Genomic DNA, 72,089 nt, shown 5'->3' on the forward strand with positions numbered 1-72,089 from the left:
TCCTCTGTAGGGATGCAGCAGATCACTTTAGAGGCTTGGGTAGAGAGAGATGAGAAAAGATCACATTCAGAGCTCAGATACTGTAACCTCAACCAACATATAATTGGCTGATCAAGTGAAATGTGATCTAATCAAGTATCAAATTGCACTAATATTTTCGTCTGGAACTACTAAATAATCCAAACCTAAGAACAGCATGAACTAATGGGAGGTAATCGTACCAGGATCAACCCTTAACATATGACCATCATAACAAAAAATCAATCTTCATCGCCACTGGGTCTTGCTGATGTGATTTTTTTTTTAAACACTTTTCATTACCTCTTAATTCTACAGTTTCCATACCAAACCACTGAGCAACCTTAATACTACTGGGAGGAGGTGGACAATGTCTGGGTTAGACTTTAGCTTTTGGATGTTAGATACATTGTCAGGTGCAACCAAGCACAAGACTCAGAAGAATTGTACTGAGGTGTAGAGTGTTACAGAGTCCCTGAAAGCAAGCTCAACAACCCTATTCTAGTAGGTGAGGTTAACTCTGCTTTTCAGCTTCTGTGAACAGCATGATCTAGTAGGAGTGATGTGCGAAACTTTGCTGCTAGTATTCTGTGCAAGTTTTTAAAAAAACTGAAAATCAACTTTAAAGTGCAACTGTATCAGCTTTTATGTTCCTGATCTTAACATAGAGGCCTGGCTTAAGCAGTAGTAGCATTTACAGTGCCATTCGTTGTGCAGTCTGTATATACTTTTCACAGTAGGAGTGTACTTCCCCATTTTCTTGATCATGTGCAGGAGAGACAGCTCAGCCCTTTCTCTTGGGCTTTTATCTGTAATTGCTTATTTTGGCTTTCATAGGTTATTATGCCATTCAGTCCCTCCCTAACATAACAGTAATAAGAGTAATGCGAGGCACTTCTCTCGCTGGTTGGTATCAGCCAGTGGCTCAGTGGGTACCATTCTCGTCTCTGAGTCAGAAGGTTGTGGGTTCAAGTTTCACTCCAGAGACTTGAGCACAAAATCTAAGCTGACACTCCAGCGCAATACTGAGGGAGTGCTGCACTGTTGGAGGTTCTGTCTTTCAGATGAGACTGCCCTCTCAGGTGGATTTAGAAGATCAGGAGAGTTCTCTCCAGTGTTCTGGCCAATATTTATCCCTTAATCAACACCTAAAACCAAATTATGAGGTCATTATCACATTGCTGTTTTTGGGACCTTGCTGTGCACAAATTGGCTGCTGTGTTTCCTACATTACAACAGTGACTACACTTCAAATGTACTTCATTGGCTGTAAAGTGCTTTGGGACGTCCTGAGGTCATAAAAGGCGCTATAGAAATGCAAGTCTTTCTTTCTTTCCTGGCCAAGTAACTATATCTGTAGCCAGTCCCTGTTAGTCCTTGATGGTTTCCCCTTTATTCACACCCACTCAGAACTTGCCTTCCTTACCGTTTCATACATTATACATAACTGCCATATCCGTATCTGACAATTAAATAATCCTACACATTGAGGGCAACCAGTTTAGAATGTCATGTGAGCCTAGGATTTAAGTTGTTGGATGCTGGTTGTTGGATGCTGGTTGTTGCTCAACAATTTTTTTCCCTCTTTGATATTAAGGAGAAACACTGGTTTTTCTCCTGCTAAAAGACTTCGGCCTAGAAATTCGGTATGGCCCCGCCAGGTCTTTTGCGCCCGAAATTTAGCGCTCGCCAGGATTCCCGTAGCGCCCGCCTAAAATTCAGTTGCGACGGGCCAAGACGGCGGCGGGCGCTATTGCAGGGTTTGGCCGCCTCGCTAGGGGCGTTAAATGTCACTTTCAGGCGTTCAGCTCCCGCTGCGGCACCCGATGCGGTGCGGCAGGCTGGGGTACTGCAGGCCTCCTCCTTCTCTTAAGGAGGAGCTGCCTGCAGCCGTCAGATCACCGGTGGATTCCCCCGGCAAATGAGCCCGGCACCACGGAGAAGTGCCGGGCTCGCGGGACACAGACATCAGTGCCGCGGGGGGGTGGTGCAGGAGTCCGGGGAGGGAGGTGCGGGCAGGCGGCCGCCGGGAAAGCGGCCAGCCGCCGCTCCACCTTTATGCGCCGGCCTTTCGGAGCTGCAAGACCCCGTTTCACAAACGCTGTTTGCGGCTGCCACGGGCGAGGCGGCCGCAACTGAATTTGGCCATTGGGCCGGAATAGCATTGCAACCGGGGCGCTGCGCACACCGATGACGTCATCAGTGCCGGCGCAGCGCTACCGGCTAACGCCGATGTTAGGGTCCATCTGAATTTCGGGCGGTAAAAAACTTTAGGCGCAAACCACTTTATAGCCAATAAGTGGGCGCAAACGCAACTGAATTTCTAGGCCTTCAAATCTTAGAATAAATTTGGTGAACGAATACATATTTAAGACACCAGAATGTCTGCATGCATTGTCTCCAGCACTGTATGAAATTTTGGAAGCAGGAGATGACTCGGATATCAGCAAATCTTTCTCAGAAAAATCTGAACTGATTATCAATGACATTCCCGCAAAGGAGATTAAACAGAAGGAGAACAAAGTAATTACTTTTATAGCTAAAGCTGACAAAAACTGAATGGAAAAACGTTTCTCAAATCCTGCTGCAATGTTTATTGGGTGAGAACTCTCATCGCCGCATTCATCACAGGTGTTGATTAATAGTTTGGAGCCTCTCAGTCTGTTGTACCTCACTCTGATTTGTGAAAGAACCCAGAAAACCTGATTCTAATCAGAAAATAATCTGGCAATTCCCCTTGATGCTGGATTATTGTCCCGAGCAGGAAATACCAAGAAAACAGCAAAGTACAGGAGGGGACAGGTTACATTACAGTGATGAATTTTGAGCCATTGTAAATTATGATTTCTTGTGTCCCCATGGCCATGTGTGCATTTTCCTTTCTCCTCTCGCAGTAGTGCTTCAGAATCATTTCTGTAAGGAAACAAGTCTGAATTTCAAATCCTTGCAGCTCTCCTGCCCTCGAGTGCATCCCAACAGATGCCGCAGTCTATGACTACACTGTTATGAATCCTACACTGATCACATTCAGTCTGGATCATCGTGATCCAAATCAGATTTGATCACGAGTGAAAATAGGGTCACTGACTTACCAGCCACCTGTAGTAATGGGCTATCATGCTATGCCTTGATTAGAGAATTGAGTCCCGAGTGATCACTGGCACAGTCAAAGCAAAACCCTTTCTTATGCTGCTACAGTATTTCCCACTGGTTAAGGATTTACATCTAATTCACATGAACCATTGCTCTCCACATGACTTGTTCCAGTCTTAGCTTAGACTAAACATTCACAAATCCGGACAATACTTATTGCCTTTGTGTACCAATAGTAACATTAACAAAAAGCAACCAAAGACAGCCATGAATTATGGTCGCAGGGAAATTTCCCCAAACTCCTGTGCACTAAGTATTTGGTAGTGTCCGAAGGTTTTACTTCTCTGTGTGAAGATCCTACTGAAAGGAGATCACCTGCAAAAATAACAATACATACAGCAGGGAACAGTATAGTCTGCGTACATACTGCGATGACCTCTGATTTTAGTTCTAGGTTGCAACTTTTGCCAATTACAAATCCAGGAACCACCAGGGCGAAGAGCGAAGGCTAATTCCTTATGGATATCAAGCCCATGATTTCCCTTCTGTCCAAAAATACCTTTTAAATAGATCACTTTACTTGGGAACATTACAAGGACAAAGTTCAATTCTAGGGCACTGCAGCCCAAAATTAACCCTCACCAGATGTGGCACTGACCATGTTTTTAAAGCAATATTTGTACCAATATTAACCACAGTGTTGGCTGGAGATCAAGGCTTGATGCAGATTGTACAATTAACATAGTTTCAGGCAAACCCAATGTTTTTATAGGGCAGAAAATAAATGATGCTTAGTAGCCTTTAACAATCTGAAGGGGCTCGAGTAACATCACAAACCTTTAGAATATCTGACACCACACGTATTTGCTAATATTTTTCATGTAAATCTGTACCCATTCTTATTTTTCAACTCTATTGCTGTATAATGGAAGTGATATTCATAGTCTAGTTCACACTGAGTGTCTTTCCCCCCCCACCAAGTATAATAATTTCAATGAGCACAATACACCAAGAAACATAGAGTATAATTAACTGACAATTGCAGCTGCCTATCGAATATCTTGCACATCTTCTGAGAAATCTTACCCCTGCATTCTGTGATACTTTTAGTTCATAACAATAAAGATTGAAAAAATATAGCAACTGTTGCAACTAATAACCAATGACTGATGATTATAATGTAGGACTGAATGGGCAACTCCCACACCCCCACCTCTAGAATAGGGAACATCAACCTGCCTGAAGAACATGCTTTATTTACCTCTCTGTCCTGTCAAAAACTCACTTGTACAATATAACCACATTCCATCTGTCAATCCCTTTGGTCCATCTTGAGGTTACCTTCATTGTTCAACTCTTATTTAAATTCAAAATTGAGTTTGGTAGATTTATTTTTTAAAAATCCACCAGTACAAACTGGCCAACAAACAATGCGAGAACATGGATTTTGCTCATCATAATTATGGTCTCATTCTGGATTCCTATTGATTCCTGCAATTTAATCTGTGCAATGTAAATCTGATTACATTTAAAATAGGAATATGATGATTATTCATAGAAATTGATAATCATTAGTAAATGTCCTACAGCCCTGAATAGCAAAAATACTCTTAGTGAAATTGCCTTCTACCCCTGCAGTATTTTTGCAGAGCTAGAATCAGTCTGGGTCTCCGCAAACCAAATGAAAGCCAGGTGAATCTTACATGGACTTTTATAGATGGCAATGGTCTTGGTGAGGACACAATGCAATGACAATTCTCCAATGAGATCAAGTGATTTCTGGGATAATTGATGCCTCACTAGCAAATTCATACACAGATTGTCCATCAGTTACAAGTTCATAGCTATGCATTCGGGATACATTGGGCACTCCAATTTCAGTCTTCGAAATTATGATTTATAATCTTCAGGGTTTATCATTTTTGCACATTTGGATGATCGACATAAAATCTTTTCAGACATGAAGCTTTTTCCTTAAGAGCTTTACTTTTGGAGACTTTTGAGGATTTTGCCAACATTCTGAGAAAGTACAGCAATGAAAACATGGTCATCAGCAGCCGATCCAGGTCAGAACAAGATTACAGATAATGAAGTTATTTTTTCAGGTGATATAAATATTAACAGAACACAACAACACCTTACACGCAATGAAGAATGTGTCAGATCGGATTTCAATCACCAAAGAAGTTCAGTAGCATCGATGATGTAATAACATTCAAATGAAATGCAGTCAATGTTGATTGGATTTTGTTTTAAAAGAATAATTTTAAGTAAGTCACAGTGGGGGGGGAAAAAAAGTGAAATCTGAAATTGGACAGCCTTCTATATCAGCTTTTGCAGTTTGACTACTTCACTCATCAGACTTTCGGGAATTTCATTATTTCAGTCAGAATGGCCCAGGTGGTTTTTGGCATGACTCATATAGAAAGCGGATAGCTCTGGAACCAAATCAATATCTGGCCAGAGAAGTTATAAAAAAAAAAGCACAAGGCATTAAAGCATAAAAAAAATGATCAGTCACCATGAAATGCTGCATCAAATATGAACACTTTCAAATAAAACAAGTTACTTCATTATGAAATAAAATCTTCTGATTCCAGATAGTCTGTTGACAGTAATATTTTTATTCACATATATACCTACCTGAGCATGATACAAGAAATAAATGTGGGCACTGCAGATCTGAAAAGTTTATTAGGTCATGGTGGTGGTAGGTATGCATGAAATATCGAACAGTAATACATTCATATGCTCTTAAGAGAATCACCTCACTATGTTTCAGTTTTCTCCTGCATACACTGTGCATTGACACTGCAGCAGACATCTGCTAAAACCCACTTTCGTCCACAGTGCTAACGGAATAAACTATGCGCTGCTCAATTGAAAGGCCACCAGCTGAGGGCCAGGTTTCATTTAATTAATTCAGACACAACACGATCCAATGAAGTGTGGATTCCCCTCCTGTTAGCCTTAGTGCTAGAGTAATGTTGGAATGTCCACACACAACAAAATGGCACAGATTAATGGTTTGGGCCAAATGGCAATCGGCATACCCCTGCAGAGATCTGGCACTGTGGGTGGCATATAAACTATGTAGATTCTATTGATAAATAGCTCTTTGCTGTTTAAAACTGCAGAACGGTTAGAACAAAAGGGCAGAGGAATAACAGGAACTAAACGTGTCCATTTGGTCCATCTCGCATCTAGAATTATGTTTGGATAAACAATGTCATATCAAACTAACCCAGCACCAGACATGTATCCTCCCACTGCATCCCCGATGAGGAACGTATCCATTTCCTAATTATACCATATTGAGGGACCATGTTGACAACTGTCCTGAATTTTCCAGGATCTCCCAAATTGATCTGTATCCCAAACCACTCCAATCTTGTCTCAGATCAAAGGCAAATATACATTTAAAAGACACAAAAACAAATGCTATCCTGGCTCAGGTAATTTCAACCAATGTCCTGCACTTAACAAGGGATACAGAGCACACTTCAAATTGAAGGTAGCTCACATATGTTGTGTGTATCGCTCAATAAATCATTTTCCTGAGCCAGGTGCTGCCAGTTGCTACACCCTCTGAAAATGCTACTTATGTCAATCACTTAGTCGAAACAAAAACCTAGGAATGGATATATACAATATGCTCTGGAGATCTGATCTGGAAAATGTCCTGCAACAATCTCTCTTCCAGCTTGGAAAACAAATGCTCTGGTTTCTTATTGCAAAATGCCACAAAGCACAGAGGTGCAGGTCTTCCATATCCCAGTGACTGACCACTCATTCCAACCAAATGTATCTTCTGTTGCATCATACAATGCATCCTGTCTGCTAAATATTTAAGTTTTACAGTGGGATTCATCTTGGATGACTGTATCAAAGAGCTGGCACAGACATGATGGCCCAAATGGCCTCCCTTCTGTACCGTAAACCTCTATGGTTCTATAGATCTTGGCCAGTTGGGCCAAAGATGAGATGGGTGAGGAAATAGTACTCCTTAAACTGAATGCAACAGAAATATTTTCTTGCCATGCTTCGAGTATGCTATACTGAGTCCCATTTACTTTGCGGCAATGTTAAGCAACGTGTTCCTGTAATAAGGACTTGGAAAGACTGCTGAGTACTGGACTGAATGCTGCTGAAGTTACTTGTAATCCTCTGGTTAAGCATTAGATTGGCTTTAGGTTTAATGGAGGGTGGGGTGGAGCAAGGCTGGAAATGAAATAGGTCTTAGGAAACAGCCATGATCTTATTGAATGGCGGAGCAGGCTCGAGGGGCCTTATGGCCTACTCCTGCTCCTAATTCTTAAGTTCTTAAATACAGCAAAGACAACAAACACTTTCCGTCCATCTTGCAAAAGCTGCCATCTGATTGCTAATGTTCTATTTGGAACCTCACCAAACCCCAATATCTGTGGTCAATTTGATGATTATTTCATGCTCGCTGCAATTAAATCACGCCCACTGCTAATCTGTACCGGTCCTTCAGGTGTCTCGGTGAAGATCAAAAGACCTACATTCTTGCTCTCTGTGAATTGTTGGGATGTATGCCAATATCTCCCAGATTATGCAAATTATGTTAGAAGGGAAAACATAAAGCTCTTCGCCAACGTCCAAATCAGAATGACCCAAACAAAACGCCTTCAGTTGCTTGCTCTGTGTCACGTGTAATTTAGAGCATTTCCGCAAATGGAATATAGTGACTGTACAGTCCTGCTGTCAAATACCATTCATAACTGTGGCAGAATTATGCTCTGACCCATTTCTTCCAGTTCTCCCTCCATCTCCTCAACCAGCAGCAACAATCACTTCTTTTCTGCACTGTGTGTTTGCTTTGAACAGTTAAAAAAATTTTTAGAGCAAACTCAAAGCTAATTCCAATATTTCTCACAACAGTGTAACAACATAAGAAAAATCAAAGACAATAAAAGGGAGTCAGTCCATTCCTCCAGGACCCCAGTTCTCCTGTTATTACATCCAACTGCATTTTAATGACCTTCATGTTTTTGTCTCTGCTATCCTGCCTGGCTGATTACTCTAAAACATTCATCACTCTTAATTACAAAGTTCTTCCTAAAATCAGTTTCAAATTATTTACATTTCACTAATTTAAATGTACAGCCATTTTCCTGGATTATTTTGAAGTCATATTCTTGTTTTACCATATCTATACCATTTAATATTTATGAAACCTTAATGAGAACTGTCTTCTTTCTAATCTACAAAGCTTGAGCTTCTCTCATCTTTCCTCATTGCTTTTAAGTTGGGGTCACTCTTGCTGCTTCTCCCTGCACGCACTCTAATGTATTTGTGTATGTTTTTGTGGCATCCAGATCAGAATTGAACAGATGATATACCAAGTGTGGGCTGAAGAGTACATAGTGTAGCCTTGGAATAACCTCCGCCTATTTGTACACTGCGATCCTGGGTCTATATCAGAACATTCCATTAAATTCATTTTGTTTTCATTGTTTTGCCACAATATTTAGACACTGAAAAAATTAACATTTGGACTCTTAGGTCTCTATTTCTCTCATGATAATTCAGTTCCATTTATTGTCTACTTACGATGCTTTTTTTGACCAATACATAATGGTCCGTATTTTTCGATGCCTATGGGTGTGTATGGGCTGCGTACACACCTGGAGGGACCTCGTAAGTGCCGGTTTCAGGCATGCAAAGCGCATGCGCTGAAAACTGGCATTTCCGATCTGTCAAGAATCCTGCCCTAGAGAAGGGCCTCTGTGGGGGGAGAGTTCCACTTTCTGCAGAACCTCCGCCCACTGAAAATCCTTAGAAATCAATTATTTTTTTCAAAAAATTACATTTTTGTTTAAAATATTAAATTTACTGTAATTTTAACTCATTTTAAAAACGTGATTTAAAAAAACAAATTATTTAATGTTTTAGTGTGTTTTTGGGGTGATCTCCATTCATATATTTGAAGGGTCTAGCTGTCAAAAGTGTGAAGGGAGATTCCCTTCTCCTATTGGCTGGCCTGGCCCATGTGATCCCAGGGAAGCTTGCGAACTGCCTGTGCCCCTGGGATACCTGGGCCTCTGCAGATTTCGACTTTGGAGAGGCCCAGGAGCGGAAGTGTCTGAACTTCGGGAGCCCTCAGGTAAGTTTGTAGAATTTTTTCCAACAGGAGGCACCCGCACGCAGGAAGCCTCCTGTCGGAATTTACGGGTCAATACTTTATTTGATGTTTTCCTGCTCAAATAGAAACATAGAAACACAGAAGATAGGAGCAGGAGTAGGCCATTCGGCTCCTCGAGCCTGCTCCGCCATTCAATGAGATCATGGCTGATCATCCAAACTCAGTACCCTGTCCCTGCCTTCTCCCCATATCCCTTGATCCCTTTAGCCTTAAGAAATATACCTAACTCCTTCTTGAATATATTTAATGAATTGGCCTCAACTACCTTCTGTGGTAGAGAATTCCACAGGTTCACCACTCTCTGGGTAAAGAAATTCCTCCTCATCTCTGTCCTAAATGGCTTACCCCTTATCTTTAGACTGTGACCCCTGGTTCTGGACTCCCCGGCCATCGGGAACATCCTTCCTGTATCTAGTCTGTCTAGTCCTGTTAGAATTTTATAAGTTTCAATGAGATCCCCTCTCATTCTTCGAAACTCCATCGAGTATAAGCCCAATCGACCCAATCTCTCCTCATACGTCATTCCTGCCATCCCAGGTATCAGTCTGGTGAATCTTCGCTGCACTCCCTCCATGCATAACCAATCTAAATCCTTCTGCAATTCTTTTTCTGTCTCTGCTACTCGCCCTATTTTAATGCGCCAACCAATTTGACAAGCTTCCATTTGGTTTTGATATCCAGATCATTAATGTAAATTAGAAACTACAGGAATCCATTCAAATTCTCCTCCCCAAGCTGACCTTTACCCCCTCAAGTGCTCATTTCCTATTTTCTCGAAACAATTTTTTTTATTCAGTTCCTGATTCTATCCTGGATTCATCTTGCTTTTAATTTAATTAAAAGTCTTTCATGTAAAAGGAAGAAAGAAGGATCACCTACTATCTTCACAACTAGATATTACAAATCAGACAGATGTACCAAGACACATATCTTCCTCAACCCAGAAAAACCCCTCCAAAAACTAGGAATAGAAAAGGCATACATTACAGGACTTCAATGCATACTTAAGGTTTTTTTTCAATTTTAGTAATTTTCTCCAGGAATTATTTTTAAATTTAGAATAACTTGTAAATCACTAATCCTAGAATTTTGTAATTTTTACAAATCTTGCAAGACTTAGTTCTGTACATATTTCAGCGATATGGAGATAGCATCCAATAAGTTCTGTGGGATTTTTTTTATCATCTTTTCTTCAGTATACCATCAAAAGGTAAGATTCTATGTTAATTGTTATTTTCGCAAGAAGGAAATCAGGAAAAGGTATTTTTAAAGCAACAAACATTAAATATCTAAGTTTAGTTTTGTTTGAGTGGCTGACCTTTTAATTCTAATTACAATGCAATTTGCGCGTCAGTCAAAAACTTTATTCAGACTAACTTGCTATATAAAGTAAAAGTAAAAGGCTTGAGAGAAGAGCCAATCCACATAATTCAAATAGAAACAGTGCTGTATAATTGGTTCAGTAATGTGTAAGACTGGTTGTTCCTTTTTGAGTTTGGTTGTCTTATTTAAATCCAAGGAACTGCAGCAACTGTAGCGAGGTATTGAAGTATGTTGAATTGTTAAACTGCTTGAACGGTATTTGAGTAAAGCAAATTGTTCAATCAGGGAGAATTGGTTTGGACCTATCAACAGTTAGGTCAGGCCAGTGTAGATCCCACATACATACATACAAACAAACAAAGGAATACAAAATGGATTCCTTACTGAAGGATAAGATTCTGGACAAGCTTTATCCTAAAGATTGATCTGGAAGACATACTCTTATATACATCATTTAAAAATAAAGACAGTCACTGTGAAGTGGCTGACATTTACATCATACTGAAAACAATTTGTAGTGAGGGGTGCTGGGAGCTCAGGCTTAATAAAGAACCACCATGTTTCTGCATTTGTGCCTCATAAGCGTGCCAAAAGAGACTAAGCAATGCATGTTCAGACTGTTCACATTTAACCAGGTATTTCATTATTTTACTGTCCTTACACTTTCTTATTCTAGACTATTGCTTTAAGCAGCAATTCTTTTAGAAGGGCTGGATTGCACAATTTTTGTATTAATATTCCATAGAACAGTAAATTCATAGATAAGGAGCATACCATTAAAATACCAGGCTGGACAGTTGTCTTTTTAATGCAGATTTTGCCATTTAATGTGACAGATAGGGTTGTTTTATGTTTGGCTTAATATCTCTACAAACACGCAAAGTTCAGAGTTTCGGAATTCCAACCACAGGCAATGTGCAATAAATACCACATTAGTCACAACGAATTCTGCAGCACTATTTCAATAAAACGATTTATTAGCATCACTGGAAAGCATGGCTTAAAAGATTAGAAAGAGTTGCCTTGATGTGTTGCATTTCTGACATTATTTCTGCAAAGATGTTTTGACTCATTTCATTCTAAAAAGAAAAGAAAATTGCTATGCTCGAGTCACTATGATAATCTCTATTCATTAACAAAGCACTTTGGCGGCACATTATAGATTTGAGAGGTTTTTGTCAAGATAAGATTTTTAAAAAGGCCATTTAAAGGGCTGGTGTGGGGAAAGGTGGGGCAGAACTGAAATGGTTCTTTCATGCAATAAAAAAAATGAACATCAATTATTTGTGTGTGCTTTGTGGTGTGCAGTAAGGTGAAGGATGATAATGCTGCCTGCATTGCAGAACATTATTTTTACTCATTGTCTGACAGTGCTTGTCACTGTTAGATAAGGAATGGTCCAGTTCCACAATGCAGATCGTTTTATCTCTGAACACTTCAGGACTCCAGCCTTTAACATAAACATTCCTCACCTAAACAAAGAAATAATACAATCAAAATTAGATTTGTTAATAAATTTGATGAATCCAGTCTATAAATTCTTGATCTCTGACAGAATTGGGGAGGGGAAAATTGTTTCAAGTGGGCACATTTGCTTTCGCGGCAACTTTAGTGATATTCCTTTTTCTATCACCTATTCTGTCATCCTCGGTCAGCCGTGGCTCAGTGGGCAGCACTCTCGCCTCTGAGTCAGAAGGTTGTGGGTTCAAGTCCCACTCCAGGGACTTGAGCACATAAAGATAGGCTGACGCTCCAGTGCAGTGCTGAGGGAATGCTGCACTGTCGGAGGTGCCGTCTTTCAGATGAGACGTTAAACCGAGGCCCTGTCTACTCTCAGGTGGTCGTAAAAGATCCCATGGCACTATTTTGAAGAAGAGCAGGGGAGTTATTCCCTGGTGTCCTGGACAATATTTATCCCTCAACCCAACATAACAAAAACAGATTATCTGGTCATTATCACATTGCTGTTTGTGGGAGCTTGCTGTGTGCAAATTGGCTGCCGCATTTCCCACATTACAACAGTGACTCCACTTCAAAAAGGACTTCATTGACTGTAAAGCGCTTTGAGACATCCGGTGGTGCGATATAAATGCAAGTATTTCTTTCTCTTCCTTATATTAAAGGTTGCTCCCATACTTTTTGCTCCCGTTCTTCATTATTATTTATTTTTACTCCATTTTGTGCACTCCTCTTGTGAAGGTGCTGAATCCTGCTGGGGCACAGTTCCACAGCTATCAACTACCCTCTGGTGTCTCATCCAAGTGCCATTTTTCAGGTGAGTGCAGATGGTGAACGTTGGCAGAGTATTCAACCATCAGGACAGCATCACAGTCGAGGCCAATCCTGTTTTCACCTAACAAGCAATTTCTAGTAAGAATTGTTGGATAGTGATCAGGAGCAAGAACCCCAGCCGATTCTTCCTCTTCCCTAGCCTTGGTATCACGGGGCCGATTTTCACACTCTCATCTTCACCTCAGCTGACAATGGATTGAACCTGTATAGTTCAGTTTTGTCAATCCATTCTTGCATTATTCATGTTCTCTTGTCCTTGTTTCTTGGTTTTGCATTGTATCAAGTTATTGGTCTTAACTGCATTCTTTTCCTTCACTTTGAACAACAATTTCTCATTAATGTAGTGTTCCTTATGTGCAGGAAGATGTCTCAGAGCACTTTACAATGAAGAGGACTGGGGTACAATGTAACAGAGCATGGGGAAAGGGAATGGGGAAAGGAAAGGCTTGGATGGGGATCTGAAGGCATGGTCAAAGAGGGGTTATGAGGAGGTTTTTAAAATCAAGGCGCGATGGCAAGGCAAATGGCACTGTGTAAACAATTTCAGAAACATAGTGGCTGATTGAGGGCCTGATGGTGGAGTAGAGAGAGCAAGGGGTGAGGAGAAGTCCACTGAGAAGTGGAGAGTGAGTGTGGTAATGTTTGCCAAGAGGAGATCATTAATGTAGGCCATAGATAGATGTGGAAACAACCAGAATGTTGAAATCAATGCATTGGGGCCTGGGGAACCATCAAGCTTGGCAAGAATGGGGATGATGGGACATAGTGGGGGTGAGTTTCTTTTGAAAACCAGAAAGTCAAGGACCAACTTGCACAATGCAAAACATTCACAATATCTATGGAGTTGCATTTGTGTTTTTAAAAGCCTTTGAATAAAAACTAATTGATAATATGTTGCTGGACACTTCATCATATTGTGCACTTCCTTATTGAATGCATGATCATAAGAACTTCACAAACTGTGAATGCAACTTAAATAAAATTCATCAAGCTCGTAAAACCACTGGAAATATTGATGACCACCCTCACATAGAGTGTACTCTGTTCAACAGACTTGCTACCTAATGCTGTCAACTTGTCAGTTATCCAAGGAGTTTAGCCCTAGATTAATCTCACCAATTTATATCAGTCTTAGACACCGATTCCAACCATATTTTGATAATCAGCGATCCAGTAATGCTGAAGTGCCTTTCAGGTACACTACTGAATCACCTTCACAACTGCTATTATTCATTTTGTTAAATTGCTAGGTAACCCTATCTAAAACTATTTACATCTATTAATTGTTTGCATACTCAATGTTTAAATTTAAGTAGTGATACTTGTGGTTTGGAGTCAATAATAGTTGTTAGTGCATGACTTCTTGTCTGACTTCTTTTTTGATGGTTTGGCAAGAAAGGGATAATCCATTCATGCAATAGCTGGTGGTTGTCCTAATTGATCATTGATGAAGTAATCTAACACTGTTCAGTGAACCAAATCTAGGCATCATTCACTCCTAGACCTAAACTGGGCAGTGAACGACAGATGGTTCCTTATTGAGGAGTTACGGTGAAGGTGATTAAAGATTCATCTTTTACGTACATTTATCAGGATAACTAAACCCAGTGTTCTTACAATATGAAGGCTTCTACATGCTAAAATGTGATTCCTGAAACCCAGCTTCTCTTTTGTTCAGAGGTTAGCAATACCAATATTTCCATTAATCATTGGCAGCAATAGGCAGATAAATACAAGATAGAGCCAATGGTGTTGGGTGCCTGAATTGATCACTTAAAAAAAACAGATCTCCTGTGGCACTGCTCATGGTGAGTGAGATACTAAACTATGACAGGAAGTACGTGTGACACTTAAAGGAAGTACATGCTATATGCAAGAATATTATTATAGATGTAAATAATTAGACTTCAGTTTTTTAAAACAAATAATGTATTCTACTCTATGGGATTTATTTTTATAACTGATGGATTTATACAGATGTAAACAGGTTTCAAACAGCCTTTCATATTGGGAAAGTGCAATTTATAATAAGCTTTTTTCTCCTGTAAAGAGCTAATGCTATAGAAACTGTAATGAAGAGGCACTTGTGAACATTAATTAAAATGTTTTCAGTTACACTAATGTCAATCTTGAAAAATTAATGAATGCAGATTACCTGCAGAAATTTCAACAGACTAAGGAGCACAGCACAACTTCATTGCTCACTGCATCCCAGATAAGGAAGAGGGGTCATCCACGGTGAAGCAGTTGGGTTAAGAATTTAATTGATCTCTGCGCATTACACACCATCAGTTATTATGCCATTAATCATAACGCTCCCAGCACTGCTCATTTGACTTGCAAAGGAAGAGAGAAGTGTCAGCACAAGCTTGGAGAGTAACTTCACCTCTGAACAGAAGCATAGCTGGACTTGAGGGATCATATTTTAGCGCCCTATAGTCAATTCATCAAATGACATTACTCAGCCCCTGCAAGCCTGAATCAAGGAAATAATAGCTGGCTTTGAAATTAACAACGTTAAACTCCTTTTCTTTATTCATGTAATGTGCCCTGGCATCACTGTTTTTGCATAATGAGGGAGAAAGAAGTGGCCAGGTGTCACCATGCATTTCATAGATATAGACTGCCACTATTTTCAAGATATTTGGAAGTGTGAATGGGTGTTTTGGCTCTTCATCCTCATGAGGATTGTGTTTCTTTTTGTTCATTATCCAACCCTAATTCAAGACATCCTGTACCAACTGTTGCATTTATTTAATGCAGCGGTTAGCTCAGTCGTTAATGATCTGTAACAAGAAGATATATCAGAGATCTGACATTATGAATTTTCTGTAATTTAGTAGATAAAAAAGGCTAATGGCAGCTTTCATTAACTGTGACAATTAGTACAGGGCATTAGACATTAGGAAGAGTCAGTTTATCCAACTGCATCAAAAGACTGAGTCCTCCATGTTCATTTTAACCCTACCCTGCCCAAATCTTTACACAAGTTAGGTTTCAGCCATCAAGACGATGGCCTAGAAATTCGTCTCGGGTGGTAACGCATCAGCCGCCCATTAAACGCAGCGCCTGATATTCAGTTCCACTGCAGTCAATGGAACTGCGTATAGTGGGCGGACAATCTGCTACCACCTGCTTTGCGACACCGCCCGAGACAAATTTCTCACCCTATGGGCTGGATTTTCTCAGCCCCGAGGAGGCAGGCATGGAGGCGGGACTGCCGGTAAAGTAGCAGAAAGTGGGGGCGGGTGGCAAAACTGCCCCCATCCCGCCTCCGTGTCCTTATTCCAGGAGGCGGGAAAATGTGTTGCTTCGGGTCCCGTCTCCTGGAGGAGGGAAAAGGGATTAAATCGTTTTAACTGCCTGTTAACAGGGAGCTAACGAGCAGAAAAAAGGATTAGTGCCATTTTACCTCCTCAGGTGAAGGCTTCCCGACCTCGGAGAATCCCGCCGGGTTGGGGGAGACGTGAAGGAGGTCTGCGGGGGTCGGAGGCACCTGAAAGTAAGATGTAGAGGTGAGTGATGGGTGCAAGTGTGGAGTGGTAAATATGGAAGGTGAGTGCTAAGCATTAAAAAATGTTCACTTACCTTGTTTTCTGCCTACAGCCTTCATCCACTCTGGATCGGGAGACCCGACATCTTCCTTGTCGATTTCACAGACTGGCTGTTGGATCCTCCGAACCAACAGACTGGCTGTTGGATCCTCCGAACCAACAGACTGGCTGTTGGATCCTCCGAACCAACAGACTGGCTGTTGGATCCTCCGAACCAACAGACTGGCTGTTGGATCCTCCGAACCAACAGACTGGCTGTTGGATCCTCCGAACCAACAGACTGGCTGTTGGATCCTCCGAACCAACAGACTGGCTGTTGGATCCTCCGAACCAACAGACTGGCTGTTGGATCCTCCGAACCAACAGACTGGCTGTTGGATCCTCCGAACCAACAGACTGGCTGTTGGATCCTCCGAACCAACAGACTGGCTGTTGGATCCTCCGAACCAACAGACTGGCTGTTGGATCCTCCGAACCAACAGACTGGCTGTTGGATCCTCCGAACCAACAGCCATCTGAAATCTACAAAGTTGAAAGGTTTGATGAGTCCTGAACACAAGGGCACATCAAACTACAGAGAATGTCAGTGTTTGACAGCTTCACAGGGCTGTCAAACGCTGACATTTCTTCTTTCAAGAAGTCTTGACAGATGGCACGTCTGACGTTGACGTGCTCTGTCAGTGACTTCCCCCTGATTGTTCTTGTTCTTGCGGGCTCAGCAGGCCAATCAGGGGAAAATCCTTCTGGTTGGCCAGATGATGGAGGCGGGACATTGACCCAACAAGCAGCAGTCCCGCCTCCAACTCATCTCCATTGAGAAAATCCAGCCCCTAGTCTCTGCCTCTCCCTCAATTACACGTGCATACAAAATTCAATGTTTAATGCCTTTAACAAAAACCATTCACACATATTTTTGTACTGTTCCATCTCCTCTTTGGCCAAATCTCTCCCCCAACTGGAGTGCACTGAACGTTTCATGAGAGCGTTCTCTACAGGTCATATACGCTCTACACCCTGGTACAATATTTGAAGCTGCTTCATATGATGATCACCAGATAGAACTTTTCAGTTACTAGGTGCATATTAAACTTTCAAACCCCTATATTTAAATATGCTCAGCGGACTAAAAGAAACTGTACAGACGCCTCATGATCTTTCACCCATGCATTGACTGAAGAAAATGTACAGTTAAAAAGTAGTGAAAACAGACAGGTGGATACTGAACTGTAAGGACTGTGAGGGTATGTGACTTTAATTTTCCATCATCCACTTGATGTGCACATTTGCATGTTACATGCACACATGTTAATATGGTATAATGTGAAGAGGGTTTCACCAGCACAAAACAATGATGAGGCAATTATTAATTCACTGCACTGAATCGTGATCAGCCTCTGCCTCAGCTCATCCTTGCTTTTGTCACCTTCAGATTCGACTATTCCAATACTCTCCGAGCCAGCCTCCCATCCTCTACCCTCCATAAACTTGAGCTTATCGAAAACTCTGCTCTCCGTATCCGAACCCACACCAAGTTCTGCTCACTGATCTACACTGGCATCTGGTTCATCAAGACCTCAATTTTAAAATTCTCATCCTCATGTTCAAACGCCTCCATGGCCTCATCCTTCCGATCTCTGTAACCTCCTCCAGCTCTACAGCCCTCCAAGAACTCTGTGTTCCTCCAACTCTGGTCTCTTGTGCATCCTCACTCCTTTCGCCCACCACTGGCAGCCATGCTGTCGAGTTGTCTAGGTTCTAAGCTCTGGAATTCCCTCCCTAAACCTTTGTGCCACTGCACCTCTCTCTCTCCTCCTTTAAGACCCACCTCTTTGACCAGGCTTTTACTCACTCCTCTTGATAACTTCTTCTCTGTGCTCAGTATCAATTTTTGTCAAATTACACTTCACTGAAGTGCTTTGGGATGTTTTCCTATGTTAAAGGTGCTTTGTAAATGCAAGTTGTTGCTGCAGTGCAGACTCGAATAGCAAAAAATGGACCTCATTTAAATATAGTTACTGCCTAATTCGAAGTCAATTCCTATCATACAGAGTAAAACAGGAAGTGTTTTACATCCAGATTGAATACACAGCGGTTCCCTTTCCAATAGTATACTTATTCTATGAGGAACAATTTGCGATTTGGAGATAACAGGCTTTTTTATTCTGAAAATTACATATACAGTAAAATCCGTTGCATCAGGTTGGTGTGTAAGTCACACCCTTTTTTTTTATTCGTTCATGGGATGTGGACGTTGCTGGCAAGGCCAGCATTTATTGCCCATTCCTAGTTGCCCTTGAGAAGGTGGTTGTGAGCTGCTCTCTTGAACTGCTGCAGTCCGTGTGGTGAAGGTACTCCCACAGTGCTGTTAGGTCAGGAGTTCCAGGATTTTGACCCAGCGACGATGAAGGATCAGCGATATACTTCTAAGTCAGGATGGTGTGTGACTTGGAGGGGTACTTGGAGGTGGTGGTGTTCCCATGCGCCTGCTGCCCTTGTCCTTCTAGGTGGTAGAGGTCACGGGTTTGGGAGGTGCTGCCGAAGAAGCCTTGGCGAGTTGCTGCAATGCATCTTGTAGATGGTACACACTGCAACCACGGTACACCGGTGGTGCAGGGAGTGAATGTTTAAGGTGGTGGATGGGGTGCCAATCAAGTAGGCTGCTTTGTCGTGGTTGGTGTTAAGCTTCTTGAGTGTTGTTGGAGTGGCACTCATCCAGGCAAGTGGAGAGTATTCCATCATATTCCTTACTTGTGCCTTGTAGATGGTGGAAAGGCTTTGGGGAGTCAGGAGGTGAGACACTCACTGCAGAATACCCAGCCTCTGACCTGCTCTTGTTGCCACAGTATTTATGTGGCTGGTCCAGTTAAGTTTCTGATCAATGGTGACACCCAGGATATTGATGATGGGGGATTCAGTAGTTGAGATTTCTATCTATACCATACCAGTTATGAAAAACATGAAGACATGGAAACACATATACCAGATTTGGCAGATTGCAAATTTAACTATTTGCACGGCATAGTTGCATTCAAAATAAATAAATGTCTGTCGCAACAAAATAGATTGAAGAACACTTTCACTGACAAACTCAACACTTGAGAAAGAAAAAACTTGCACTGATCACGTGCTTTTAATATTTCTTGGAAACATCTGAAACATACTTCACGTATAATAAATTATTCTGAAGAGCAGTGACTGCTATGCAGGCAGCAGCGGCAGCAATACTGCATTCCACGGGATCCCACAATTTTGCTGCTCTGCGTTTTGGGTCAGGCCATCAGGAGAAGTTGCTGCTCTTCGTCCAACTGCATATTGGATCCGGGCCACCAGAATAAGCTTAATGTCTTCATCTGAAAGATAGCACCTCCAACAAGGCAGAACTCCTTCAGTAATGCACTGGTGTGTCAGTCTGGATTACATGCTTAAAATCGAGGCTGGGTCTTGAACTCACAAGTGGTTTTCAGTTTCCTCCACCATTTTTAAAGCATTGAAGAGATGTAATTTTGTCAGAATTTGAGAACAATTTTTAAATATTTATCAGGAAGAAGCACACTAAAACATCCTGATAAGAATTCGAACTGGCACCAACGTTTCTTGGTAGACTGAAAGTATGTGCGCTCATGAATGACACACAGTATTATGTTTGGCTGGTACATCCAGGAGTGGGAAGAGAAACCTCAACACAGCTTTACATATATATACACACATATATATATAAAATCTATTTTAAATATATTAAAAATCTTTGTCTGTGCGTGCTGTCGGTACATTTTTCTGTCAAACTATTCCCATTATAAATTCCTATTGCTATATTTATAAGCTGTCAATGTAAATCCTGAAATTATATCTTCCTCTCAGTCATGGTGCTGTAATACCTCAGTTTTGCAACTCCTCGTTCCTCAGTCTGCACTGCAGAGAAATGTCTGTACTCCAATCACCTCTGCTTCCCAAACTGCCCCAAGTGTTGCTGTTTAGCTATAAATAATATCAAATCGAAGTATTATATAAAAACAGGGACAGAATGGTCATGATTTTTTTTCCAGTTGGAACCGGATTACATATGCACACGCTGGTCCAATTATCTTCTGTCCTCTAATCCTGCTCGACCCGAAGACTGCGTATGGGCTCGACTCCCTGTGTGCAAAAGCCGTATGTATAAATTAAGTCTTGTGTCTATTTGTCAAAATGACTGGAGTTGCAAGTGGGGTGAGTCAACCAGATGGGTGAGAAGATCATTGGTAATGAAGAATAATTGGTCTGTGATGCCACAGGTGCAGAGTCTTGATGGGTCTCTGACAGTGAAGAGTATAAAATTAGAAGAACACCCTACACATCGTGCTTTCGGAAGAGTAAAGATTAGGATATCATTTCTATTAATAGCTGAAGAAACTCTTGCTGTAATTTGTTGACAACAACTTCAAGGTGAACCTGTTCCTTGTACAAAAGAAATGAAATATTATGGATAAATTTGATATTTTCTTACAGAATTAACAAGACAACAATTCAAAGGCATTACAGATTCTCTCTTCTGAAAAGTAACCAATATAGGTATTAGATTTAGGCTGAAGAAATAACAGACACAATTTATAGTCAAATGACACTGTTAATGCTCCCACCAAATCATCATAAGCCAGCATAAATTGATGTTACCAGTCTCCAGGAGCATCCCATTGCTGGACTGGAAGGATTACCTGTTCCTCAAGCTAATCGATCAAATAACAATTTTTCCTTCAATCATTAACTACAGTATAGTTACTGCACTTTAAGTCATGACCTTATTTCAATTGATGTTTATATTTTGGTCAAGTGTTTTAACCTATGAGCAGCAGTGATGAAAACATCTTAATGATCATCGTAAAAATAGGGGGGGGGGGCAATATTCCTGTGCGTGCGGTAAATGGGCATGCAGTGGCAGAACATGGCATCTGCCAGAGGAGTCAGCAGAGGAGCTGTACAATTTTCCAGCTCATGCCTCATTAACATGTGGTCGTTGAGCTGCCAGCTTAAAATGCGCTTCCCATAAGTAGCTCACCGATTTGGAGGCAGAAAATCAGATGATACAGCCATTTATCAAGGAGCTACAGTTTGACGGGGAGGTATATTTTTCATTGGGGACAAAAAGAAGCAACGTGATAGACCACATGAATTCAGAGTCTACAGCAGCAACTACAGAAGCTTTCAAATCCATTAAGGTGGAAAACCCAAATATCTCCAGAAGCTCCAGACAGCTTCACATGACAGTAGCTGAAAATCCCTTTAAGTCTCGCTCCAAATGGTTGCCTCCTGACTTGTACCAACCATGGTTGGTGGGCAAGAGCAGGGGCTGGCTACAATTCGGTGGCAATTGATGAAAATGGATCAGGGTCTAAATGAGGCTCCTGTCCATTTCCGACAGGGGCTCTGGCCACAAGGATTTATGTCCACGTGAAATTGGAATAGATGTCAAAACAGCGGTGAAATGGATGAGCAGACATTTCATTTTGAATCTACTGCCGACTGGTTTTGAGCACGAATGGGGTGGTAGTGAGACACCCCTAGTGTCTCTACGGATGTAAGCTAGATATACAAACACCAACAGCCTATATATCCTGGCGGGTATCACTCCCCCTGATATAAGAAGAACGGTAGCCAGCAAGAAAGAGCAACCCCATCAAACATCAGATGAGAGGCACCCTCTGCATTGTCATACACCTACACCCAGCCGCCTAAAGTCAAGGAAGAGCTTCATGAACAGTGTTGTTCCATTACAATCATCCTCATCTGAAGCCTGCATCGCCTTGTGGAAAGACCGGCTCGCCAGTCTTGAACAACCCCCAGCGATGGAAATTTTACCTGATGAAAGCCTTCCCCCAGGAGCTAATTGCAACTGGGCAATCTGGAAGTGCCTTAACAGACTTAGGACCGGTGTAGGTTGCTCAAAGGTGTCACTAAGCAAATGGGGATATTCAACCAGCCCAACAACTTGTGAATGTGGAACTGAGGCACAGATTATGCAACATCTCCTGCAATGCCCATCGTTAGAGGAACCCTGCACTGTTGCAGATCTTGCTGAATCCAACAACAAGGTGCAAAAATGTGTCCAGTTCTGGCTGGGCTATGTATAGACTGTCCGTGGACACGATAAGAAGAAGAAGCTAGATATAAACAAAAGAAAATGGGATATTTTCACATTTATCCCTCTTGAATGTCAGTCCTGAAGGAATTGGGACAGTAAACCTATGACAGTCAAAGAAACCGTCATCAGCTGGTTACCTATTTGCATGAAAGAAAATTGAAGGGTGTGCTCTCACATTCAAACTTCTAGATTGGGTATTCCTTGCCTCAACTCAACAACCTCGAAAACATTTTTCTACTTGATGGTCCCATTTTGCCATTATCGAAAGAAATTAAATCAGAGTTTATCTGAACGCAAACTTAACAAAATCACTTGTGGAACTATGGCCACATGAAAAGCCGCGCTACTCCACGTCAGTTGACTGTCCGCAATCTGAGTGACAAGAATCTGAATGCAGTCTGTGCCCAGATCCCATTGGCCCAAATCTGTAGTACAAAACTCCCAATACTGCAGCATTAATTGGCACCAAATTGTCAGTCTCACTCAGCTCAGCTGCCAGAATAACTGGTGCAGGAAACAGAAACGAAAATGTCACTGGTGCAAAGGTGGATTCTGTTCCGAGGTTGGAATCATTGCTGGACAGAAATTCAGGGAGCTTCTCTCTACATCTAATTCAGGCATTTTGCCTCAGCTGGAAACTTTTGTCCTATGTACAAAAAAGAAAAATATGCAACATGTATCTTATAATCTATATCTGTGACATCCCTAAAGTTGAGTACCACAAATGGCACCAATTATTACAACAACAACTTACATTTATATAGCGCCTTGAATGCAGTAAAATACTCACAGGACCGTGACCAGACAAAATTTGACACCGAGCCAAAGCAGGAGATATTTGGACAGGTGAGTGAAAACACCACTCCAATTATTTTGAATTCAGTTTCTAGGAAAAAAATGTCTACCGCATAAAATATGGCAACCAACATTCTTGGCTGGATAGGTGATGAGAGAGCTGCACAAGTATAGTCCAGAATTGGTTGTAAAGCAGCTGGTTCCTAACTTATCGAAATATCTTTCCACCCTTCATTGAACAACACCAACAGCACGAAAACAGGGAGCCACTGTATAGATTTGTTTGAACCCAGTAATTATTCCCCAATCCCAAATTGTTATGCCGGCTCATTCATATTATTATCTAGTCTGCCCTTTGGGGACAGTATCTGGTGATGACAAAATGTATTCCGCCAATCTGATATACGTACAATGGATAATGACCTTGTCAATGATGTTTGGGCACTTACTGAATTAAAAAGAGGTACATTTCCCTTAAGAGAAACAGAATGTTGTAATGGAGGCATTAATATTAAAGAGAGACTTTAAAAGGACTTAGTTCTGGGATGATTGCAGTTTGTGTGCAGATTTATTGCACTGAAACAAACGTAGCTTGAACCAGCTTAAAACGTTTGAAGAGTTAGGCTTGTCGAGCGACACGAGCTAGTCTGTGACAGATACGTAATTACCCCTAGAAGTAGCCCCAGTTGTTCCTCTTTATTGTTAGTTTGACAGATATCCTTATTTACAGGGCTCTTCTGTGCGTCAGAAATACTCAACAGAGAGACTTGAACAAAGTAAAGCCCCCGATTAGTCTGTCAACAAATGCTGTCATTGGCTCCAGTGTGGTTTACTGGCTGTGCTGCATGGGAATCCCCTCTTCCTCAAACAACCCGAGAACAGCAACATACATTTCTAAGGTGCCTTTCACATCAAAAAAACATCCCAAGGCACTTTTGTACCATCACTCTACTGAAATTATTCCAAAGCATTCGAAATATTGAGAACATTGACGATACTCATTCCAGAAAAATACTAGGAGGCAGAGCACTGGCACTGAGCAGAAGCGCAGAGGGGAGAGTCATTCGTAATGGTTCCTGGCCATCCTGCAGTTAGTTACAGGGGCCACCGGGGGTGCCAAGAGCAGGAAGACTGAAGATGGGGGATAATGCATTAAGAAAATTGAGACAAATCCAAAAAAAACACATATGTGGGACATATCTAGGGGAGAAGCAGAAATCATTTATCTGAATGACTTTACCCCTTTAAACTGCTTTTGTAGTCATGAATCTTCTAGGTGATTGCTGTCAACAGCCAATGGTAATAGCAGTGTCCAATAGAGCATAAGACTAGGGGGGAGAAATTCGGTGGAGCCACAAAGGGGGCGCCAAGCTCGCTTGGGTGCCGGAATTAGCGCAGCGATCGGAGCAGTTGCGACCGCCGGAAATTCAGCTTGAACGCCCCAAGAGGGACACGGGGTGAGGCTCGAGGCGCTCCGCATCCCTCTTAGGGCGCTGAAACTGAATATCGCAGCGCAACGTGCCGCAGCGCCACATGCTGCGGCACGGCGCGCTGCGGTACTGCAGGCCTTCCTCCCATTCTTAAGGGGGAGGGGCCTGCACCAGCACGAGCGGAGATCGCGAGTGCCGGCAAAAGAGCCCGGCACCGAGGAGAAGTGCCGGGCTCTCGGAAAATAGCCGGCACTGCCGCGGGGGGAGATCAGGAGGCCAGGGACGGAGGTGCTGGCAGGCGGCCGCTGAAAAAACGGCCACCCCGCACCTCCACCTTAATTTGCGCCACTGCCGCCACAGGTAGGCCCCGTGAACTGGGCGCGATTTGCGAACGGCGCTACAGAGGCGGGCGCTACCGAATATCGAGATCGGGGCAGTAGCGGGGCGGTAGCGGGGCGCTGCGCACACCGATGATGTCATCGGTGGCAGCGCAGCACAACAGGCTAACGCCGCCATTAGTGCCCCAGCTAAATATCGCGGGAGGCGTGGCCAGTGGCGCTAAAGCCACTGAGTGCCCTCTTTAGGCGCTAACTGGTGGCACAGCCCACCGAATTTCTAGGCCTAGGAGTTTGAACTAATAGAATTATTGAACAGATAAGGAAGATTGCAGTTCACAGACATATTGGAGACTGCAAGTCTCCATTGGTTAACAGCTTAGGCTGTTGGAAACCATTATTGTAATCACTAAGCTTGACAACTTGTCCTTTGGCAATGGAAAATGGATTTTATTTCAGGTTGCGTCTGATTTAATGCAGTGTATTCATGCTGATGTTCTCCTTCAGGAACCCAGACTTTATGATTAAACTGGTACCACCATCGACAGGGGATACATAAGGCTTCTGCAGATTTTTTTGAAAATTATACATATTGCTCCACAGTATAGTGGACCATCTTTATTCTAAGCCTCGATTCTAAATTGAAGTTTAAAATAAAACATTCACATGCACGCCGACAAGTTGTGTTTCTGTACAGTTAATACAGCCATACAGTTGGTATAAGCATATGGGGCTGATGGACTGGAATGTGGACTTCTACCGATCTATCTGGGCTGTGGAGTTCACCCTTAATTGTTCTGATGTGCGTTCTACACTTGACACATTAAGTCATCTGTTCTCCCGACAGATGCTGACAGACCTGCTCGAGTGCATTTCTGTTTCTGTTTGACCCTTCGTGTGATACTTCAAGTACATGCAATCCAGCCTCGTTGCACGGTCATGCTTAATCGTGTCTCCAAACCAGCTCCCAGAGGAGGTCATCAGCATTCACTCTTCAAACAAAAATAGTCCAAGTAACACAAAATAGAACGAATCAAAAGGAGATTCTAGTCATTTCTACTTCTTTCTTTGAATGGTTACTGAGGACAAGATTACTCTATGAAAGCAAGTCACCCCTTTTTTCTGAGAATTGCAGAATGTAAAAGTATATTCATAACTGTCTAGAAGAATCATCAATAAGAACGTAAGAAATAGGAGCAGGAGTCGGCCATTTGACCCCTCGAGCCTGCTCCGTTATTCAGTAAGATCACGGCTGAACTTCTACCTCATCTCCACTTTCCTGCACTATCCCCAAATCCCTTGATTCCCTTAATATCCAAAAATCTATCAATCTTTGTCTTGAATATGCTCAATGACTGAGCCTCCACAGCCCTCTGGGGTAGAGAATTCCAAAGATTCACCGCCTTCTGAATGAAGAAATTTCTCCTCATCTCAGTCCTAAATGGCTGACAACTTATTCTTTTTTTATTATTTTTCCATGGGATCTGGGCAAGGCCAGCATTTATTGCCCATCCCTAATTGCCCTCGAGAAGGTGGTGGTGTGCCACCTTCTTGAACCGGTGTAATCTCTGTGGTTAAGGTACTCCCACAGTGCTGTTAGGGAGGGAGTTCCAGGATTTTGACCCAGCAACGATGAAGGAACGGCGATATACTTCTAAGTCAGGATGGTGTGTGACTTGGAATGTCAAGGGGTGGTGGTTAGATTATCGCTTGTTGGAGATAGTCATTGCCTGGCAATTATGTGGCGTGAATGTTACCTGCCTCTTATCAGCCCAAGCCTGAATGTCGTCCAGGTCTTATCGCATGCGGGCATGGACTGCTTCATTATCTGAGGAGTTGCGAATGGCACTGAACACTGTGCAGTCATCAGCGAACATCTCCATTTTTGACCTTATGTTGGAGGGAAGGTTATTGATGAAGCAGCTGAAGATGGTTGGGCTGAGGACACTGCCCTGCGGAACTCCTGCAGTGATGTTCTGGGGCTGTGATGATTGACCACCAATCACCACAACCATCTTCCTTTGTGCTAGATATGACTCCAGCCAGTGTAGAGTTTTCTCCCTGATTCCCAGTGATTTCAGTTTTAATAGGACTCCTTGATGTCACACTCGATCAAATGCTGCCTTGATGTCAAGGGCAGTCACTCTCACCTCACCTTTGGAATTCAGCTCCTTTGTCCATGTTTGGACCAAGGCTGTAATGAGGTCTGGAACTGAGTGGTCCTGGCAGAACCCAAACTGGGCATCAGTGAGCAGGTTATTAGAGAGTAAGTGCCGCATGTTGCACTGTCGACGACACCTTCCATTACTCTGCTGATGATTGAGAGTAGATTGATGAGGCGGTAATTGGCCGGATTGGATTTGTCCTTTTTGTGGACAGGACATACCTGGGCAGGTTTCCACATTGTCGGATAGCTGCCAAAATTGTAGCTGTACTGGAACAGCTTGGCTAGAGGCACGGCTAGTTCTGAGACTGTGACCCCCTCGTTCTAGACTCCCCAGCCAGGGGAAACATCCTCCATGCATCTACCCTGTCAAGCCCTGTAAGAATTTTGTATGTTTCAATGAGATCAGCTCTCATTCTTCTAAACTTTGGAGAATATAGGCCTAGTCTACTCAATCTCTCCTCATAGGACAATCCCCCCATCCCAGGAATCAGTCTGGTGAACCTTTGTTGCACTCCCTCTATGGCAAGTATATCCTTCCTTAGGTAAGGAGACCAAAACTGTACACAATACTCCAGTTGTGGTCTCACCAGGGCCCTATGCAATTGCAGTAAGATGTCTTTATTCTTATACTCAAATCCTCTTGTAATAAAGGCCAACATACCATTTGCTTTCCTAATTGCTTGCTGTACCTGCATGTTAACTTTTAGTGATTCGTGTACAAGGACACCCAGGTCCCTCTGAACAACAACATTTCCCAATCTCTCACCATTTAAAAAATACTCTGTGATGTAAGAAAACTACTAGGCACTTGGTCTAAGCGTTAAACAAAGCCTTAATCAACTGGAGGTCTAGTTGTGTCCGTCACTCGTTCCTGTTAAAAATGTCCTGCGCAAGCTGGGCCCGTGGCCGAGTATTTATACTCTCCCTGGACAGCACCACCCGCAGGCCACTCAGTATTATTTCATAAGTCTTTCTTTCGTGAATGACTGATTCATGTCACTCTGCTTATCTATTTTTCCTGCCAAAGTGGATAATTTCACATTTCTCCACATTATATTCCATTTGCCATGCTCTTGCCCACTCACTTAGCCTGTCTATATCCCCTTGAAGCCTCTTTGCATTCTCCTCACAACTTACATTCCCACCCAGCTTTGTATCATCAGCAAACTTGAATATATTACATTTGGTCCCCTCATCCAAATCATTGATATAGATTGTGAATAGCTGAGGTGCAAGCACTGATCCTTGTGGTACCCCACTAGTTACAGCCTGCCAACCTGAAAATGACCCATTTATTCCTACTCTGTTTTCTGTCCATTAACTAATCCTCAATCCATGCTAATATATTAACCGCCAATCCCATGAGCCCTAATGTTGTTTAATAACCTCTTGTGTGGCACCTTATCGAATGCCTTCTGAAAAGCCAAATACACATCCACTGGTTCCCCCTTATCTATTCTGCTTGTTATAACCTCAAAAAACGCTAACAGATTTGTCAAACACTATTTCCCTTTCATAAATCCGTGTTGACTCTGCCCAATCCTATTATTATTTTCTAAGTGCCCTAAGTAGTAGTACTGATGTCAGGCTAACTGGTCTGTAGTTCCCCATTTTCTCTATCCCTCCTTTCTTAAATAGTGGGGCTAAATTTCAATCTGCGGGAACCGTTCTAGAATCTATGGAATTTTGGAAAATGACAACCAAAGCATCCACTATCAGGTCCAAGGGATTTATCGGCTTTCTGTCCCATTAATTGCTCCAGTACTTTTTTTACTATTACTAATTTCTTTCAGCTCCTCATTCTCGCTAGACCCTTGGTTCTCCACTATTTCTGGGAAGTTTTTTGCATCTTCTTCCATGAAGACAGACGCAAAGTATTTGTTTAATTTCTCTGCCATTTCCTTATTCCCCATTATAATTTCTCCTGTCTCAGCCTGTAAGGGACCCACATTTACTTTCACTAATCTTCTCCTTTTTACATACCTATACAGTCCATTTTTATGTCTCTCGCTAATTTACTCTCATATTCTATTTTCCCTTCATCAATTTCTTGGTCCTCCTTTGCTGAATTCTAAAATCCTCCCAATCCTCAGGCTTACTACTCTTGTTGGCAACATTATAAGCCTTTTCCTTTGATCTAATACTATCTTTAATAAAGGCATGAAGGAAAAATTATACAACAGAACCCTGACAAATAATGAAATGTAACCTTTAAAAATAGGCCAGGTCAAAGATGCCTACAAGAAGGTGACAGAAAACATGTGAAATATTGCTAGTCATCCTCTTCGAGATTGCAGGAGAATTTTTACACCAAAGTGAAAAAGAAAATGGCCCAGATTTTGTGGTCAGCGGCGAAGGAATGGCACTCGCTCTTCATTATGCTTACAGCTGCCCAGAGACTTTTTTACAGGCTTTTGAGCAGCAACTTACGGTATTTGGAGATCCTTTTCAGCGCGTGGTGCCCTCTAAAGGGGATCTGGGACCTGTGTGAGCAGGGCAAGCAATGGCGTGTCTCCTTGACCAATTACACTGAAGAATATCCTTGCTGAGACACGCAGAGCCTAAACCAGGAAGTGTAAGATAGAATATGTAATTGAATGACAAATGATGTACAGAGAGCAAAATAAAGAGAGGGAAAGAAAAGGTGGGATTAAGAGAGATAAGAGACAGAAAAAAAGTTTTAAAAAATTTAAATTCTTAATTTTTTAAAATCTCCAACAATAATTGAAATCTGAAGGAATGAGACTCCAGTAAATTTTCAGTGCCAGAGAGGTTGTTTGGCGTTAATTATGATTTATCATTCCGTTAAAAATTAACTTACACTTAAATAGACAAGCCTTAACTTTTTGTGCCATGTTTCGTGTGTATCTAGTGGGTAAGTACCGCAACTTCTCGCCCTTCACGTACTTGAATGCTGAGTCTCTCGGTGAGATACTGTTAGAGCGAAGCTTGTGGAGGAGCAGGGCAACTCGAACAGCAACTTCTTGATTTCCGCGTTTAACTGCGCGTGCCGAAATATGGCTGTCCGATTTACTCCTTAATAACAATGAGCGCTTATAGCCTCACCGTTATTCTTACTTCAAAATCCGAGCCATTGTTTGTTTAACGTATAAAAGTACGTTTTGTAACTTGTGTTGTGGCACGCTACTCAACACTGACACCACTGGTCAATAAGGGGAACTACAACAGGCATGAAGAATGGGAGAAAACAATAATAGAAAAATCTGGAAATGCCCTGCAGGTCAGGCAGCAACTGTGGAAAGACATGTGTCAGTCGAAGTTTCAGGTCAAATGAGCAGCATTAAATAAGAACACAACAAGGGAAAGAGAGAAGGCGAAAAGAAACAACCCACAAGCACACAAGTAAAGAAATAGAATGACCTGTGAAGTGCTTGGGTGGAGAACATGAGATGATTAAATGGCAGACATGATATTAGTAGGAGATAAAAGGAACCATGAGAGAAATCAAGGAAATAACCAAGATATACAAGACACAGAGAGTGTATGAATAGTTATAGGGGGCTTGGTAGAAAGGGAAGTATGAAAAACTGACAAGGTGGAGCAGGCTTCAATGGCCCAGGAGTCTGGTGGAAGAATAAAAGCAAGTCGATGCCAGGGGTGCAGATTACTCCAGCAGTAGTGTGGCATGGTGTGCCCATTGCCAATATCAATCCGTTCCCTCATCCATCCCCAGAAACACACACACACCCCTATTCCACACTACAAGCACCTACTGCCAGAAAGAATTGGAGTTGTAGTTAAGATCTAAGTTATTAAAGCCAATGTTAAGGCAAAGGGGCTGTAAAGTGCCGAGTAGAACAATGAGGTGCTGTTCCTTGAGCTTCACTGGAACAGTGTAGAAGGCCAAAGACAAAAAGGTCAGAATGAGAGTGGGATGGAGAATTGAACTAGTACATGACAGGCAGCTCACAGTCACACTTGTGAACAGAACGGAGGTGTTAAGCAAAGCAATACATTTCATATCAGTATACATATCAGGAAAGGATGAACAGGCTGGGTCTCTTGCAAAAAAGGGTGAGGGGTGACCTAATAGAGGTCTTCAAAATTATGAAAGGTTTTGATAGAGTGGATACAGAGAGAATGTTTCCACTTGTGGGGAAGAGCAAAACTAGAAGCCATCAATATAAGATAGTCACCAAGAAATCCAATAGGGAATTCAGACGAAACTTCTTCACCCAAAGAGTGGTGAGAATGTGGAACTCGCTACCACAGGGAGTGGTTGAAGTGAATAGTATCGATGCATTTAAGGGGAGGCTGGACAAGCACATGAGGGAGAAGGGAACAGAGGGTTACGCTGATAGATTTAGATGAGGAAAGACGGGTGAGGCTCGAGTGGAGCATAAACGCCGGCATGGACTCATTGGGCCGAATGGCCTATTTCTGTACCATATATCCTATGTAATTGCCTAATCTACATTTGGATTTCCACTGTGCCCGCACTGTGAGCATCAAATACAGTGTCTTAGTTTGAAGGAAGTACATGTAAGTCAAAGTCTCACACAGAAGGCGTGTTTGGAGCCCTCGATAGTGGTGTGAGGCGAGATGAAAGGGCTAGGGGGAAAAATTCAGTATCACCCCGTTTGGGGCGCCATTATCGGCCATGCGCAAAGTTTAGCACCTGCCGCTAATTATCGCCTCTGATGGAAAGCTTGGCTTTTATCGCCCCTGGAGGTGATTGGAGCGCTAAATCAGGCGCTTCACACCTGTCTTAAGCTGCAAAGGCCGAGGAGCGAGGCGCTACCTCAGAGCGCTGGTGAAGCAAGGAAGGGAAAATCAAAATGAACCTGCAAAGTGCTGCTCAGTACCCAAAACTCCTTCACACAGCATTGAATCTCTCCAGAAGTCTCTCTCTCTCTCTCTCAGAATGCGTGGTGCAAAAATGTCACCAACAAAAAAAGGCAGGAAGCGGTCGCCTTTAAATAGCACTCCCCCGCTCCCTTTCTGACTGCAAAATGCTCCCCTCAACCTGCCGTTGCTAGCGGCAGGTGGTAAGGCAGTGGGAGGCACTCAATATCCGGTCCGGGGTGCTACCGGGACATTGCGCACTCAACTGACATCATGATCTGCCCGCGCAGGAGATCGTAGCGGTAGTATTTAGCGCCGCCGCAAAATGTCGAGTTAATTTCGCGAGCGGCGCAAACATCGCCGCGCCCGTGCGCTAGTTGCTTTGTGCCCCCATTAGCGCCCTCTTAAGGCACTAACGGGAGGCGCAAACAACTGAATTTTGCCCCCCTAATGTTTCATCTCCAACGCTTGCATGGAAAGGTGCCAGGGGAGGGGGGACAGGTGCTGGCTGATAGAAGAGTAAGCCAGGGTGTCATGGAGGGAACGGTCCTTTCAGAATGCTGATAGGGGAGGAGAGGGGGAGATCTGCTTGGTGGTAGGATTGTGTTGGAGGTGGTGGAAATGGCGGCAGATGATCTGTCAAATGCGGAGGCTGGTGGGATGGATGGGGAGTACAAGGAGTACTCTATCACGATTCTAAGAGTGGGGAGAAGGGGTGAATTAAGAATGAAGAATGGAAAGTCTCCTTTGAAAACTTCTGTTAAGGGGGTGTTTACTTAAGAGATTAATACAAATGAGAAGAACAAAGTAGAGGAAAAAGAAAGACAGCAATGGGGCTCGTGTAGAGATCAGTAATTGGTAAATTAAAGCTTGGTTTTGGAGATTGTAATCTTTGGGTTGTTTCATTCTTACTGGGAATGGTTGCTGTCCAACCTTTCTTTGGGCTTGCAATTATATCTCCATAACTGTTAATTCAACTCCCTTCCAGTCAGGCTCCGTAACTCGTAACATCATCAGCATATCATAACTCCCAGTTTAAATAATGAATATTCAGACAGAAGAAACAGCTTAAAACAAAACAACATTAATCATTATTCTTTTATATAATGGATTTATTTTTACAAAGACTCTTGTCTTTAAATATATCTTGTATCACTAAACATCTCTTCTAATTGGCTGAGGTGTTGCAATGACTTATGACTGGTATTCAAATTCTACAGAATTAGAAGTCTTTCTTTTAAATAGAATAGATGTTCTTTTGACTACAAAGAGTAGGCTGTATTTGGAGCTTACTCCTACCACTTCATTCATTGCATCTCCTATCCTCTCAGGAGTAGCCCAGGGGTAGGTGCGTGATCCTGGCAAAAATCTCATCACACGGATCAATTGCGATTCACTGACTCCTCTAGCTGAAGTGAAGCGGAAGAGAGTTGCGTGCTCAGTGGGAAGGCAGTTAAGAAAATGCTCACGGTAACTCTTCCTGACAATGCAGAGTTGAGACTCATTGAGTCATACAGAATTAGTCTAGCATGTTATTGAATAGAGTTGTGGTGACAATCTCCATGAACCATACTTGGAACAATAATAGTACAACATTTAAAATCCATGGTACAATCGTCATGTTTACTGCACAGTAAGGGTGATTAGTTGACAAACTGCTGCACTTGATAATTCTCCACAGTGCTGATCCATAGCTACCTCAGTCCATTTCAACCTTACATTCACTGCTCCTTCTCTTGCACTTTTTATGAATAAGCTATTTTTGTGTGTGGTGGTGGTGGTGGTGGGGGGGAGAAAGAGGGGGTTAAGGGGGATTATTACCTCATCATGCTTCTTGCTGATCCCTACATGAGACCCCTTGTTGTTTCTTTCTTCTTCATCTACTTAGCTCTTCTCATTGGCATCAATCACTTTTAAGTCAAAGGCTCTTATCAGAAGTTTTCAAAGGAGACCTGCCATTCTTCATTCATCCTTTCTCTCCACTTTCAGAATCATGATAGTGTTCACCTAGTCCTCAACTTCCATCCCACCAGTCTCCGCATTTGACCGATCACCTTCCGCCATTTCCTCCACCTCCAATATTCACCAATAGTCACACTTTCCTCCAGGAACATCTTGATTACTTTTAGAGGGGAAAGGGCCTTGGTGCATAGCATGTCTTTGAAAATACTTTGAAATTCTTGACTGGAACTGGGTGCTGCAGTAGGGAGCAGGCATCACTAATGTTTGAGTTTCAATCTCAGTCAGACCAACAGTCTGGAGGTTCCATCTAACAGCTGTGATTGTACTTGATGAAAATGAATTTGTGGTTTACTCAACCTGGTTCATTGTGGGAACACGATCCACAGTACAAAATAATCTACAATTCAGCACTAATTAAAAATCTCTCTTCACAGTCACAAGCAGAACATAGGAGCAGGAGTTGGCCATTCAGCCCCTTGAGCCTCTTCCACCATTCAATTAGATCACAGCTGATCTGCATCTTAACTCCATTTACCCGCCTTCGTTCCATAATTCCTTAATACCCTTCCCCAACAAAAATATATCAATCTCAATTTTGAAATTTTCAGTTGACCTCGCCGCAACAGCATTTTGGGGGAGAGCATTCCAGATTTCCACTGCCCTTTGTGTGAAGGAGTGCTTCCTGACATCACCCATGAAGGGTCTAGCTCTAATGTTAAGGTTATGGGCCCTTGTTCTGCACTCCCCCACCGGAGGAAATAGTTTCTCTGGCCGCGATTTCGCCAGCCGTGGTGAGTCTGGTGCGGCCGGAGTAGACAGTGGCTGCAAACTCCGCACCTGTCTTCATTCCGCCTCCTCCGAATGTTTTTGCCCCGATTGGTCTTGTTAAGCCCGCCCTGCGAGGTTCCCGGCCAATTAAAAGGAAGCGGATCTGATGACGCGTCATCAGCCGGTTTCCTTAAAGGGGCCATGTCCACATTAATTTTGGCAGTTGTGCTGTCACTGTTTTACAACATCGAGGTGCTGCAAACACTGACGAGCACTGCACAAAGGTGCACAGCTGTACCCAGGCTCTCTCATGGCTCCCACCATATGCTTATGGAGGGAGTCACAGCACACAGTTAGGTTCTCTTCCCTTCCAATGGGTGATAGAGATCTCCCCAGGACACCAACGCAGCCTGGCTGCTCATTGCACCGGAGGGCACAAGCAGGGATGTCATCAGGAGGACCAGGCTGCAGTGGCTCAAATCTTTCAATGATCTACACTCAACCTCATCCTGCTGTGCCATTCATCACATCCCCATCATTCTGCCTTCCCTGCACATCCTTACTCACACCAACTTACCTTGCACCTCCACCCATCCCTCTCTATCTACATTATCACATCCCCATCTCACTAGCCACCCATCACACTCACCCTCATCCTAGTCCAATCATACCAACTAACAACACACAAGGGTAGGCACTTGGGTTGTTTTAGCCAATGTTCATGTTTGTTTCTGTTAATGTGTTGTCAAGCATTGAAATCCTTATTGTTACCACTTTGCCTTCTTGGACAGATTTGTGTGCACCTTTGAAAGTGTCTTAGTGAGTTCCAGTTAATGGTGAGACATAACATGAGTGTGGAAGGAATGGCTTGGACATTGTAGGGATGCTTTATGGTGCTGGTGTGGGGTGGTGCCAACCTGGTGCATCATGTGGCAGCCAGGGTGTACAGTGTTAAGTGAAGGCAATCTGGACATGGTGAGGCCATCGCTGGCGTCCCGGGCAGCAATGTGCATGGGTGATGATGCCCTGTGTCCAGTGCAGCATCAGTTGATTGCGGAGAAGGTTGGTGTGGATGTTGGTGCTGCTGGTGTGCCTGGTGATGCTGGTGTTGGGGCTGATCGTGTTGGGATTTTGAGGACCAAGGTGAGATTTTTTCAAGGGCACCGATGCTGATGGAATAGATGGCAGGTGACGTTGAGATGACAGAAATAATCTGTCAATGTTGAGATAGGTTGTTCCAAGGAGGTGACAGTGGATAGAGAGTTTACTCCAAACACTTCAAAAGTGCATACAGTAAAACTCAAAGTTGATTCCAAATCATTAATGCTCCAGCTTCTAAGATTGGAAAGTGAACAGCTGTGAAATGGTAGGTTTTATTCCACATTTGCAGCTTTCACCTATTCACAGCAATCCACAGTCATTGAGAACCTGACACACTTACCTGGCGTGATAGCCGCTCTCTGGGAACTTCGTTGAAAAACTGGTTAAATGGTAAGTACATGGAAAAATGGTTCTTAACTACCTTTTAATAAGCTTTTAACTATCTAAATTGGCTGATCACAGACCCGACACTTGGGAAACTGACAAGGAGGCGGGTTTATGGCGGGATACCGACCCGCGGTCAATCTTTGTAATTTTGATAGCGGACCTGCCTCCAAGCCCGCATTCTGAGCACCGGTAAAATTCCAGCCTCTCGAATCATTTATACACCAATTAGACCAGCCCATAATCTTCCACACTCAAGGAAATACAAGCCTAGTCTATGCAACCTGTCCTGATAATTTAACCCCTTTAGCCCCAGTATCATTCTGGTGAATCTGCAGTGCCCTAGAAGCTGCATTAGCAGGGATGGGGAGAGGGACGCAGGAGGGTAAACAGTAAGCGTTAGTGCCCAATGCAAATTTGGTAGAATCAGAATAAATGGGGTCTATAATTTTTGGTGAATTCTCTTTAATCGAAAAGTGGAGGCCCCACCAGAGCAATACTCATTGTACTTGGAGTTTAGTGGCACATTCAGGGCTTTCTAATTAGAAATTCAGCACCAAAATTGGAGCATGGAGCTGCTGGCACTGACTCTCCCACTCATATACTCGCTGTTTCTTCTGAGACGGTTACAGGACAGTGGTCTTCCTGTCAATCAGCCATGTCTGAGGTCTCGTTTAATGTAAGGAAGGGAATTATAAAACCCCAGAAGCTATTGCTCGTCACACTGTGAAAGAAGTAGCCGATTTCAGGGTAACAGCAATTAAACCTTTAAGCAGAAGGATGGGACTGCTGTGCGAAGCCGAGCGGTAGGTGAGGGTCATAATATTATCCCCAATGCTAATTCAATATTTAGAGCGTGCCAGATTTTGTACTGGCAGGAATTCTGCAGTTAGATGCAAGAGAGCAGAAGGTAGTCCGTTGATGATGGGCATGATTTTTTAAATTCCCACTTTCTGCTTATAATTCAAGGCAATTTCACAAACAGCAATTAGTGTATCCAAATGTTCAGGCCTGCATTCTGCTCCTGACTCTGGGTAAAATCAGGTGTTACAAAGGGCACAAGGACAGCTGGTGTGGGAAATGGAAGTGATCCCTGCAGTACTTAGTTCTGAAAGATCTCCTGCAGAACAGTCGCTGGTGCAATGACCAATATGTCCTGCACATTTATACAGCTGATTAGGAGTTCTATTAAAATACAGTAAGTGCATTGCAGAATAAACAGCATTGTCCACTTATCACCTCAGAGAATTATAAGAGGGTGGTGTGCATGCCAAGAGAAGCTTAAGAGCACATCTTGGGCCCAGTACGGGTAATAGATTCCCATTTATCAATAAGTCAGTCGAGAGAACAGCTGACGAAAACCAAAACAGTGAACAGCAGTGAGGTGAAGATGGAAAGCAGCCTGAGGTGTTCACCGACACAGCATCGTCCAAACGCAGAACTGGGATCAAAGGAGATGCCCTGGAGTTTCTGAAGCTCACTGAATGGTAACTGGTGTTTAGAGAAAAGATCCCAATGCAGGAGAAGCACAGGATGAACATGCTTTACTGTCATGGACCTTCTGTACTCCCCAGCCTGTGACATTCTGCGCATTAAAATGAATGGGTGGAAAATTATCGTCTAGAGAATGCAGACCCCCGATCAAGGTCTCTCACAGACTAAATCAAACGTTAATACGAGCTGGATTTTGCTTCTGCAGACCATCTTGAGCATATGCAGAGCAACCTTCTGGGTACGTCCAATGTAAGCAAGGCAGAAATCCAGCAAACTTTACACAAATTACAACACAGGAGGATACCACTTGGTCCACTTCATCTTTACTGGTGCTAATTCTTCAACTGGAGCTAACTGATTCTAAACCCGTTTCCCTACTCTTTGCCCATATTCTTTCATACTCATCCTTTTCAAATTCTTATCCAGCTAATCGTAAATGTGTAGAGGCTGGAAGCCTGTGACTTGATGGATCACTAAGAATCCACGAGTGTACTTTTGCTATTGGTTACCATGATTGTGGCAGCAGTGAGCATAAAATAAAGGATGATGGACCAGAAACTGTAAAGTTATATACTTGTCACCTGCATTGCTATATTAACACTGTCACTAGCTCTCGTGCCCCACAGAAATGCCCACACCAATACTACTGCGAGGAATCAAAACACTGTACCTGATTTGTCCTGTTAACTTGCATTCGTGTCATGGTTCATGGTACCAACACAATTCAGCAGTGATGCAATTGTTAGGTGATATGTGTGAGAAGAGTTAAAAAGTAGAATGCTGACTCCAGTAACATAAAGAATCAGCGTACAAACGTAGACAGAAGATTCAATTCTGGAGATTCAATTCACCTGCTTTCTCTGAACTTTGAAAACATCCATATATGGTACTGCCTGTTACTAACCTTGTTGAAACATAATTGCAGAATGGTCCGGAGACCTAGGGAAAGGAAAGATAAGAGGAACTTGCTTTGTTTAGCAAGTTGGAGAGTAGATAACAGGATGATTGAAGGTTGAGTCAGCATCACCTATATCAATAAGACCACTGCATCAAGCACACTGTAGCTCATTGTACGTGAACCAGGCTTGATTAGGTCATGCTCCCCGTGCCGTAACAGAGCATTTCGATAAGAAACTTGTGAGAAATGAAGGTATATAAATCAGTATAAAGTAATGGGAATTTGCATTTGACTTGAGAAGATTGAGCTCAAGAATTCTAATTCGAGTGTCATCGTTTCCCCGACTGAGCTTGCTTGGTTCCAAGTGCTTAACTTTCTTTCAAGGATTATACTTCAAATAAATTAATTTTGCTTATAAGAGTATTGTCTTACTGTCATTGATTGATCGCACATAAGCAAGTCGACTAGTTTACACAATAACAATTTACAATAGATCTGGAGCAGGAGCGTCCAACCTCTTTTTGTCTTCTTGGGATACTTAGGACCGTAGCACAGTGTCTTGCGGGCAACATATAGGCCTAGAAATTCGGTGGGGTTAGCGCCCAATTAGAGGCGTTAGAGGGTCTTGCGCTGGAATTATAGCTGGTAACGAAATTGCGTTGGGCCCTACCATCGGCGTTAGCCGGTAGCGCTGCGCCGGCACCGATGATGTCATCGGTGTGCGCAGCGTCCCGGTTGCCGTGGTAACCCGGCCCCAAGCCCAAATTCAGTTGCGGCCGCCTCGCCCGTGGCAGCCGCAACCAACGATTGTTGAAAGGGATGTTACACACCTTTGCGCCGGCGCATAAAGGTGGAGCGGCGGCTGGCCGCTTTCCCGGCGGCCGCCTGCCCGCACCTCCCTCCCCGGACTCCTCCACCACCCCCCCGCGGCACTGGTGTGTGTGGCCCGCGAGCCCGGCTCTTCCCCGAGGTGCCGGGCTCATTTGTCGGGCGAATCGACCGGCCAGCGGTCGGCTGCAGGCAGCTCCTCCTTAACAGAAGGAGGAGGCCTGCAGTACCCCAGCCTGCCGCACCGCCTCGGGTGCCGCAGCGGGGGATTAGTGCCTCAAAACTGCACTGAACGCCCATAGTGAGGCGCAAAAACCCTCCATTAGCGCCCGCCGCCGTCTGGGCCCGGGGCAACCGAATTTTCGTCGGGCGCAGCGGCATTAACGCTGGTGCAAAATTTCGGGCGCTAAAGCCCTGGCGGACCCACAACCGAATTTCTAGGCCATAATGTTTAAATCAATGTCCCCACTAATTTGTAATAATCATAAGAAGCAGATACCAACAGATCTTGTGTTCTGCTTTAGGATTTATGCACCAACGAGGTAAAAGTAATCTCCCAGCCCGTGAGATATGAACATTTCAAACCAAGGAAGGCAAAATAAAAGTGACGTAATAACTCACTACGCACTTGGTTCAAGTATAAAGCAAGGCTTTAATCAACTTGTTTCAGAACATGGAGGTCTAGTTGTACTTCACTAGTTCCTGTCTTACAAAATGTCCCTGGCAAGCTGGGCCCATGCCCGAGTATTTATACTCCTTGGACGGCGCCACCAGCTGGCCGTCCAGTGTTATTTCATGAGTCGTTTCTTCATGATGATGAGATTTATAACAAAAAGCACAATCAGAACAGAGTTGCCTGGGCTTTATGGGAGCCATCGCCAAGGCCCATGAAAGCCATAGTTTGGACATCCTTCATCTAGAGATTAATTCCAATGTATTAAGCATATATTGTCAATGATATTTAAGGTTAACAAGTACAACATTTTCAGATATTAGTAATAATTTTACATCTTGCATCTATGTAGCTCAATTCTTCCTTCCAAATCTTGAAAGCATCATTGTACCTAGAGTTTCTTTTTTCTTCATGATTCAATGGTCTGTACTGTAATGATAGATCCACTACAAGGCAGTGCCCCTTTTAGCACTGACTGAAACTCACTCATGTAGGACAAAATACCTACATCATTACACGCAGGAACAGGACATTCTCCAGTAAAACAGAATCTCCAGCGGCAAGGAGTAGCTGTTGGATAAGAACTGAAAAACTAGCTCTTTTCTTCCTGAGGCTGACACTAAAATACTGCATTATATATCATGAACTCAGCCTCATTCCAATTAAACCACACACTGTCAAAGAACAGTGGCTGTTGATCATGCCTGAGATTACCTACTTAGCAAGTTGCGAGTTACCTTTGGGTGTTACCCCACAGAGAAGGAGGGAAATCAGTAGGCGAGTCATCCCAGGCTATTCTTCATCAAGTCCCGGTTACACGTCTGCTTTAGCAGAAGTCTGAAACGAGTTCACATGCCAGCCCAAACAACTGGGCCATTTAGCTGCAGCATTAAAAAAATCAAAATGGGAAGGGAAGTAATTCTTTTTAAAAATATATCTTTTTATGTAAATGCTTACAAGTTGAGGTACAGATGATCTGATTGAATGGGGAACAGGCTTGAAGGGCTGAACGGCGTACTCCTGTTGCTATGGATGCTCCAGCACAATGTGAAAAGGAGACAAATTAGATTGTATTTTCATCTAATGGCAGTTCGTTGTTAAGATTGGTGTGTTGTGCTTTGAAAGGGCAGTACATTTATAATAAATGCTTTTGGATCTGTTCTCTCAGTCTGCTTCTGTCTGCCTTAAACTATTTTCATGCGGCATTTAATATTTTCTTCTTTACAGATGTCACTGGCTTCCTCTGTGAATTTCCCTCAGATAATTATATCTGGAGTCTTCATCCACATAACTGCCAACTGGCAGTCGATATCAATTATCACCAAGTGGAATAGACACTACCACTGTATTGTTTGGCTCCAACAGTAAATTGAAAACTGCTCTCCCCATGAAGATGTATGAATAGGCCACTGTGCTATCGGGTAAGTTAATGAACTTTCTGCGCTGGAGCACTTTAGATCTTTGCGAGGGATTTGCAACCAAGATAATTTCAGGCATCTGGAATTTAAGTTGTGAGGAAAAGTTATGGAAGCATCATTTTACTTGGAAAAAAGAGAAGACTTTGACAGAACCTAATTGACGTTTGCAAAACAATGAAGGGAATGGACAAATTTGATTCAAGAAAATGGTTCACTATGCTAATAGAGTTGTGGAATAAGCTACCAGGTAACCCCACTGAAGCAAGCATTAAGAAGTTGTTCAAGCGATAATAATATGCTTTCCTGTAAAGGAATAGGAGTTTGTTATTTGGTGATAAGGCTATCTATCAAAAATGGATGAGTTTAAAAAAAAAAAAAAAAAGACCGTTTCCTGTTTCTAAATGTTGGTCTGGATTTTGCAATCAGTGGCAAAGGAATGGCTCTCGCCATTCACCTTGCGGACAGCTGCCCATAGAGCTTTTGTGGGCTTTAGGACGGAGACTAGCTCTCATCAGGTGTCTGATCTAGCGCGGCGCCCTCTACAGGGGTTCTATGGCATCTGTGAGCAGGTCAAGAAACATGGAGGCTCTTCAACCAATCAGTTTGAGGAATCTTCACGGAGACACATGAGAGTATAAACCAGTAAGTATAAACCAGGAAGTATAAATTAGATTTAAATCATGTACAGAAAGCGGGAAAAAAAGATTGGGAAAGAAAGGTAGGATTAAGAGAGAAAGATAATAGAGACAGACAAAAAAAGCAAAAACATTTTAAAAATTTTTTATTAAATCTCCAACACTAATTAAATTCTGAAGGAATGAGACTCCATCCTTGTAAAATTATTTTTTCAGGGCCAGAGTTTGGCAGTAATTATCACTTATCACACTGTTAAAAATTCACTTATCCCTGAATGCACCAACCCTAACTTCTTCTGGAGTGTTTAGTGGGTAACTAGTTAGTAAGTACCACAACATCACGCTTTTACATAGACTCGGCACCGAAATCAATCAGCGAGGACAGTTGCAGCGCAGCCATTGGAGGAGCGGGGTATTTCTGACAGCAACTTCTGATTTCAGCGTTCAAATGCGCATGTGCGTATGCCAGACGTTGCTGTCCAATTTAATCCGTGGTAACGGTGAGTGCTGATAGCTTCACTATTATCAACACTAAATCCGGGCCATTATGTTCTTATATGCAGTTAAAAGGTCCCCTAACCCCCAGATTACAGCCTTGGATTCAGTCCCATATATCCATTTTGTTCTCTGGCACTTGATGTTATTACATTTTGGGTCTGTTTATTTTTCATGACAGACTTCGACAGCCAGTGTGCTTTATGTCGCTGATGCGTGATGACATCTACACTGAAGGATTAATGATTGCAACATAATCACAATTTAATGCTCTGTACTGCAGTGCTGGCTCCACGAAAAGCAAGTGCATTTTGAAAAGTGAACTATACACTTATTAACTGCGTGTGCTCAGACTAAATCAAAAGGCCATTCTGACATAAGGAATTTTTGACTTCCACGATTTATACATTTTTTAAAAATCTAGTCTCTAACTATATTGCAGTTGAGAGCACAATCACAAAGAGAGTGGAGAACAAATGAATTTAAAACCATTTGTGTTTTCTCAGTAATAGAATTTTCATATGAAGTGTTTTGGATAATGATCTTGCTCAAGGATAGTCCAAAGGAATGAACTGCAGTCCGCCTGCCTATTGAATTGCTCACACTGGTGTTTAATACCAGATCATAAGATGGAAGGTTCAGATTTTAACCATTTGTAGATGATGACTTTCTAAAGAGGTTCTAGAATTCCATAAGGAAAGAGGCCAGAAACTCTCACCAGTCCCATTTGTTGTCATCACTGATCTGGCTGCTCGGCCATAGAAACATAGAAGATAGGAGCAGGAGTAGGCCATTCGGCCCCTCGAGCCTGCTCCGCCATTCAATGAGATCATGGCTGATCATCCAAATTCAGTACCCTGTCCCTGCCTTCTCCCCATATCCCTTGATCCCTTTAGCCTTAAGAAATATATCCAACTGCTTCTTGAACATATTTAATGAATTGGCCTCCACTGCCTTCTGTGGTAGAGAATTCCACAGGTTCACCACTCTCTGGGTGAAGAAATTCCTCCTCATCTCTGTCCTAAATGGTTTACCCCTTATCCTTAGACTGTGACCCCTGGTTCTGGACTCCCCGGCCATCGGGAACATCCTTCCTGCATCCAGTCTGTCCAGTCCTATTAGAATTTTATAAGTTTCAATGAGATTTTTGTAGATGGAAACTTTTAACCTATATGCAATCTCACATCGGCAAAATGGGCACAGGTATGGCGCAAATAACTGATTTCCCCCACATAAGAAACTGTAGCCCAATGTAAGGAGGAGGGGTGGGAAACAGCATTAAGAATGAAGTAACTTTAAAACATGAAACTGAGATACTTGAAGGCAGAAAATTAAACAGCACACCTTTGATCTTTTAATTACTAATCAATAAAAGTTTATAGCATAGGGACGTTTCCGATTGAATTGGTCACACTGGTGTTTAACACATAGAAACACAGACATAGAAGATAGGAGCAGGAGTAGGCCATTCGGCCCCTCGAGCCTGCTCCGCCATTCAATGAGATCATGGCTGATCATCCAAACTCAGTACCCTGTCCCTGCCTTCTCCCCATATCCCTTGATCCCTTGACACCAGATCATAAGGCAGAAGGTTCAAATTTGAACCATTTGCAGACGATGACTTTGTAAAGAAGTTCTAGTATTCCATTAGGAAAAAGACCAGGAACTCTCACCAGTCAGGAGGCTGGTTGCGTGCTTGACCAAAACTCATTTGCCAAAATGAGTCCTGGACAGATCAATGAATCTAAACGGTAACAATGCAAACCACAGAACAATAAAGGCTTTCCTCACTTTGGAACAGTTATTAAAAGTTCTGCTGGTCCAAAGTCAGAGAATGGGAGACATCATGTACCTAGTTGCTAGTCAGGTGAAGTACACACTGCCTGAGCTGAACCTTATGTATTTGCAGGTTCAGGCTACCGACTGTAATGATATCAGCAAATAGTGATGGTATTTGCCTGTTTGATTATGATGCCTTACCAGCATATTTGCAGGTATTGATTATTTATGCCTGACCAGCAGAGGGCATGTGAGAGACAAACAGTTTAGGTTAGTTTTGGTTTCGCTTTAGATGGATCCCTAAGATGGTGTCTCCTGTAAATGCTGTTAACTGAGTTGAACATACTTTAGATAAAAAGACATCTCTTTCATAAATGTCTCGTAATTGAACCCACATACAAGTCAATACATGGTGTCAGAAGTGATTGAAAGAGATGAAGAGGAAAAATCTGAAGTTAAATCAGCTCTCCACATATTAGCAAGCCAAAAGAGAACATCGTTACTTACCATTGGAGAATAGCTAACGAAGTGAAAAATGGAAGGTTTACTCCCACCGGCGAAGCTTCAGTTGACAGGTAATGTGGCTGAGAATTGGAGGAGATTCAAACAACGTTTAGAGTTGTATTTAGCAGCAATCGGAGCCGACGAGAAAAGTGATAAACAGAAATCGTCAGTGTTCTTACATGTCGTGGGTGATGAAGCGCTGGAGGTGTATAATAACTTCACATTCGCTGCTGATGGAGACAAAATGAAGCTAGATAAAATAATGGAACAGTTTGAGGCCTACTGCATACCTAAACGTAATGTGACGTTTGAGAGGCACAGATTTTTCACGTGTACAGAAAACGGGTGAGACTATTGATCAGTATGTGACTGAACTGAGAAACCGAAGCAAAACATGTGAATTTGGGGGACTGACAGACTCGCTGATAAAAGACAGACTGGTGTGTGGTATTCCAGATAATGGTCTAAGGGAAAGACTGCTAAGAGAGCAAGATCTAGACCTGGGAAAAGCCATAGCACTGTGTAGGGCTACAGAGACTGTGAAGTTGCAGGCAAAGGAGCTGTTCAGTGACAGTAGCTGCAACGTGGATGCAGTGAGAAAGAACGGACACAAACCGTTTAACAAAAAGAGCGCCAATGTGAAAAAAGAGGCGTGGCCAACGAACAAAAATGAAAGGGGCAATCGAAAGTCATGTGGTCAATGCAGTACACAGCATCCACCAAAAAAGTGTCCAGCATATGGTAAAACATGCAATAGTTGCAACAAAAACAACCATTATGCCCGTTGCTGTAAGAACCAAGTGCAACAAAGCAAGGTCCATACAGTAGATGAAAGCGAGATAGAGGAGTTCTATGTAGATGTTGTGTCTGAAAACAAAAAAGAAGAAAAAAGAGACTGGATGTTGACACTAAAAGTGAATGACATACATATTCCATTTAAATTGGATACTGGAGCACAAGTTAATGTGATATCAGAGACTGATTTTAAGAAAATTAGACCCAAACCAAAGATACATGGAATAAAAGTGAAAGTGACAGGATACTCGGGTACTGATATGCCAGTGAAAGGAAGATGCATTGTCAAAGTGACACACAAGGACAAAGAGCACACGCTAGCATTAATCATGGTGCCAAAGGATGTGCAGGCCATACTAGGTTTAAAAGCCTGTGAGAGACTGAACCTGATAAAGAGAGTCCTCGTTGTGGAAAGCGAAGGAGAGACAGTCTATGATGAACTCATGAAAGAGTACAACGACCTATTTAAGGGTCTAGGCTGCATTCCAGGAGAACAGACGATCAGAGTAGATAAAAGTATGCCAACGGTCATACATCCATGCAGAAAAGTTCCGTTTGCTCTTCAAAAGCAACTGAAGGCAGAGTTGGACAGGATGGAAAGCCTGAACGTGATTCAGAAGATAGATGAGCCAACTGAGTGGGTGAGTTCCCTCGTCGTTGTGGACAAAAAGAATGGAAAGCTCAGAATTTGCCTGGATCCAAGAGATCTAAACAGAGCAATAAAGAGCGAGCACTTCAAGCTTCCTACACGTGAGGAAATCATGGCACAGTTTGCAAATGCAAAGTATTTCAGCAAGTTAGATGCATCATCAGGATTTTGGCAGATGAAATTGGACGAGGCAAGTTCAAGACTGTGCACGTTCAACAGTCCATTTGGCAAATACAGATTCCTAAGGTTACCATTTGGCATTGCCTCAGCTCCTGAAGTGTATCACAAAACTATCCATATGATCTATGAGCACCTGGAGGGAGTTGATACATCAATGGATGACATCATAGTATGGGGAACCATGAGAACTGAGCATGACGAGAGACTGAAAAAACTGCTGGAAGCAACAAGGAAAACAAACCTGAAGCTGAATAGAGAGAAATGCCAGCTCGGGGTGACAGAACTGACATTCGTGGGAGATATCCTTAGCGGTGAGGGCATCAGACCAGATCCCAGAAAGGTGTCCGCCATTGAGAATATGCCAAAGCCACAATGCAAAAAGGACGTGCAGAGGTTTAATGGAATGATCAACTACATGGGTAAATTCATATCCAACCTCTCAGAAAAGATGGCGCCACTGAGACGACTAACTGAAAAGAACATAGAATGGGAATGGAATCATGAGCATGAGAAGTCATGGAGTGATCTAAAGAAACTGCTCACAGAGGAACCAGTTCTGAGGTTTTATGACCAAACGAGACCCATCAAGATATCATCAGATGCATCACAGAGTGGGCTCGGTGCCGTTCTTCTGCAAAAATATGACTACTGGCAACCTATTGCATATGCATCGCGCTCAATGACAGACACAGAGACGCGATATGCTCAAATAGAAAAGGAGCTGCTCAGCATCACATACGCCTGTGAAAGATTACCAGTTTGTGGCAGGACAAGCAATCAGTGTAGAGACTGACCATAAGCCCTTGATTGCATTGTTCCAAAAGCCACTAAATAGCTGTCCGCTTAGACTACAAAGAATGATGATCAGGCTGCAACGCTATACACTGAATGTTGCGTACACACCGGGTAAGCTGATGTATACAGCAGACACGTTGTCCAGAGCTGTAGACCCAAGTGAGCCCGCAAACACCAAAATGGATGAAAAAGTGAACGCCTATGTGGACATGATCACAAGTGCACTGCCCATAGCAGATGCAAAAATGGAGCTCATAAAGACTGAGACAAACAAAGATGAAACAATGAGGCGACTGAGGAAAAGCATCTTGGATGGATGGCCCAACATGAAGCAAGACTGCTCACCTGACATGGCAGAGTACTGGAACTGCAGGGCGGAACTATCAGTGGTCGAAGACATCATCTACAAAGGAAGTAAAATAGTTATCCCAAAGAGTCTGAGAAAAGAGATGCTAAAAAGGATCCATGGAGGACATCTGGGAATCGAAAAGTGTAAGAAAAGAGCACGAGAGGTGATATACTGGCCACGAATCAACCAAGATGTGACAAATGAGGTGTCAAACTGCACAATATGCCTGAAATATCAAGAAAGCAATCCGGTAGAACCACTAAAGCCACACCCAGCACCAGACAGACCTTACCAGAAGGTAGGCGCTGACCTATTTGTATGTCAAGGGAAGGACTATCTTGTAGTCACAGACTATTACTCCCTGTATCCAGAGGTTTGTAGACTGTACACCACCACTGCAGATGCTGTGATAAGATGTATGAAAGCCATATTCTCCAGACATGGCGTGGCAAGCGAGGTCTTCACAGACAACGGACCTCAGTTTTACAATGCAAGTTTCCGACACTTTGCCAAAGAGTGGGACTTTGTCCACACAACGTCAAGTCCTCACTTTCCACAGTCCAATGGTCTAGTGGAAAAATCGGTCCAGACAGTGAAAAGACTGATGTACAAGGCAAAAGACAGTGGAACTGACTTCTACCAAAGCATGCTTGTATACCGCACAACGCCGCTCGAGTGTGGTATGTCACCAGCCCAACTCCTTATGGGACGTCAGCTAAGGTCAAACCTACCCATCCCGGAGAACCTCCTGAAAACAAAAGAGGGGGAGAAAGTGAGGAAGTTCAAAGAACAACAGAAAGAAAAGCAAAAGTACTACTATGACAGAGGAACACAAAACCTACCTGAACTCCACACTGGTGACCAAGTAAGGTTCAAAGACAAAACAAACATATGGACTCAGAAGGGAACTGTCCTGAGTGAAGTTCAACCAAGATCATACACCATTCAGACAGATGAGGGTGCTGTTCTGCGAAGAAATCGTCGAGATCTTCTCATGGGACCAGCCACAGCAGGTCAAAAGACTGATACTGTTGAACAACCTGATCACACAGCAGGTCAAAAGACTGATACTGTTGAACAACCTGATCACACAGCTGAGAAATCATCATCTGAGGCAACAACTCAGATTCAAGGACAATCAATCAGAAAATCCTCAAGACACGTGAAGCCTCCTGAGAGACTCATTGAACAAGTTTAAGGACTCTTGTTATAGAAGGAAGTAATGTTATCTTATTCTTTCTTCAAGTTCTAGGTATTTACATATTTCATGTGAACACACAAAACAAGGTTAAAGAACCTTGATAATGATAATGTAAGTTCATTAAGTGTTACAGTTAAAATGCAGAGTAATACAAAGAAAACATGTTGTTAGATAAAAGTAAAATACTTTTGTTTTAAGAAAGGGAGATGTAATGATATCAGCAAATAGTGATGGTATTTGCCTGTTTGATTATGATGCCTTACCAGCATATTTGCAGGTATTGATTATTTATGCCTGACCAGCAGAGGGCATGTGAGAGACAAACAGTTTCGTTTAGTTTTGGTTTTGCTTTAGATGGATCCCTATGATGGTGTCTCTTGTAAATGCTGTTAACTGAGTTGAACATACTTTAGATAAAAAGACATCTCTTTCATGAATGTGTCGTAATTGAACCCACATACAAATCAATACACCGACCTAGGCCCAACATAGCCCAGGTGTAGGCCCATGTCCCAGGAAACGGGTGTCGTAATGACCTCTTGCTTCAGGGCCTTCTGGCTGTCATTCAAAAATAGTAGTCAGAAGGTCTTCAGCCCCGATCCCTGTCGCACTGCACCTGTAAAAAAAGTTACTTGCCTTTTTTTGGCTGTCGGCAATCTGATGTCTGCCCCTATCCAATCCTTTAATTGGAGAAGGAATGGGTGCAGGGTTTAAGGCCTATTTCTTATTGGTTCCCTTCCAGCATCGCAGCAGAAAATTAATTGGAAGGACTAGTTAGCCCCGGTTGTGTCTGTCTGTCCTTTGCTTGCATCTACTGAAAATCAGCCTCAGTGGCTCATAGACCAATGGAAAGTATTATCACATTCCAGTACTTGATTTCTCTCATTAGAGGTCACTAGAGTGTTAACATACCTCCCACTCGACCAATGATGATGGAGGTTGGGGATTGAATTTACACAGTTGAGGGTGAGATACTCAGCTTACTTTGGACATCAACATGGTAATCATAGTCTTGGATTAGTAAATATGCAAAAAAAAAATCCTGTTCGGACTCTGCACTGAATTTTTAGCAGGAACATTCAGTATCTGAGCATCAATACTTCTTCAGATTATTCATGAATGAAATCTGTAGTCACTGCATTCCTCAGTGAGTAGACACATGTTTGTTAAACACATAAGAAAACATCCCAGGAGTTTTTTTTAATATAAATGAAAACTAGATTGAAATTGCCTGCGCTACGGTGACTGTATTTCAATGACACAGTTTCTTTTTAGCATACATGTGCAAGACTTACTGAATTAAGCATCCTTTCCCTGGGCTACATAATGACAAGCATAATTTAGACATGACTGCTACATTTTAATGCTAACTCTGTATTCTCAGCAAGAAAAGGGGCCCATTAGTCATTATATCCAAAGTTGCAAATACTTCCACGGTTATTGTCAATGCTGTGGTTTCGATTCTTTCTGCACACCATTGAGAAGTTAATGATGCCATTTCAGATATTTCAATCAGACACCTTCAACGTGTGAGCATTGAGATAGAAGTAACAACACATTATCTCTTCCTAAAGGTCTTCTTTATAAACTGATAATCAGCCTGTCATTTTTGAGGAAGCCATCAGGAGAAAAAAATAATATTGCTCCCAGTGGGACCACTCTACATTCAGACTCTTCCTCCTCATGGCATATCTTTCCATTATTCATTCTCTCCGTTTCTGTCATATATATGTATATATATGACCTGATCGCCAGTGCATAGAGCTTCAGACTATTTTGATTGATGCAAAGAGTTGCGCTGCATCAGAAACAACTATTGAGATCGCAACATAAAAGGAGGTTTACCTTTAGCACCAGTAACTCTAGATTTTAACACTCCCCTCCCGACCATGTCCAATGAGATTGGTGCATGTGGGAGGTTAAAATCCTTGCTGTGACCTATTCGCCTGATCTCCGCTGGCCTCGTGCCACACCGTGATTTTATAAATCATATATGCATATATATATATCCACACATATATATTCGCTCATGCATGCACACTAGTTTATCTCCTGTGCATTTTATAGCAAGAGGTATAGAATATATAAGTCAAGGTGTAATGGTGAATGTATATAAAAGCTTAGTAACACTACTGTATTGCAGACAATTTTCAGCTCCACTCTATAGGAAGGAAGTTGAGGCAATAGAGAGGGTACAGCACAGATTCAGTCGGATGCTGTCTGGTACAAGGAAAGAAATATGAAGAAAGACTTGAAAAATTGGTGCTGTTTGCATTAGCACAGCGGTGATTATGGGGTGATCTGAGAGAGGTGTTAAAAATTGTCAGGATGGAACAGAGTTAATAGAAACAAACTGTTTGCAGTGGTTGAGGGAGTTAGGACAGAGAGCAGCAGAAATGTCTTTACACTGAGTGTTGTGAGGCTGTGGAATACATTACTGGAGGTGGTGATTAAAGCAGAGATAATGCCACCTTTAACAAATAGATTTGATAGCTTGTTAAAAAAAGGGGGCGACTGTTGGTGTGAGGGGTAAGAACCAACACTGAATGGCCAGATTTCATGATGCAGTTTCTGTGCAAGACCATTTGATTTTGTCTCCACTGCAATTCGTGGTTCTGGGACAATACCAAGCTGCATCATATTAGCAATGCCAACAACTTGTGATTCATATGGCACCCCTCATATGCAGAATGTAGTGTATGTACCTTTAAGGGGAGAACTACTTTTTACAGCTCCTGTATACTGTAGTACCGGCAGTGACCACACCTGTATATAAACCCTGAGTAGGGATCTGTACTGTTAGTTTTTAGAGTAACCCTCATCCAGTAAACACCTGTTGACTGTTCCTCTGCAGTCTCTGTCTATTTCTTGAAGGACACCATACATCAAGATTCACGGATTTAACACAGAAGACTTTTCAGAGTGCTTTACAATAAGCAACACAAAGCATGGGGAAAAGGGGGGTAAAAAGAAAGTTAGGATGGAGAACAGACAAAGGCTTTGAGGAAGTTTTTGAAAGCAGGGAATGAGATGGCAAGGTAGAGGGGATTGGGCAGAGAGTGCCAGAGGGCAGGAGAGCAGTGGCTGAATAAGTTCCCACCAATAGCGGACCTGAAGGGGTAAAGACAAGACTACACTTGGAGGAGTGGAGGGTGCATGCAGCAACAGAAGGCAGGAGGAGATCACAAATGTAGGGCAGGGGTGAAGCCATGGAGACACGTGAGAACAAGCGCATGAATTTTGACATTGACCAGCTGGGGCATGGAAAGTCAGTGGGCTTTGAGAGAATGCAGTGATGGGAATGTGTGACATTGGATAAGTGAGGATAAGGGTTGTGACATTTTGGATAAGCTGAAGCTTGCGAACAGTTGAGGGAGGGAGGTGAGTTCAGAGGGTATTAGAGAAGTCAAACCTTGAGGTGAGGAAGACAAAGGCCGCGGTTTTGCTGACCTCGGTGGGTCAGCGGCAGGCGACGTCGGTGGCGGGTCCCGACCCCACTGCTTGCTCCATCCCGCTGTCTGAAATGACTTTACCTTCATAGGGCTTGTTAAGCATGCCCAGCGCATTTCCTGGCCAATTAGAGGAAGCGGGTCTGGCCACATTTATTTTGACATTTTTGCAGTCAGTGTTCTACAGCACTGAGCAGCACAGAGCGGTCTGCACAGAGCGGGATTAAAACGGCGTGTACTTAAACAGAGTGTTTTATTTGGGAATTTGGAAAGAGTGGGAATTCGGAGAAGAGGGGGAAGGAGTTGCTGATTTTTGCGTACACTACTTGTAGTGCTTTGTGTTACAGGTAGATATTTAATTTCAGTAGCCATAACTTAATCTAGATCAAGTAAGTAGTCAAGAAACTACACTGTAAACTAAGTTACCTAATTACAAATTTAATTAAATGTAATTAAATAAAACAAGGTCATATAGGGATGGCAGTGCAGGTGGTGTGCCGCAACTGCAGCTTGTGGGAGTTTGTGAAGAGCATTGTGATCCCGGACAACCACGTTTGCAGTAAGTGCCTGCATCTCGAGGAACATCAGCTCAGAGTTTTTGTGCTGGAGTCTGAGGTGCAGACATTGCGGGCATCAGGGATGGGGAGAGTTACCTGGACACTTTGGGGTGATTTTCCCAGCCCTGGGGAGGCAGGACTGCCGGGAAAATGGCAGAATCTGGGAGCGGGTACCCATCCCGCCCCCAACCCACCTCCATGCCATCTTCCCAGGAGGCGGGTACCCGACCCGCGCCGGGTCCTGTCTCCTGGAGGCGGGAAGGGGATTAGTGCCAATTAACTGCCTGTTAACAGATAGTTAACAGGCAGTTTTTTGGCTAATCCCTATTTTGAGCCCTAAAGTGTGGGCTTCCCGACGGCTTCGAACCTCACCAGGGTCAGCGAGGCAAGCCGTGGGTCTGCGGGGCCGAAATGTCAGTAGTGCAGGTGAGTGATGAATGCAAGTGTGGAGAGGTAAATGTGTGAGGTGAGTCTAAAGTGTTTTAATAAGATTACTTACCTTTGCTTCTTCCTCCAGGCTTCATCCCTTTAGGCTGCGGAGCTGCCGCATCTCACCAGCAGAGAAAGCAGAATGGCCGCTGCGTTCCTAAATGCAGCAGCCTCTGCTTTCTGCTCAGGAAGGCTTTCTAAGTGAGCCTGTGTCCAAGGTCTCAACTTCACAGAGCTGTCAAACGATAACAATTCATCTGTCAAAAAAACTTGACAGATGAAACGTCATTCGCTGACGTCATCTGTCACCGGCTTTCCCTTAATTGGCCGGCTAAGCCCACTGGGCTTAACAAGGCCAATAAAGGGAAAATAGCGTGGATTGGCCAGACGCCAATGGAGGCGGGACTAAAACCCGACAAGCAGCTTTCCCACCTCCATCACGTCCCCATTGATAAAATCACCCCCATTGATCCAGGAGGCAGTCACACCCTTTAGGTTAGGTAGTGGTAAAGGTCTGGTTAGTGGTCAGATACAGAAGGGTGTGACTACAACTCAGGCAGGTAAGGGGACCCCAAGTGCAGTGCTGGAGGAGCCTCAGCCTTTGCCCTTGTCCGACAGTTATGAGGTTCTTGCTGCCTATGTGGATGAGGGAAAAGCCTGCAGGATGGATGAGCAAGCTGACCATGGCACCATAGTGCAGAAGGCCATTCAAGTTGGGGGAGTGAAAGGGAATGTGGTTGTGGTCGGGTGACAGTATAGTCAGGGGGCTAGATATTGTTCTCTGCAGCCGCGACCGAGAGTTCCGAAGGTTGTGTTGCCTGCCAGGGTTAAAGGCATCTCTTCGCGGCTGGAGAAGAACTTGGAGTGAGGGGGGAGGATCCAATTGGCGTGGTCGACATAGGAACCAACAGCATAGGTAGAACTAGGAATGAGGTTCTGCTGAGGGAGTTTGAGGAGCTAGGATCCAAATTAAAAAGCAGAACCTCAAAGGTAATAATCTCTGGATTGTTACCTGAGCCACGCGCAAATTGGCATAGGGACAAACATATTAGAGGTTTAAATGCGTGGCTCAACGAGTGGTGTGGGAGGAAGGGGTTTCAGTTCGTGGGGCACTGGCACCAGTACTGGGGAAAGAGGGAGCTCTTCCGCTGGGACTGGGGAACCGAATAACTAGGGCAGTAGACCTAATGAAGGGGGGTGGGGGTGGGAGGATTCAGGAAAGAGTAAATTTAAAAGCAGCGAGAGAAATGTCAAGGCTGGAGAGCAGGGTAGAGTTTTGGGTAAAAATAAGCAGAGTGGGTCAGGAAGGGACAGAGAGAGTAACAAAGGTAATAAGGCATCAGTGACTAAGGTGACATCAGGGAAAAATAGAAATAAGTCAAAGCTAAAGGTAATGGCCCGTAATTTCCGATAGGAGGCTTCCTGCGTGCGGATGTCTCCTATTGGAAAAAAATCTACGAATTTACCTGAGGGCTCCCAAGATCCGGACACTTCCACTCCTGGGCCTCTCCGCAGTTGAAATGCGCAGGGCCCGCGTATCCCGGGGCGCAGGCGGTTCTCAAGCGCCCCTGGTATCACGTGGGCTAGGCCAGCCAATAGGAGAAGGGAACCTCCCTTCATACATTTGACAGATAGACCCTTCAAATATATGAATGGAGATCACCCCAAAAAGACACTAAAACATTAAATACATTTTTTAAAAACCATCACTTTTTAAAATGAGTTAAAATTAGATTAAATTAAATATTTTAAACAAAAATTTAATTTTTTTACCTTTTTTAAAAAGTATTTTTAAATTATAAATGAATGAAATAAAAAAAAATTCTGAACTTTTTTCAACTCTTATGCTGGTAAAAGCAGGCCTTACGCTGCTTTTACCAGGCATAAGATTTCTAAAGGTTTTCAGCGGGCGGAGGTTCTGCAGAAAGCGGAACTCTCCCCCCGCAGATACCCTTCTCCAGGGCAGGTGTCTGATCCACCAAAAGCATTCTTGACAGATCGGAAATGCCGGTTTTCAGCGCATGCACTTTGCATGCCTGAAACCAGCATTTCCGATGCCCCTACGGGTGTGTACACAGCTCATACCCACCCGTAGGCATCGGAAAATACGGACCATTGTATCTGAATGCACGAAGCATTTGCAACAAAACAGACAAATTAATAGCGCAGATAGAAATGAACAGGTTTGATCTAGTAGCCATTATGGAGACGTGGTTGCAATGTGGCCAAATTTGGAAACTAAATATTCCAGGATACTTAACTTTTAGAAGATATAAGCAAAATGGAAAAGGAGATAAAGAATGGGATAAAGACAATAGCGAGAAAAGAACTTAGTTCGGAAAAATCGAGAAGTAGAATCAGTTTGGGTGGAGCTAAGGAAAAGCAAGGGGCAGAAAACATTGGTGGGGGTTGTTTATAGGCCCCCGAACAGTAGTTGTAATGTAGGGCAGAGTAAAAATCAGGAAATTAGAGGCGCATGTAACAAGGGTAATAAAGTAATCATGGGGGACTTTAATCTACATATAGACTGGGCAAACCAAATTTGCAGTAATAGTGTGGAGGATGAATTCACGGAATGTATGCAAGATAGTTTTCTAGATCAGTATGTTGTGGAACCAACTAGGGAACAGGCTATTTTAGATCTAGTATTGTGCAACGAGAAAAGTTAATTAATTACCTTGTAATAAAGGGGCCTTTAGGGAAGAGTTACCATAATATGATAGAATTTTATATTGTATTGTGTTTCACAGAAATCACAGAAATCACAGAAACCCCACAGTGCAGATAGAGGCCATTTCGGCCCATCAAGCCTGCACCGACACATATCCCACCCGATCCCTGTAACCCCTACACCAACACGTATCCCACCCTATCCCCGTAACCCCACGTATTTAATCCCCCTAACACTAAGGGTCAATTTATCATAGCCAATCAACCTAACCCGCACATCTTTGGACTGTGGGAGGAAACTGGAGCACCCGGAGGAAACCCACGCAAACAAGGGGAGAATGTGCAAACTCCACACAGTCACCCGAGGCCGGATTCGAACCCGGGTCCCTGGCGCTGTGAGGCAACAGTGCTAACCACTAAAGTGATTTAGTTAAATCCGAAACTAGGGTCTTAAATCTAAACAAAGCAAACTACGTAGATATTAGGGGCGAGTTGGCTAAGGTAGATTGGGAAACTACATTAAAAGATATAATGGTAGAGAAGCAATGGCTATCATTTAAAGAATGAATACATAATTTACAACAAATATACATTCCTTTAAGGCACAAAAACCCCACAGAAGAAGTGGCCCAACCCAGGCAAACATGAGAAGTTAAAGATAGTATTAGATCAAAGGAAGAGGCTTATAAAGTTGCCAAATGAGTAGTAAGTCTGAGGATTGGGAGGATTTTAGAATTCAGCAAAGGAAGACTGAGAAATTGATAAAGAAAGGGAAAATAGAATGAGAGTAAACTAGCGAGAGACATAAAAAATGATTGTGAAAGCTTCTATACGTATGTAAAAAGGAAAAGATTAGCAAAAGTTAATGTGGGTCCCTTACAGGCTAAGACAGGAGAAATTATAATGGGGAATAAGGAAATGGCAGAGAAATTAAACAAATACTTGGGGCTGGATTTTACCAGCCCTGAGGAGGCAGGGTTGGAGGCGGGACTGCTGGGAAAGTCAAAAAGAATGGGAGCAGGTCCCGAACCCACTCCCAACCCACCTCCAACCAATTTTCCCAGGAGTCGGGTCTCCGATTAGCACAGGGACCCGACTCCTAGCAGCGGGAAGAGGATTATAGCCACTTAACTGCCTGTTAACAGGTAGTTAACAGGCAGTTAAGAGGCTTTTTCCAATTTTTAGACTTCTGCTGTGGGCTTCCCAATGTCGGGGAACCCTGCCAGGGTAAGTGAGGCATGCTGTGGGTCTGGTATTATGTTGGTGTATAGATGAAAGCTGCAGAAGTGGTGTGAAGGATGCAATGGGACACTGGTGAGTATCAGAGGTAAGGAAAAGCTGGGGAAGTCATTTTTAATATGTTTAGATTTTTTTGTAGATGACAAGCTTTGAAGTGTTTATCTGGCCTCATCTCAGTGGGAGAAGTGACAGATTGCTTCTGTACTCTCACCTGCAGCTCCCATCTGTTTCATCCTGAGGAGAGAGTCACTGGAGAGCCTGGGTTAAAGGGCTCACCTCGGTACAGTGATTGTTAGAGTTTGACAGCACCTCATTGCTATCAAACACTGTCAAATCATCTGTCAAATCATCTGTCAAAAATGTATGGTTCATGTGCCTTCAAAAAAATCAGAAGATGAAGTGTCATCAACTGACGTCATCTGACACCGGCTTTCTCTTAATTGGCCAGCAAGCCCGCAGGGTGGGCTTAACAAGGCCAATTAGGGGAAAATAGCGTCTGTGCATCTGATGTCGCTGGGGGTGGGACTAGAACCCGGAAGGCAGCAGTCCTGTCCCCAACGCGTTTCGGTGAGTAAAATCCAACTCTTTGTGTCTGTCTTCACGGAAGACGATGCAAAAAACTTCCTGGAAATAGTGGAGAACCAAGGGTCTAGTGAGAATGAAGAACTGAAAGAAATTAATATTAATAAAAAAATAGTACTGGAGAAATTAATAGGACTGAAAGCCGATAAATTCCCTCAACCTAATGGCCTACATCCTAGGGTTTTGAAAGAGGTGGCTATAGTGATAGTGGATGCAGTGGTTGTCATTTTCCAAAATTCCATAGATTCCAGCACGGTTCTCATGGATTGGAAGGTAGCAAATGTAACCCCACTATTTAAGAAAGGAGGGAGAGAGAAAACCGGGAACTACAGACCAGTGGGCCTGACATCAGTAACAGGGAAAATGCCAGAATCTATTATTAAGGGCACTTAGAAAATAATAATAGGATTGGGCAGAGTCAACACAGATTTATGAAAGGGAAATCGTGTTTGACGAATATGTTAGAGTTTTTTGAGGTTGTAACTAGCAGAATAGGTAAGGGGGAACCAGTGGATGTGGTGTATTTAGATTTTCAGAAGGCATTCGATAAGGTGCCACATGAGAGGTTATTTAACAAAATTCGGGCTCATGGGATTTGGGGGTAATATGGATTGAGGATTAGTTAATGGACAGAAAACAGAGAGTAGGAAAAAACGAGTCATTTCGGGTTGGCAGGCTGTAACTAGTGGGGTACCACAAGGATCAGTGCTTGGGCCTCAGCTATTCACAATCTATATCAATGGTTTGGATGAGGGGACCAAATGTAATATATCCAAGTTTGCTGATAATACAAATCTGGGTTGGAATGTAAGTTGTGAGGAGGATGCAAAGAGGCTTCAAGGGGATATAGACAGGCTAAGTGAGTGGGCAAGAACATGGCAAATTGAATATAATGTGGAGAAATGTGAAGTTATCCACTTTGGTAGGGAAAGTAGAAAAGCAGAGTATTTTTTAAATGGAGAGAGACTGGGAAATGTTGGTGTTCAGAGGGACCTGGGTGTCCTTGTACATGAATCACTGAAAGTTAACATGCAGGTACAGCAAGCAATTAAGAAAGCAAATGGTATTTTGGCCTTTATTACAAGAGGATTTGATTATAAGAGTAAAGACGTCTTACTGCAATTACATAGGGCCCTGGTGGGACCACACCTGGAGTATTGGGTACAGTTTTGGTCTCCTTACCTAAGGAAGGATATACTTGCCACAAAGGGAGTGCAACGAAGGTTCACCAGACTGGTTCCTGGGATGGGGGGATTGTCCTATGAGGAGAGATTGAGTAGACTAGGTCTATATTCTCTGAGAAGAATGAGAGGTGATCTCATTGAAACATACAAAATTCTTACAGGGCTCGACAGGGTAGATGCAGGGAGGATGTTTCCCCTGGCTGGGGAGTCTAGCCATTTAGGACTGAGATGAGGAGAAATTTCTTCACTCGGAGAGTGGTGAATCTTTGGATTTCTCTATCCCAGAGGGCTGTGTAGGCTCAGTCATTGAGTATATTCAAGACAGAGATCGATAGATATTTGGATATTAATGGAACCAAGGGATATGGGGATAGTGCAGGAAAGTGGAGTTTAGGTAGAAGATCAGCCATGATCTTATTGAATGGTGGAGCAGGCTCGAGGGGCAAAATGGCCTACTCCTGCTCCTATTTCTTATATTCTTATGCAATGGTCATGAGTGTGAAAGGAATGGCTTAGGCATTGTAAGGATGCTTTATGGTGTTGGTGTGGGGTTGTGCCAACTGGCGCATCATGCGGCCGCCAGGGTGTACTGCATCAAGTGAAGTAAATCTGGCCATGGTGAGGCCAGCCCTGGCCTCCCGGGCTGCAATGTGGTTGGGTGCTGATGCCCTCTGTCCTGTGCAGCGTTAGTTGATTGCGGAGAAGGTTGGCGGTGTTGTTGCTGGTGTGCCTGGTGCTGGGGCTGATCATGGTGAGATTCTGAGGACCAAGGTGAGAGAGTTTTAAGAGCACCCATGCTGATGGAATAGATGGCCGGTGAATTTGAGATGACAGAAGCGATCTGTCAATGGTGAGAGAGGTAATGAGGTCAGACTGGATGGAGACTTGTGTAACGACTTGCAGCATGGTGAATCTGTTGTGGAAATGCAGTGAGGAAGAGTTTGTGGCTGAGCGAAGATAAGGTGGGAGCTTTTAGTTTACATTTGAAGCTTTCAACTCAACAGCTGATTCAATGGCCACTGAACTCCAGCCTCAGCTTAACAGACGTGATCCCCGAGCAGCGAGGACCCCATGGGCGAGCACGTAAAATCAAAAGGTGAGTGCAAATGTATTCTTAATGATCTCTAAACAAGGTCATAATTACCTGAATTGGGTCCCCCACCGCTGCATGTCCGTTCTGTTCAGCACTGACAGACCCGACATCGGGGAAAGGCATGTGGCGGTGGGTTCACAGTGGGGTCCCGACCCGCTGGGGAAAAAATGCACTTTCCCACCCGACCCGCCACCAATCGCGACCACTGGCCCCCCGCAAAATCTCGGCCAAAGACTAGAGCTTTGGCAGTAGAAGGGGAGAGATGAGGCGGTGGCAGGCAATACTGTGGATGTCAAAAAAGCAATTTTAGTAACAGAGCAGATGTGGGGAAGGAAACTGTGCAGTGTGGATTTGGCCCATGGCAAGTGACATAATAACAGCAACATAAAATGCTAAAGACGTCTGCACAATCTAAAAATAGCTTCTCTTGCTCTGGTGAAATCTGCAATACAATGAGGTTCTCCAATTTGCTGATGCACTGCAATGTGCCTCAAACCTTTATGTAGGTTATTTCAAAAATGCATGCTTTCTCTTTTCTTGGGGGAACAACTGCAATTCCGAACAAGGGATTCAGTACCAGGAATGAAACTCTTCTCAATTTTTGGGATTCGATGGTATTATCCAGCACACTTCAGCAAGCACGATATCCACTAGATACAGAATAGATTTTTCCTGTTGAAGCATTGGCCCACATCTTGCTAGAGTGGAGGATCTCATGGCGCACGCTGTCAGTTAGACTTTTTCCTGTACCCTTCGGCTCAAAATGTTTTTGCATTGTAACTTGCTGAAAGTGCGAGCTGATAATGGCGTAGCAAGGACAACAGGGCATCTGGGAGCTTAGTGGACAGTAGGACCAACAGTGTATCTCCTTAACCAATGAGATCGAAGGACTGAGAAAGAAACAGATGAACGATGAAGAAGGTGAAATCGAGTCAAATCAGGTAGCGAAAGAGAAATAAAGAGAGGCAAGGAAAGATTGGACTGGGAGAGAAAAACATGAGACAGAAAGGGAAAGCAAGAAAAAAATATAAAAATTCAAAATTTTAAATTTTAAAAATCTCTCACAACAATTTACTACATGCAGGAATGAGGTTGAACAGTTTAAATTGTTCTCTTTCTGGGCCTGCGAGGTTGACTGGCATTGTATTAACAATTATCACTTAGTTAAATGGCACTTACACTGTTAAGCACAAACCCTAATTTCTGTGCCGAGTTTAACGTGCAAATCTAGCAAGTTCTTAAAAATAACAAGGAGGCTGAGGGGTTAGCTGCTGTTTTTTTACAAGGCTAATGGAGGAGCGGTGAAAGTCGGCCAGCAGCTTGTGCCGATTAGCAATTCACGGGGCACCTCTTCCTCGTAACAAGTTGCTGGCTGATTTACACATTAATAATGGCGTGTACATTAAAATCACAATTATTTTGTCAGCAAATTCTGGGCCAATGTGTGAAAAGCAAAATTTGCTGACTCTGGTCAAAGCTCATTGAGCTAAATGTATTTGAGCAATATGTTTCAGTTGTACATTACTGTGGAAACTATTTTTCACATTTTCCAAATTCACAGCTCTCCTTCCTCAGGCAAAAGGCACCTGATTTGTTGCGATCAGTTGACTGTCAGTATGACTCCCAGGTATCATTATTTTGTCTTCTTGGATCCTTTAAAATATCGGCCAAGAATTTACTGGCAAAATTACAGCGGATGCCATCGCTAGCGCTACTGAAGTCCCAGGAAATTACAACGTTAGTTAATAACACCACTGCTACAGCAACTCCGTAATTGCCTGGGGCTTGACGCTGCGTCATCAGAATCAACGCAATGGCCAAACTCTGAAACATTTTAATTCTCCAAACACCCAGAATCAGAATTTATATAATTTGCAAAATGAACGACGCTATAAAAAAAGCATACTTTAGATTGGATTGCTTAAATCTCTCATTGCATCTGCACGATCGAAAGCCCGTCTATGACACTTTTATTCTGCAATTTCTGCTGCTATGTAAACACACACGCACAAACATATTGGAATTGAATGGAACTTCTGCATAAGGCCAATGAAGCTCATTGATTTGTACATTAATTTTGTAATGATTGTTTATTTAGCCTTTAGGAAACATTAACCGATAAATAAGTTTAATAGAATGCTTCAGGATGTCAGAAGCTTGAGACTTAGATTGCCACCTTTCTTTGTTAAATCGATAATATTTCACATCTGTTTAGTATTCTAATAGTGCAGATGGATAAAACACACTTTTTTTTGCGAGTGGACTTCTGTATACATCAAGGTGATGGATGCCAGTGCTGGGAAGTATAACATTTTTACCATTTTTGTCATCCAGTTTCAGAATCAAGCATTCTTAGGGCAACTACAGCCTGGACCTAAGGCAGAATAAAGCTGTTTCTAATCTGCCCTAACAATGTACCTCTGTCCCAACCTCAGGAGCACACCCTTTACTGCCATCAATCTTTCTGCTTTTCATGTTAGCCATTCGATGGCTTCCCTGAGTGTGACTGACAATTTAATTGTGTCAGTCTTGGCTCAGTGGTAACACTCTCACCTCTGAGTCAGAAGGTTGTGGGCTCAAGCCCTATTCCAGAGACTTGAGCATATAATCTAGGCTGACACATCAATACGATACTGAGGAAAAATTGCACTGATGGAGGTGCCGGCTTTCAGATGAGTTGTTAAAATGTGCCCTCTCGGGTGGATGTAAAACATCCCATGGCACTATTCAAAGAAGAACAGGGGCATTCTCCTCGTCTACTGGCCAACATTTATTCCTCAATCAATGCCAATAAAACAGATTATCTGGTTATTTATCTCATTGTAGTTTCTGGGACCTTGTGTGCAAACTGGCTGCCACATACCATACAATACAATAGTAACTACACTTCCAAATATTTAATTGGCTGTAAAGTGCTTTGGAATGTCCTGAGGATGTGAAAGGAGCTATATAAATGCAAATTTTTTCTTTCTTTAATGCAGAATAATGGACAGTTTTGTGACCAAAACCAAACACAAAGGGGGAAAAATTTGGTTGCTTTGCGCTAACGGGGCGCAAAGCAACTAGCGCCTGGGTGCGGTGCCGCCAACGCCTCCTGCGAAATTCAGCGGGAGGTTAGCGGCAGCAGTAACCGTTAGTGCCCCGCTGCGCCGCCAGCAATGACGTCATTGCCATGTGCAGTGCCCCGGCTGCGACCTTTGGTGGCGCCCCCTGACTTACCGTCAGACGCTATGTCAGGGGGTTTTACCTGCGGCCGGGGCAGCGCTAATTAAAGGCGAGGTGCCGGGCGGCCATTTTTCTTGCTGGCCGCCTGCCAACACCTTCCCCCGTTGCTGACCCCGGCCTCCTCTTCAGCCGCCCACCCCCCGCGGAGTGCCGGCTGCGCTCCGTGAGCCCGGCACTTCTCTTGAGTACCGGGCTCTTTTGCCTGCACTCCGATCCCTGGTGGCCCAGCTGGGCCCCAGGTCATGCTGTGCAAGGCCCCTCCCCTTTAAGAAGGGAAGTATCGTGGCGCTGTAGCACGCAGTGCTGCGATATTCCCTCGCAGCACCCCAAGAGGGAGGCGGGGTGCTTCCAGTAGCGTCACGCTTCCCTCTTGGGGGGCTACCGATTAATTTCGGCCACGGGGGTGCTAATTTCTGGGGGCAACCCGGCAAAGTTAGCGCCCCAAAGGGGGCGCGACTCAATTTTTCCCCCAAAGTTCTGACCTAGCCCGGATCTGATGCTGAGCACTGAATCTATTATTAGCTTTAAGGCCTTTCCACTTTACCTTTAATTGTTTCTACACCAATTCATAGTAGTCACATGACATCCATTTTTCCCTCAGTGCATTGTACCATGCACTTGTCTCTGATGAATTTAATTCAACACTGATTCACCGATTTGCAGATTTTATCTAAATCCCCTTTGTTAGTCCAGTCCATTTTGTTGCACTCAACTGCCCAGCTAGTTTCTAACCATTTGCAAATTTGACCAGTTTGCACTGGGTTTCTGAATCCAAGACATTAACACAGACTGATAACAGGGGCCTCATCACCAGTGCCTGGGTTATTCCTCTCTGTACAACCCACCACTTTGACATTTCTTCCCCTAAAAGTATCCAGTACTTTCTTTCAAGCAATTCCTTATCCTCGCCCTGCTTTTACCTTGAATTTCAGCAGTAGACTTTTGCAAGGAAGTTCATTAAAAGCTTTTTTGGAAATCTAGGCACCTGGTGGTGCTCTGCTGTGCACTTGAGATGCACCAAGTCAGTTTTTTTCCAATCGATTAGTACATCTTCCACATTCCCCTCCACAAGGATTGTGAGCACTTGACAAACTTATCCCTAGTCTTTTTGGATCCCTTGGATATATACCATTCATCCCTGGGGATCTGTTAGTTTTGAGTCCCTTAGTGTTAAGTCTGTGAATTATTTCGTTAATTAAAACACAAACTAATGAGTAACAATAAAAACAGGTCTTTACTGGTTGGAGGTAGGGACTATACTGAATACAAGATTACTGCACAGTGCTTATATACCGGTGTGTTCACCCCCGGTATTACGTCTACAGCAGCCTGAGAAAGTAGTACATCTCTTAAGGTGGAACAGGCTTAAGCTCTCTTAAGGTGGAACAGGTTACATACACAACACTCCTCCCTTCTTAGCTTTATAGTCATCCCCCCATTTAACATAACGTAATAACATATATACATATATAACTTCATGTTTAACGTAACATATCACAGATTCATTCTCTGCGGAAAACAGTTCACAGATTCAATCTCTGTGGTGTAGTCGGTTCACGTTACTCATTCAATAGTCCTTTCATGGATTTAACAGCTTGAACTTCCGAACTGATTTGGCTCCGTTCGGAGGGACCACGTGTGTGATCTGGTAGAGGTGATAATGGTTCAGATGGGTCATCTTCTGTTTTTACTTTTCCTTTTCTGCTTCTTGGAGACTCTCTGGGCTCCATTGTCAGCTGCCACAGCTGCCAGCTGCATGCGCAGTTCCTCCTTCTCTTCCTCCTGTTTCCGTCGTAGAGCCAGCTTCTCCCGATGTTCCGTAGACTTTTGGTGCTCCTCCATGATTTCTGCACTTTGGGAGTCGAAGTTACAAGCTGGGCAGGACAGGACATCGTAATATTCGGTGTCGTCCACCAGGTCATAGTAATATTCGGTGTCGTCCTGAGCTAGACCAGTGAGAGGGTCGTCTATTTCCTCCATACCCAGCTGGACGTTAGCCAGCTCTTGTTCCAAATCCAGACATCTTTCCTGAAGAGACTTCTTCATGTGTACCTCTGCATCCAGCTTTTTCTGGGCTTTCAGCAAGTCGTTTACTAGTGACCTCATTTGTGATTTTAATACTTCAACTTCCTTTGGAGATTGATTGCTCGGACTATGCAATCCCTCTACCGGAGCAGCTGTTTCAGCGGTCTGTTGTTCTACATTGACGTGAGTCAGCGTACTTTTGGCATCCAATGGCTGCTCTGTTGCAGTCGTTTCAGTCTGTGTCGTCACATCAGCCATCTCAATGACTTTTGAGAGCTCCGAACCCTTTTCCTTTGAAGATCGCAGCTCGTGTTCAAGTTTTTCCCATTTCAGAGTCTTGTCCCTCAGCATATGAAGGAGTTGGCTGACCGTTAACTCTTCTGACACCAGATTATGGCACGCACCTTCAGAACCTGAATCAGCTTTGATTCGTTCGGCCTCCTCGCGCAGATGGTTGGTGTGCTCCTGCTCCATTTTCTCCATCAGTTGCTTCTGTTGACTTTCCAGATTCTCCCACTCTGTAACAAAGAACTTTTTTATTTCATTCATCTCTTGCTCAAAACGGCGAATCATTTGTTCTAATTGCTGCTGTAGTTTGAAATGGAGTTGAGTTCGAGCCCAGTGTCCCTCAAAAATGTGCATATCAGTAGACTTGACAGACTCCGAATTCTCTGTTAAACTATGTTGTTGTTGCTCAGTGGAATTCTGTGCTGAAACTTTGTCTTTTGCACATGGGTTGGTCTTACCATCATCAGTTCTAGAGTCTGGGCTGATTATCTGCACCGAGTTCTCACTCTTTATGGCTTTTAGCGAATGCCAGTCCATATTTATGTTTCTAAACCACTCCCGGCCTAGTAGTGGTGGACCTCCCTCCGGTAGCACATATAAGTCCATTATTTGACTTCCTTCGCCCTTGTTGGCCACTGCAACCTTTATTGTCCCGATGGGGTACACTCTCTGCCCCGTGTAGGTTGTCAATATAATCTCCGTATCCTGTAGGGGAATATGTTGGAATAACCTTCTGTAATCTTTCTTATTCATGACTGACAATGCCGATCCAGTGTCCAATTCCATTTTTACTTGGACTCCTTCTATCTGAAGAGTAACCCAAATTGTCTGGAGGTCTGCACCCTTACCAATGTTGAGTACCCTTAAGCTAGCCAGTTCAATACTGCTTGCGTCTGAATCGGACTCCTGTTCGGCCACCTTGTGTACCTTTGCGTATTTCCCTTGCGGTGACTTCTTGTTGCTGGTCTTCTTCGCTGACCTGCATACTCTAGCTATATGTCCAAGCCTACCACAAGTTCTACATTCTTGGTTTTTAAACCAACACTGGTTCTGATCATGCGTTGTCTTTCCACAACGATAACATTTGCCAGAACTCACACCCAATTTGTGTGCACTGAGCTCCGGTGACCGTAGCTGCATTACTGCCGTGCCTCTCGCTGCGGCTTCGTGTGCTGCTGCCATAGTGACCGCCTTCTCAAGCGTCAGCTCATTCTCCTTGAGCAGTCGCTTTTGTGTATCCTGTTTAAATAAACCACACACAAATTTGTCTCGTAGTGCATCTGTCAGTCCCGTTCCAAACTGACAATATTTCGCTAATTTACGCAATTCCAGCAAATATTCAGCATTGCTTTCATGCTGTAGCTGCCTTCTGTCGTAAAATTTAAATCGTTCCGCTAGCATCAGCGGCGTGGGGTTTAGATGATCTTTCAGGACAGTAACAATCTCATCGAACGTCTTATCCGCCGGTTCATCTGGTGATAACAGGTGTTTCAATTGCCCGTATGTCTTCGCACCCATTAAATTTAATAATGTTAGAGCTTTATCTTGGTCACGAATTTTATTGGCCTTACAATAATTTTTTACTCTTTCAACATATATGGCCCAATCTTCGAGGTCACTATCAAAGGTGCTAATATTCCCGTGTTTAGGCATTGTAGATTTGCAATTTCTCAGATTTTATTTTCTTTACTTGTTATCAAAGATGGCGGCTTCCTGCTCTTGCCGTCGTCCTCCGCCCACAAAATGGCGGTTTTCCCGCGCTTGGCGGTCTTCACCCATCCCCCGACGCCGTCTCCCTTCAGCCCCCGAGTGCGGCCCTTATCAGCGGATGCGATCGATGGCCCGGCTGCGCCTCGCACTTGAAAGCGGCCCGGCCCTTATCTGCCGATCGCTATCGCCCTGTACCTCTCTCTTCCCCAGTCCTGTCTTCTACTCCGGTTCACAAGCTGATGGAGGCTTCAGGGTCCTAATGCCTGTCGCTTCCAGTGGGGTGGTGAGTGGTGAGGTTTGAAACCTCTCTTCAACCGCCGTGGAATAACTGCCGCAGGGTAAGAACCTGACTCGTCGGCAGTGTTAAGTCTGTGAATTATTTAGTTAATTAAAACACAGACTAATGAGTAACAATAAAAACAGGTCTTTACTGGTTGGAGGTAGGGACTATACTGAATACAAGATTACTGCACAGTGCTTATATACCGGTGTGTTCACCCCCGGTATTACGTCTACAGCAGCCTGAGAAAGTAGTACATCTCTTAAGGTGGAACAGGCTTAAGCTCTCTTAAGGTGGAACAGGTTACATACACAACACTTAGGTCTGCCTAAGAGCTCAGTTTTGTTGATGGCAAGTACTGGACTTGCCATTTGCATTTGACTTGTTTAAAAAAAATATAGCAAAGTTGAAATGTGGCTTCATAGCTGTAAGGATAATGTGCTACAACTTTATTTTATTCTTTTTTACTTAATGAGCACTGTTGACCATAAATAACTAAATATATTAGCCCCAATCCATACATTACCATATTTTAAAAGCCTTACTCGAAGCATATTATGGAGGAAGTGTTTTGAATACATTTTTCTATTCATGAGGAAGTCAGGGATGCATTTCAAGTTTGAAGCTGTGATATATTGGAGAGTCTTGGAGATTACTTTACTACCACCACAGCAAACATGTATTTTAATGGTTGAATAATAAAATTGGCTGGTGCAATGAGAACTCTCATTTCTTGTCAATGCCCTTCGCCACTGTTGCATATATACTGATAACTTCTGTTATTCTCTCATCACTAAGCAAACGAGACAGTGGCAAGTTGTGTCCAGCCACTTCTCTAAGGATATTATTGTAATATCAATATATAATCTAATTCACCTGCACTCTCCATGCATCAGTCATTCTTTAAATTCTCGGCGACTCTCCCACGTTTTCATCTCACCTCCACTTTAACACCTTACATGCCAGCCATTCTTCAATCATTTATGGTATGTGGCCAAACACCTTCATCTTTTTGGTGAAACCGCTCCTAAAGATGGCAGTTTCTCAATGCTTCTGGTGGGGGAACCTTTCTGGCAGATGTTTCCTGCCTCGGTTATCAACTTTATGACTTTGATGTAAATTACAACAAGGAAATAGGCCTTTCAGCCAAACCAATTCACACTGCTGGCTATCCCCCACACTAACAGTAGTCCGAATTCCATTTGCCTGCTCTGTTCCCTTATCCCTTTGTCTCCCTTTCCTTCAACCATCTATCCAACGTATTCTTAAAAGTTGACTTGCTTCAATCACCAAGCCCCATTGTGTATTCCACAGCCCCACAACCCTCAGTGTAACACAGTTTATCCTGCTCTCTGTCATAAATCCCTTGGCTTTAATCTTATATCCATGCCCCATTGATCTGGATCCCTTAACCACGGGAAACAAGCTATTTCTAACTACTCCCATCTCTTCATAATTCTATACACCTCTATCAAATCTCCCTTCAATCTTCTCTGCTCTAACAAAAACAGCATTAACGCTCCAGCAGAATCAGTGACAACAGTTTGATTCCACTGTTAACTTAAGGTATCTCCAGCTGTTCTCTTGTTACTTTGTGTCCTAGTTCGATTATGTACCAATATGGTTTTATGCACCACTGTGATCCTTTAGGCTTATGCACTGAGCTGTTTCCAGTGATATTAGCAGTGATGCTTCATTCCAGCTTCCTTTGGTCAGTTTATGGTTGGCAACTATTGTTACCTCCTCCCCTCGGCTCCTTTGAATCAGAAAAGCTCAGCTCTGTTGCTTCAGGTTCATTTTGAGCCAGTCCAACGTTTTGAAAAATAAAAAGCTCGTAGAAATAAAATGCTGTTTGCTTTGCCAGCTGGTTAGTAACCTCAAGTTAATTGAGCTTTGGTAGTCTATGGCATTTGCACAGCAAACATGATGTCCACAGAATATGCCTACTATCCATAAATTCTAATATACTTTCTGTATTCAGAGATGAAGGGCTTATTAGGCCTTACCCAGAAATATTAACACTGTTGTATCCAGGGGTTATCTTAGGATATGGAGATTCACTCTGGCGATAAAGGTGAAGATAGTCCAGCATTGTTGATTGAAGCTGCGTTTACTCATGAGAGGCTTTAAGATAGCTACAAAATGTTATATTGCCACTAGTTTAATGATTCCTGATTGTGAACAAGGACAATACTGTACAATACTTAAGTGCTTAATCTTCAGCAGTTCATTGTTTTCGGTCCATTTCCACCATTATGTTGCATAATTCTATAACATCATGACCGTAAAAATACATTTGGAACAATGAATGATCAAGTTAATGCTATGTAGAAATTTTAAATGATCCTCTGTAAGAGGAAAATACTGGATATTACAGCATCTGCAGATTAATCACCAAATTAGTTGAAACGCTGAGTTATATTGGACATGTTATCACATTATATTCCTAAATTGAAGATAGGTTGGGAATTCTCAGCTTGCTAACAAACTATACACATAGGGGTTGATAATCCGATTCTAGTGCAGGTTCACTGTGCATCAGATGCTGATTGTGCCTGAATTTAAATGAGTTGACCCTGCAGGATAATACTGAGTTTGAATATTTAAGCATTGCTCTGCGGGAGATTTTTCTGTACAGTGCTAAGGGAGCAGCAAAATCGTGGGACTGGGGTCTTCAGCGCCAGCAGCATGTAAACGGCTGCTGCTGCATTTGAGGCAATGGGACTTATTTTGAGTAGGATGGGGAGGGTGATAGTGGCCGAGTAAGGCTAGCCATTCAAGCCCTAACTGTACAACTGTAGGGAACCTAGGAGAAGGTCAGATCCACCCATGAAAATGTTCAAATATTACCCCGCCGCCCTCCCTCACAGTAGCCATTTGCAACAGGCGCTCAGTGACTGGTGCAGCTCTGAGATGCACCAGTCATATTATGAGGAGGATTGCAACGTAATCCTGTTGATGCAGAGCAGCTGATTACTCAAGCTGTCCATACAAGGCCAATAGGCAAATTCAAAATATCAATAAATTGAACAGATGAGTATTGTGTGCAGTTTTGGTCACCTTACCTGAGGAAGCACATTCTTGCCATGGAGGGAGTGCAGCGAAGATTCACCAGGCTGATACCTGGGATGGCAGGAATGACGTACGAGGAGAAATTGTGTCGATTGGGCTTATACTCACTGGAGTTTAGAAGATTGAGAGGGGATCTCATCGAAACCTATAAAATTCTGTCAGGTCTGGACAGACTAGATGCAGAAAGGATGTTCCTGATGGCGGGGGAGTCCAGAACCAGGGGTCACAGTCTAAGGATAAGGGGTAAGCCATTTAGGACTGAAATGAGGAGGAATTTCTTCACCCAGAGAATGGTGAACCTGTGGAATTCTCTACCACAGAGGGTGGTGGAGGCCAGTTCATTAAATATATTCAAGAAAGAGTTGGATATATTTCTTGAGGCTAAAGGGATCAAGGGATATGGGGAGAAGGCACGGACAGGGTACTGAATTTGGATGATCAGCCATGATCTCATTGAATGGCGGAGCAGGCTCGAGGGGCCGAATGGCCGACTCCTGCTCCTATCTTCTATGTTTCTATGTTTCTATGAGTATGCCATTAACCGAAAGGATAAAAATCATACATTAAGAAAGGTTCTGGCAAGTCTCCTTCAAGTGAGAGATATTGATTTATAAAATATGACCAGAGATGGAAACAATGATTCTTGAGGACATAGAAGGTTCCAATCTCACATTGGCACTGCTGCAAAGAACATCTCAGGTAGCGTTTGGCCATTTGTTTTATGGGCCAGTGCGTGAGAGAACATCGTCTGCTGCAGGCAACAAAATGTGTTCCATTTACATGGAGATTGCGAAGAATGAAGAATCAAATGCAGGTTGTGGCTCTGAGCCCTTGGTCACGTGCTTAAAAAAAAAAATCACACTCCAGATCATGACAGGAGATTGAATAATTTAGCAATTATGTTATCAATGGCATACATTGTTTTAGTTAACAATATAATAAGATGGGACTTACTTCAGAATTATGTTTTTAAGCTATAGCAACACATTTGTCATTCTTAATAAACATGATGGTGAAAGTCTTTGCTAGGATGAAGTTGATGAAGATTAGTAGGTAATCACAGTCATATCCTAGTCAGGGAAATAATGTCCTTTTTATCTCTTAATAGAAAAATATTTTCCTCAGCTGAAGAAAACAAAAGAATGATATTTAGAATCGCCCACATATATTGTATCGAAACTACAAATAGAATTAATGGTTACTTCACGATGTCACACTAGAAAAGGCCCCATCACTTTTCAAACCATCCATCAGCAATTCCACTGCTTGGAAACACAAACA

The sequence above is a fragment of the Somniosus microcephalus genome, chromosome 26, assembly GCF_052327205.1.
Source record: "Somniosus microcephalus isolate GS21.2 chromosome 26, FLI_Smic_1.0, whole genome shotgun sequence".
NCBI classification, from domain to species: Eukaryota; Metazoa; Chordata; class Chondrichthyes; order Squaliformes; family Somniosidae; genus Somniosus; species Somniosus microcephalus.